This window comes from Gossypium raimondii, chromosome 10 (assembly GCF_025698545.1).
Source record: "Gossypium raimondii isolate GPD5lz chromosome 10, ASM2569854v1, whole genome shotgun sequence".
Taxonomy (NCBI): domain Eukaryota; kingdom Viridiplantae; phylum Streptophyta; class Magnoliopsida; order Malvales; family Malvaceae; genus Gossypium; species Gossypium raimondii.
This window is the reverse complement of record NC_068574.1, coordinates 6,603,485-6,675,573: the sequence shown is the minus strand read 5'-3', so window position 1 is coordinate 6,675,573 and position 72,089 is coordinate 6,603,485. Positions and strand designations below refer to the sequence as shown.

Genomic DNA, 72,089 nt, shown 5'->3' with positions numbered 1-72,089 from the left:
AACATATTTACTTGTTACTATTTGGAACAATACTAAATTTTCAAAATCTAAAAAGTATACGGATTAAAATTGATCAAATTAAAATATACAAACTAAAGTCACAACTTTCACAAAGTATAGGGACTAATAATAGAATTTAACTAATTTTTTTATAAAAAATGTACAAAATTTAAAATTTACATTTATCGAGCACTCCAAATTGTAACTTATTAGCTAGAAATTCACCTTCCTAAACTATAACAAACATATTTTAATTTAAATTCAAACATTAATTTTCCACAGTTAAATGAATAGAAATTACAAGCATCCTAAATGAATAGTAATTTGAATAATAAGTTACAAAACCTCGTGATGATGTTTTTGTTAATATGCATTTCAAATCTTCTATGCTTTATGATTCATATTTAGAATTTGTGGCTATTTCTCATAATAATATTAATTTTAAGAATTAAAACTACAGTGAGTATTTGCTACTTTTTTTTATTCTACAAGCAATCTAGAAAAATTAACATGTGTCTTTATTTCTAAGTACATACTTTTTAATATATCACTATATTTCTATAGAACATCTGTTAACCCCTAACTTTATTTGTTGAGTCTAAAAATTCTACCGACAATCTACCAAATAATTTTTCTTAAAATTATATATTGTTTTAGAATACAATATTCATTATCATTATACTCAACATTTATTGGTAATATTTATATGATCAGTTGTATAAAAAAATTAAGCCACTTACACAACTCGGTAAGCTCGGCCTTCGATAATATCATCCAATATTCAAGTAGCTGCAGTCTAAAATTAGTATTTTGATAATAAAGATAATTTTTTTTTGTTTGAAATTAATTATAAAATTATATGAATATTAAAATAAAAGTCTTTAAACAAAATGTCAAACCGTACAACCGCCTACCCTAAAGGGACATGTAAAACAATGTGATAATCGTGTAAAACAATGAGTTGCACGTTCTTAATTTTTTCTTCCTTTAACGTTTGAAAAAGGAAGTAAAGGAATTAGGGTGGGGGCTAACCAATGAATTATTCGGTTAATAGTTCAGAGTACTCAAAAGTCAAAGAATATTGAAGTTCATCAGACTAAGAACAGTTCCACTTTACGTGTATATATATTGGCACCTTGCTCCATTCTTAGCTACAAACATTACCTTCCATAATTACTTTTACAGAGCAAGTAAATATAAGCTTGATCATATACATCCAAATTATTGAAAATTTGATTCCCAATCCATTTATTTGATGTCTGATATCACACTGTTTGAATCTTTGTAACATGAACCTCAATATTCATTTCATTTGAAATTTTAATGCAGGAAAATATATATGCAATGGATGGTATAGAGAAAGCAAGAAGTTCAAGGAGTAGTTCAAGCCATAATAACCTGAGTAGCGGTATAAGGCTCAGCTTGAGCAAGAACCATTGGACAATGGATGATGTTTTTGCAGCGCGGAACAGTGGAGCTGAGGAAGACGATGAAGAAGCTCTGAAATGGGCTGCTATAGAGAAGTTGCCAACTTATGATCGGTTAAAAACAAGTATCATGAATTCTTTTGTGGAGAATGTTGATGGAAACACCAACAAGTCTGGTCCAAGAGAAGTTGACGTGAGAAAGCTGGACATGGATGACCGACAGAGATTCATTAACGCACTGCTTAAGGTTACTGACGAAGACAACGAGAAGTTCTTGAGGAGGTTTAGAAACAGACTTGATAAGTAAGTTTCTCTTATGCTAATATAATTTTGCTCAATTGCTAAATCTTTTCTTGCAATTTTTTTTCACCAACCCACTGTTCGATTCAATAAGCTGTGCAGATTTGTGATCTAACTCAACAACAAAATTATATAACAAATATATTTATAAAATATTGATATATATATATATATATATTAGTTGAATAGAAAAATACAAAAGTTGAAAATTATAGAAATTTGAGTTTAAATCTTATTATGTGTGTTCTTTTTTATTTTTTATATAAATATATAAAATTATAAAACATCATCAAAATAATACAACTTATGTTGTAAACTAGGAGTATTTTATCATTTTCTAATTGAATTGATGCTAAATAATACTAAATTGAATAAATTTTAATTTTTAATTTCTTTTTGATAGTGTTAAATAATACGGATTGTTTTTATATATTATATTGTTATTAAATCTAGGTTTAATATAATATTTTGTACTTGATCTTGACACTTTTCTTAATTTGGTATCTAAACATTTTTTAGTCCAATTTGGTACCCAAACTTGACATTAATTTTTTTGAATTTGATACCTAAACTTGACACTTTTCTTAAGTTAGTATTTAATCTTTTTTGGGTCCAATTTAGTACCTAAATTTGACTCTTTTCTTAATTTGGTACCTACTATCTTTTTTGTTCGATTTGTTACTTGAACTTGTCAAACGTTTTACAAGTTACTCCAATATACTAATAATGTTATTCTTTTATAAGATAGCAAAACTCATCAATGTATGACCGACATGTGAAAGATGATATGATATTTTTTGTATTTTATATGTTCAATTGCTTTTAGTTTTATTTATTTAATTATTTATTTTATTAATAAAATAATGAATTTTTTAATTTGGATTTCAAACTCTTTTTTCTTATTGAATATTAATTGTTAAGTAAAGCTCAATAACTATTTTAACATGAACTTCCTCTAATACTAACAATATTTTTTTGTAGCATAACAAAAGAAATTTAACGTCGTTAGTATTGAACATAAAAAAGGCTTAGATACTAAATTAAGAAAAAATCAAGTTCAAATATTAAATGGGACTCAAAAAAGTTTAAACAAAATTAAAAAAAGTGCCAAGTTAAATTTATTTATTTATTTGAGTTGTGATGAATGGTGTGATTGTATTATTAATTAAATTATATTTAATTATTTCTTAATTTTTTCATAAATTTTGCAACTTTTGCTAGTCTTGTAATTATGTTGAAATTTTCTCCTCTCTGAACACATTAAAACTTAAGAAAACTTATAAAACCAAAATTTAATTTAATCATTTAAAAAATATAAAAATATAAATTAATACACTGAAATTCCAGCTATTAAAAAAAAACACAACTTAATTCCACCTAAATAACTTTTTACTTCGCCCTGATGTTGGATACAAAGAAATTTAAAGTTTCCCAATAGATTCGGTAAGGCAAGGTCGTGAGTATTAATTCACTCCTATTTGCAGGGTGGGGATTCGACTTCCTAAAGTGGAAGTTAGGTATGAGCATTTGAACATTGAAGCAGAAACCTATCTGGGTAGCAGAGCTCTTCCAACTCTTGTAAATTCGGCTCAAAATATTGCTGAATTAGCTCTTGCCATGCTTGGTATTAGGTTGTCCAAGCCAACCAAACTTAATATCCTTAAGGATATCTCTGGTATTATCAAACCATCCAGGTAATTTTATTTACTAAAAATGCTCAACTAAAGCTTTTTAATTTTTATACCTAAACTAGGGTTCCAAATAGTTGACATACTCTCAAGTTCTCTTCCCACCAATAACTTGGTTGATATGATACACACATCACTAAGTTTTGGTTTAATTCATTTAGTAGGTCTGAAGTTGATATTAATATAACTTTTATCGTCATCGTCGTCGTCATCATCATCATCATTTACCTTTCCATTTACAGGATGACCCTTTTGCTAGGCCCACCATCCTCTGGAAAAACAACCCTTTTGCTTGCATTGGCTGGAAAATTGAATCCAAGCTTAAAGGTCAACAAGTACCAACTAAACTTGATTCGGTACCTTGCATGCAACGGAATAGCTTACGGTGATTCATTAAACTAACAAATATATTGAATTTTTTTGCATGAAACAGGTTAGTGGGGAAGTAAGCTACAATGGGTACAAACTCAATGAATTTGTTCCCCAAAAGACCTCTGCATATATCAGCCAACATGATGTTCATGTTCCAGAAATGACAGTTCAAGAAACCTTAGATTTCTCTGCAAGGTGCCAAGGGGTTGGAACTCGATATGGTATTCATAGATAATGAAGATAAATTACTTTATAATTACAAGGCATCTATATATGCTTACAGACACATGAATTTGAAGGTTTTAGTTGGGAGATTTTTAGATATTAACCTGTCTGTCTGTAACAGACCTTCTAAGTGAACTTGCGAGGAGGGAAAAGTACGCAGGCATTTACCCTGAACCAGAAGTTGACCTTTTCATGAAGGTAAATCTCATAAAGCAATAAAAACTAAGCACCTAATTTAGGTTTAATTTAACTTCATAATTTTATTTTATTTTTATTTACTTGCCACTTCAATTCCAGGCAACTGCAATTGAAGGAGCTGAAAGCAGTCTTGTCACTGACTACATTCTCAAAGTACGATCAGATACTACTTTACACCAAAATATGATTTGTGCATTTCATTAAAATTTCAAAAGAAAATTAATTTTAAAACTAAATCAAATGTTTAGATGTTGGGCCTCGATATATGCAAGGATACAATAGTTGGAGATGAGATGATTAGAGGCATATCTGGAGGACAGAAAAAACGAGTAACAACAGGTTTAATAGATTGACTATATTTACTTAACAAATTAACCGTAAATTATGTGATTTATGAGCTTCCATTTCCATTAATGTAGAAGATTTAAATCCCATATTTGGTTAAAATTAATGCAGGAGAGATGATCGTTGGGCCAACCAAAACATTGTTCATGGATGAGATATCAACCGGCCTTGATAGTTCCACGACATATCAAGTTGTCAAGTGTTTGCAACAGATTGCTCATCTAACAGATGCCACTATCTTTATGTCCTTACTACAGCCAGCTCCTGAGACGTTTGATCTCTTTGATGATATAGTGCTCATCTCTGAAGGTCGGATTGTTTATCAAGGTCCACGGGAGCATGTTGTTGAATTCTTCGAGAGCTGTGGGTTCAAATGTCCTGAGAGGAAGGGGGTAGCAGATTTCTTGCAAGAGGTAAAACATCATGGTTGTAATGTAAGAAGCATCATTTAAAACTCAATAAAAACTGAGGAGCAAATGCCACTATTGCAGGTTACTTCAAAAAAGGATCAAGCACAGTATTGGGCAGATGGAAGTAAACCATACAGTTATTTTCCAGTTACTGAGTTTGCAAATAGGTTTAAGAAGTTCCATGTTGGAGTGCAGCTAGCAAACGAGCTCTCGATGCCTTTTGATAAGTCCAGAGGCCACAAAGCAGCCTTAGTCTTCTCAAGATATTCAGTAACAAAACTTGAAATTCTTAAGGCCTGCTGGGATAAAGAAGTGTTACTGATGAAGAGAAACTCATTCTTTTATATCTTCAAGACAACTCAGATTATTATTATAGCAGTCTTCGCATCGACAGTGTTTCTCAGGACTAGATTGCATCATAGGGATGAAGCAGATGCATTGCTATACAACGGTGCTCTTCTATATTCACTTATCACCAACATGTTCAATGGTTATCCTGAGATTTCACTTATGATCACTAGGCTTCCAGTTTTTTTCAAGCAAAGAGACCACTTACTCTATCCGGCATGGGCATTTGCCATCCCATTACTCGTGACAAAGATACCTATAGCCATTTTTGAGACAATTGCTTGGATGACACTGACATACTACCCCATAGGATTTGCACCAGGGGCTGACAGGTCTAAAAACCATATCTCTAATTCCATTAATCAGTTTTGGCGAACTATTAGCCCTTAAAACAAGTTCTGAATCATCTGCCAGTTTTTCTTGTAGTACTAAGGTAGAGAGTTTTCCATGTTCATATGCAGGTTTTTCAAGAAAATGCTTGTGGTATTTATGATCCAACAAATGTCTGCTTCATTATTTAGGCTCATCTCAGGGATCTGCAGGACCATAGTTGTTTCAAACACTGGCGGAATGTTTGCTCTGATGTTTGTGGCATTTCTGGGAGGTTTCAGCCTTCCTAGAAGTAAGCACCAAAAACAACCTTAATTTCTCTCTTAAGAAATTAATTAATTCAAAGAGTTTTCAGTATGCTTGAACTTTGCACCTTGACCTTAGAATTGACTAAGGCTTACATTTATGAAACAGCTCAAATACCTAAATGGTGGAAATGGGGTTACTGGCTTTCACCTTTGTCATATGGTTACACTTCTCTTTCTGTTAATGAAATGTATGCTCCAAGGTGGATTAACAGACGGGTATACTATTCTCTGCCATATTTCTTATATTCAAAAAATACATGTTTTACTTTAATACCAACCATACATTGGATCAAGTTGAAATTTTATGAATATTCCAATTGCAATCCAGGCTTCTGACAACGTAACCAAATTGGGGGAGGCAGTGCTTGAAGAATTAGAAATATATCGTAATAAAAATTGGTATTGGATTGGTGTAGGAGCTCTTCTGGGGTTCTGTATCCTTTTCAATGTCCTATTTACCCTGGCACTCACTTATCTGAACCGTAAGTATTAGCATTGCTATCCTGCTTCTCATTTTGCCTTGTAGGATAACTGACCTGTGATATTCTTTGTATGGATTATAACAGCTCCGGCAGGCCCACAAGCAGTACTTCCACAAGATACAGGCGATGAGACAGACAGTCAATCAAATCCAACACGAGCAACAACCAAGAAAGGAATGGTTCTTCCATTCACTCCTCTAGCAATGTCATTTGACAAAGTGAACTACTATGTTGACATGCCTGCAGTAAGACATCATTTTTCACGTTCTCTTTTATTTATTTGAGTGCCATCCTTCACCTTACCTGCTTTTTAAATAGGAAATGAAGGCACAAGGCGTAGCAGAGAACAGGTTACAATTACTTCGAGAAGCAACAGGTGCATTTAGGCCTGGAATTTTGACTGCTCTAATGGGAGTTAGTGGAGCTGGGAAGACGACGTTGATGGATGTTTTGGCTGGAAGAAAAACTGGTGGATACATTGAAGGTGATGTTAGAATATCAGGGTTCCCCAAAAGGCAAGAAACTTTCGCCAGAGTCTCTGGATATTGTGAACAAACTGATATACACTCACCCCAAATCACGGTCAGGGAATCCCTGATATTTTCGGCTTTCCTTAGACTTCCTAAAGAGATTAACAATAAAGAAAAAATGGTAAGAGTATTAATTGTACAATTACAACTTAATTACTGATATTAAATTAAGTAGAAAACCAATATTTTTCTTGGGTTTTATGGTTTAGACTTTTGTGGATCAAGTGATGAAACTGGTAGAGTTAGACAATCTGAAAGATGGTCTAGTAGGGCTGCCTGGAGTTACAGGGCTGTCAACAGAGCAGAGAAAAAGATTGACAATTGCGGTAGAGCTCGTTGCTAATCCTTCAATTATTTTCATGGACGAACCTACATCTGGGCTTGATGCAAGGGCGGCTGCTATCGTCATGAGAACTGTGAGAAACACTGTGGATACTGGTAGAACTGTCGTCTGCACAATTCATCAACCAAGCATCGATATATTTGAAGCCTTTGATGAATTGTTATTGATGAAACGTGGGGGACGAGTTATCTACTTTGGACGATTGGGTCAAAATTCTCAAAAGATTATTCAATATTTTGAGGTGACTTATCACCCTAAAAGTTGTTTATGAAATGATTTGGAGAAATCTGTAACTCATCCGAAACTTACTGCAGGCAGTTCCTGGTATTCCCAAAATTAAGGAGAAACAAAATCCAGCAACTTGGATGCTAGAAGTGAGCTCAACAGCAGTTGAAGCACAACTTGGAATTGACTTTGCGGAGCATTATAAGTCATCGTCTTTGTATCAGTAAGCTATTATTTAATGTTCAGAAGACAGTTTTTGACGCTCTTGTGTGATTCCAAGCTGACATATATGTGTTTGATTAGGCAAAACCAAGCTTTAGTAAAAGCGCTAAGCACACCACCTCCTGGAGCTAACGACCTACATTTCATCACTCAATATTCTCAGCCTATGTGGGGGCAGTTCAGATGTTGCCTCTGGAAGCAATTCAAAGCTTACTGGAGAACCCCTGAATATAACCTTGTCAGATTAGGTTTCACTTTGATTGCAGCTCTAATCATTGGATCAATTTTCTGGGGAGCTGGAACAAAACTGTCTGACTCAATCTTTCACTTCTCATTCACCATATGACTCAAAATTTTCAAAATGTCCCCTAAATGATGCATTCTGTTTTCCTTTTTATTGTTCTGTGGTTCAGGAAAAATGCAACTCAGCTTTCTGTGATAACGGGAGGCATGTATATAGCTGCCATGTTTCTCGGAGTTAATAACTGCCAAACAGCCCAACCAGTTGTAGCCATTGAAAGAAGCATATTTTATCGAGAAAGAGCAGCCGGAATGTACTCTGCATTACCTTATGCACTTGCACAGGTGAGAGGTAGTGAAGGCTTAATACTTTTTGGCACTTTGTTTCAAGAATCAATCACTTCAACGGGATGGAAACTCGTGTCAAACTATCAATGGCAGTGTGTTTTTGTCATTTGACTAATCTACTCTCATCTTATAAATTAATTTTGACGTGGCATCCAGGTAATAGTAGAAATACCATTTGTGGTAACCCAATCTTCATATTTTACACTTATTGTGTATGCTATGATGAAGTTCAACTGGACGGCGAAAAAGTTCTTCTGGTTCCTTTTTGTTAACTTCTGCACCTTCCTTTACTTCACATACTACGGGATGATGGCTGTTGCCATCTCTCCAAACGTTCAAGTAGCTGCCATCTTAGCTGCCGCTTTCTATTCACTCTTTAATCTTTTCTCCGGCTTCTACATTCCAAAACCAGTATGTTAACTTCTTTTGCAAGCAAATTATGTGTATTAATAATCCCAACAATGTGTGATGATAGAAATTAATTCATTTTCTTTGAAATTTCAGAGAATCCCTCCATGGTGGATATGGTATTATTGGATCTGCCCAATGGCATGGACAGTATATGGATTGATCACGTCGCAGTATGGAGATGACGAGCGCACCATAAAAGTACCAGGGATGAAGCTTGACCCTACTATTAAATGGTACTTAGAACACCATTTCGGGTTTCACCATGATTTCCTGAGAACAGTTGCTGTGGTTTTGGTTGTTTTCCCATTGTTCTTTGCATTCATGTTTGGGTTATGCATCAAGTTGCTGAACTTCCAAGTTAGATAGAGGAACATTTCTATGCAATCACTTCTTCACCTTTTAACATGTTATGACTATTTAGCTCAAGAATGATCTTTGTAAATTGATGCCAAATGTATGAGATTGTTGATTATGTTTTCCAATACTACATGCTGTTTCTAAATAAAGGAGTTTGATTTCTGTTTCCGGGTTATAGGGTGGACATATTTATTGGATAGGGTCCTAGTTCCTTTCAATAGGAATAGGAATAGGAACTAGACATAAGAATAAGTTAAAATATGTTGTTAGTCCATCCACTTGTATAGAATTTGAGATTTAATCCATTTACTTTAAAAGTTAAAATTCCAATTTCCTATTTTTCAATTTAAAATTCTAATCCAATCATTATTATCATTGGTAGTTTTATAAAAAATGTCAACTTAACATGTTTATTTTCTATCAATCATATCTCATATTATATGAGGACGGCTTAATTAAAAATACAATTTGACAAATTTTGATGGAAAATACTTATGATTTTAAGGATTTGATTGATATTTTAAACCAATAAAATAGGAGGAATTTTTAACTTTAAAAGTACAATGATTAAATCTCAAATTTTATACAAATACAAGGGTTAACAAAATATTTTAACCTAAAAAATCTCATCCATATTCCCTGCTCATGCATGACTAAGACTATGATGATGCCCTATTTTAGTATCTAGAACTAATTAGATATAGAAGTGATTGTTATAGGTGGACACCAAATTTTATCCAGAGGGTTCTAATAGTAATGTGATGAGAAATTTATTTCTCATTCAAGTTTGTGTAGGTCCTTTGTTTCGATAAAGTTCAATTGTTTTTCCTTTTTGTAGAAAAGAGACTGCATTAAGCGATTACAACAATAAAATCATAAGTTAAAATGATCTAGACCTATTGCCATCTTCAACCAACAAACTTCTAACCAAAACCGACGGAACTGCAAACAAACAGAGCAAAGAGTCTCTTGTGTCAGCACATTTAGCCATGTGATCTGCAACTCTATTCTAATCTCTCAGAATATGTCAAATGCGAAACTCCCATCTTCGACACAACAACTTATATAATAACCTTAATTCTATTAAAATACTATTAGTTCCTCCACCAGACAATAGAAGTTCAATCAACAAAGCATTATCACACTCAACTTCAACCTTTCTGAACCCCTTCTCCCAAGCTATAAAAAGGCCTTCCAACATCGCTCTTGTTTCAAATTTAAAAACAGATTCTTTGTCGGAACTCATCATATAACCCCACAACCAGTTTGCATTCGAATCCTTAACACTCCTCAAATGGAAGCATTTTTCCCACTAATCGGCACCTCTCCATCTGAGTTAAGCTTTATCCAAGCTGTTTCTGGAGGTAACCAACTCGAAAGGATCATCACGGTTCTTGGCAGTTTCATTTTCACATCTAAATCCCGATAACTCCTAGCCTACGTGTAACTTGTATCCACGATGACTTGGGTGCACCTGTGACTATTAAAAAAAACAGACCTATTCCTATTTTTCCAAAGTAGCCAACATAAAATGACAAAAAGAGTTTGCCACTCAATATCATTGTACAAGCCCAAATTTGCCTGGGCCCAAAACCACAAATTACCAGCCCAAATCAGAAACCCAAAGCCCAATAAAATAAGCCCAACTACCCAAACCCAATTCAGCCCAAAATTACCCTGGCCCAACAGAAGTCAAACTAGGGTTTCAGCTTTTCTGAAACCCTAGCGCCGCAGCTGTCTTCTGCCACCGCTATGCCGCACGTCCCATCGGCCACCCCCACCTGCATCTGACTAGCGCCGCACCTACCGTCTGCCGCCACCTGCTCTACCAAGACCTGTAAACACGCAACAAAGAGAAGCAGGAGCAAAGAGAAACAAGTCCAAAAATGGCAAAAAATTTTAGATTTTCTTTCGGCTATAAAGCCGATTTGCAAAAGTAGAAAATGGGGGCTTCATCACTGTAATCGGGTCTTTTCTTTTTCTTTTGTAACATTTTCACAAAAATACAACGAATTAATAACAAGAAGATCAAAAAGCAAAAAAAAAAAGGTTGATCTCAGTATATTTTCTTTTCTGTTCTTGCGTTTCTTTTTTGTTTATTTTCTTCCTTTTTTTGTTTATTTTCTATAAATTTTTAAACGAAACAAAAGAGAGAAAGGATCATTACCGGTCTCGAAAGCCTGTCCCCGGAGACCGTCTTCAGTGCTGGAATCGGACCGAGAAATGGATGAAAGGTCTCTCCTTTTTCGGCTCGTTGCGTCTGGAGGATCGGGCCTTAAGGTGGAGGTCGAGAACAGGGTTAAAAACCCCACTTTTCTTGCTCCGACAACCGTCCGTGACGGAGCCCCGGCCTCAGAACGGCCGCTCGCCAGCGTGGCCATGTTTGGCTGGTGGAAACTTTGAGGGAAGGAGAGAAAGGCTTGTTTTTTTAGTTGAAATTAAAAATGAAGCAAAAAAAAATTTTGGTTTTAATAAACATTTCAAAACGGCACCGTTTTACCCCCTCCTACCCGCGCGTTGACCCGACCCGCAACCCAGGGTCCGCGCGTTTTTGTGCGGGTGGGTTATTTGTAGTCCAGGTCCTTCCGCATTTTCTATTTATCTCGATTTCATCCTTTTGCTTATTTATTTGTTTTATAAATTCGGCTCGTGATTTTAGTTTCTGTTTCGATTTGGTCCTCAGACCATATGCTACCCTTCCGTTAAAACGGCGCGCTTGAAGGCTGGGAATATTTTCCCAATCAGTCCCTTCCTTTTGACGCGCGTTTTACTTCAGTCCTCTTCGTTTTTTTATTTTTGAATTTACCCGGTACTTTCGTTTTTATTTCAATTTAGTCCCTTTTTTGCAGTTTTATTGTTTAATTAATTATTTTTATATTATTGTTATTATTATTATTACTATTTATTATAATCAGTTTTATTTTCCTTTTATTTATTCATTACTATTGTTAATATATTAATTAGTTTTATTATTGTTTTAGCTTTATATATATATATATATATATAGATGTTTACATACTCATATATTTTTATATTTTATAATTTATGTATACATATATTTATATCTATATACATGTTTTTAATTCTTATAAGTGTATATATTTATATATTTACGTACTTATATTTTTTTGTACTTTCTAATTTGTATAGATATATACATACATATTTTTAATATATCTTTAAACATGTATATAAATTATCATATTTGCTTGTATATATACGTGTATATTTTATTATTTTTAAACTTTAATATGTACATACATATATATATAACATATATTTGTATTTGTATGTGTATGTGTATATATATAATTATATTTTTCTTATATATATTTAATTTACATACATATCTACATATTTCTACATACCTATTTTATAAACACATACAAATATATCTTTTTATAACTTTGTTCATTCTCTTTATTTGTTTATTTATTTACGTTTACGTCTTTATTTTAAAAGAATATTTTAATTTTATTTGCTTATACTTGTATTTTTGCATATTATCATTTGCCCTTTTCATTCATTCTTATTATCGTTGCTTGTATTATTTTTATGCTATCGCATTCAATATTGTTTTGTACGCATGTTAACCTCGTGTTTCATTTTTACCATTTCAAATTAGATTAATTCATCTCAACGCATAAGTTTCGACTTTCAAAAAAGCAAAATCTCGTATTTTAAATTCGAGAAGATCGAGCCTTAACATATTGGGTTTCGATTTTCTTCGTTGAATCTAAATAACCGAGATTACTCTTTTTATAAAAAAACGTAAATAAAAGCTCATAATCAAGAATTTAATGTATTGTGTCCTAATGCATTGGATATGACGTATTGTTCTCTTGAGACGAGGATTTTCAAAAATAATAAGAATAAAATAAAGGTAATGTTCAGTGTTTAGTATTATGAGAAGTTGTACCCTAACGCATTGGGTTGCAATTTTTTATGACTTAAACAATTGAACACCTTTTTAAACTAGATTATGCAAGTTTTTAGACTAACTCATTTTTGAAGAGATAAAATATCGTGCCCTAATGCATTAGGTGTGACATTTTCTTTTTCTGAAATAAGAAAGTCTTAACGAGTAACTTGATTTATAAGTTTTCTATAAAAATAAGAATCGTATTTTTAAAATTCTTCAAAGTCTTCAATTTTCGACATTAAGACATTAACTAATCAACTAGGTACCAATTTTGGGCGTTACGGGGGTGTTAATCCTTCTCCGTACGTAACTGACTCCCGAACTTATTTTTCTGAATTTCGTGGACCAAACTCGTTGTTTTAATAAAATCAAACCGTTTATAAAAAATAACCACTTTTCGAGGTGATCCAATCATACCTAATTAAAAAGGATTGGTGGCGATTCCTGTTTCATTTTTCAAAACCCAAGTCGACCCCGTTTTCATCCAAAAATGGTGTCAACAATCATTAAAACTTAGATTTCTTTTACCTTGCAAGTTCCATGATAGCCGCTCTTTAAACGTCAAAGAGAAAAAAATATTTTGAGCTTGCCTTGGAACTAGACCTGTCCATGGGCCGGGCCGGGTCGGGTTTGGGCCGGGCCCAGAAAAAATTTCAGCCCGCTTCCTAAGCCCGGGCCCGGCCCAGCCCGAAATATGGGCCCGAGATTTTGTCCAGGCCCGGCCCGAGAAAAGAATATGGGGCCCGAGCTCAGCCCGGCCCGGCCTATTTTAATTAAAATTAATTTTTTTGATAAAATTAAAACTAATTGTTATTAAAATTAATTGTTAGTAAAATTATCAAATTATTAATTGTTAATTGTATTAATTGTTGTAACAAAATCTAACCTTTGATTAGTTTACATTTTTGTATTATCAAATATTTTTGTAAACAAATAAGTTTACATTTTTTTATCTTAAAACCAACCAATATTAATACATGTGCAGGATATTTTGTTACATAAAAAATATATATATTTTAAAAACTTAAACATAAAATATATATATATATATATATATATATTTTAAACATAAAAAACTTAAAACATAAAAAACTTAAACTAGTATATTTTAAACATAAAAATATATATTTAATATATTTTCGGGCCGGGCCCGGGCCAAAAAATTTTGCCCGAGACCCGCCCCATTTTCTAAACGGGCCTTTTTTTTGCCCAAGCCCATATTTCGGGCCTATATTTTTACCCGAACCCTCCCATATTTCGGGCGGGCCGTCGGGCCAAGCCGGGCCGCCCGGCCCATGGACAGGTCTACTTGGAACCACTGCCAGCATGAACCCCCGTTTCCAAGCTACCATTACACAAAGGGCAACTACCATCCTCTGTCATGTGCCATTGCCTTCTTTCATAATTCGTCAACAGTCTATCCTGCCACAGTAGCCATAAGAAAACATGTACCCTTTGAGGCGCCCGAGCTTTCCAAATCATCTTCCAAATAGCAGAACCCCTATTATCCTCAAAAAAATTAATTCTTATAAGTTTCAGTTGAGGAAAAACCATCCTTTTTCATCCATGTCCAAGCCAAACAATCTAGTCCCGCCTCAACGCTTGGAGGCATTATCCCTGTAATTTGTCGAACAATATGCCTTGGGATAAGGTTATTTAGATTATCCCAATCCCAGAGTTCATTTTCAGTCACCAAATCATAAACGCGTAATGTGTTACTGGCTGGTCAAAGCCTCTAAAAACTTCCCATAGATGACCACACTCCTTAATCCACACATTATTCCAGAAATTCGTGGTGCAATTATCGCCCATAGACTAGTAAACATTACCAATAATTTATGGCCAAACCCTCATTAAAAGTTTCCATATGAAAGAACAATTACTGCGATAAATAGAGATTGGAAACACCCATTGTACATTATGTTTCTTCCTTAACACCCTAACCCATAATTAAAAGTTTTCCTTGTATCAGCAGTAGTTCTCCAAATGAAGTTACGGGCAATTCTTTCGATCTCATTGCACACAGAGATAGGAATCCGAACGGTATACATAAAGTAGTTTGGAATAGCTAGGAGAACTGATCATACCAAAGTTATTCGACCTACCATCAATAGTTTCCTCGCTTCCTAACCAAACAGTTTTTGTCGAACTTTATTCACAACAAAATCAAAAGTGTTTACTATAACTCTATTGTGCAACAATGATAACCCTAAGTAAATACCAAAATCGTCAACTCGATTAAAGCCTACACTGCCTCAGCAACAACTCTCGGTGTATTAAGAGAGAAAAACACCTGAGATTTATTCATGTTCACCTTCTGCCCAGAAAAATAACAAAAATTCTCCAGAATGCTATTCACCACCACTACTTGATCCCTACTAGCCTCACAGAAAAGCATAAGATCATCAGCAAAGAAAAGATGAAATAAAGGTGGACCTCTTCTTAAAAGGGACAAAGGCTTTCAACTACCCTTTTCAATTGCCTCTTCGATAAGGTGCCCAAGTCTCTCCATGTAAAGGACAAAAAGATAGGGAGAAAGTGGCCCTCCCTATCTTATGCCATATGAAGGCTGAAAGGAATCTGTAACAGTCTCATTCCATAGAACCTGAAAAGATGAAGAAGAAATACAATGTAATATCACATTAAACCAACGAATATACTATTTTTTGTTGGCAAGAAACAGGTTAATGGAGAAGTAACCTACAATGGGTACAAACTCAATGAATTTGTGCCACAAAAGACCTATGCATAAATTAGCCAAAATGATGTTCATGTTTCTGAAATGACAGTTAAAGAAACCTAAGATTTCTATGCAAGGTGCCAAGGGGTTGAGACTCGATATGGTATTCATGTATAATGAAGATAAATTACTTTATAATTTTCAAAGCATCTATACATGCTTATAGACACATGAATTTGATGGTTTTAGTTGGGAGATTCTTAGATATTGACCCGTATGTCCGTAACAGACCTTCTAAGTGAACTTGTGAGGGAAAAGTATACAAGCATTTACCTTGAACCAAAAGTTGACCTTTTCATAAAGGTAAATCCTATTCCTTAAATAAGGTATTAGTTATTGGTATGCATCATCTGTGAATAATAACATGACATACTATTATTAAATTAAATTAAATTAAATATATATATGGAAGAAAAATACATAAATACTAATAATTTTAAGATAAACTATACAAATGGTCGCCCAACTATGTTTGCATTTCTGTTTTGATCACCCAACTTTAAAATTTTTCACTTTAGGTACTTATGTTTGAATTCGTTCCTATTTTGGTAATCCACCATTAAATTGATAACGGAAAGCCTTTTTCTAACTGGTATAATAACACATTTAGTCCTCAATACTTACATATTCTATCAATTGATCTTAATTCTAAATAATTAAAGAAATTTAACCCTTCACATTTACAAATTCTATCAATTTAATCCAAATTCTATGTATCTTGAAAGAGATATCTTACTTATCAAGAAAACAACAAAAATAAGAAGGCCAATGGTAAACGAAGCTAAACAACACAAAATCAAGTAATTTTCACTAAACAAAAATGCAAATTTTGAACATTTTACTTCCTAATATATGGTAAAATATGCAGACCAAGATAGAGAATACAAAGCTAAAATGGTCCACTTTAAAGGTCATTTTACCATAAGCTTCATAACTTTAACTATGTTCACATTATAAACAATTAAACAAACAAATTAAACAAAAAAATTCAATATTATCAAGATTTTAAATTTTGTTTTCTGGGTTCAACAAACAAACACATGATTAAAGCATATTACCAACTATATTTATTAGTCATATGAAATAAAAATTACTTATTTACTGAAAATAATATACCAAAATTATATGCTTAAAAGTTCAAACTCAAGCATACAAAATAAATATCCTAAAATTTCCCCACACAAAATGATGAAAAATAAACTTGTAAATGATTATAGCCTGGTTTCCCAACAATTAGGTATTTATCCAAAATCCCCAAAAAGGGAATTTAAGGAAATGTAAATGAAAAAATCTAACATTTTTAGCAATGGGGAAAAAAGAATGCACCTTGACATAGAAAGTTTACTCATATAGATGACATTTAATTTCAAAAAAGACTATGCACCGAATTGAATAATTTGATCCATAAATAAAACAATTAATAGATGTGGAATGCCTCTATTTTAAAAAGCTGGAAGCTTTGGTTAGGGAATTTGATGACCAAATTGATAAAATTTGTAAATGTGAAGGGTTAAATTTATTGAATTATTTAGAATTGGGATCAAATTGATAGAGTATGTAAGTATTGAGGACTAAAAGTGTTATTATACTTGTTAGAAAAAGGCTTTCTGTTATCAATTTAACGACATGTAACCAAAATAGGAAGGAAATCAAACATGAGTGCCTAAATTAAAAAATTTTAAAGTTGAGTGGCAAAAACAGGAACACGAGCATAATTCGGTGATCATTGTATGATTTACCATAATTTTATTTAAACATGATTAAACATTAATCATAAATATTATAATTAAATATTAATAACTCTCCGACTTAGGATCTTGGGTTCAAGGGTTTTAAGATCTTGAGTCTAGGTTTCAAATTTTTAACATTTATTTATAATTAATTATTATTTAAATATATTTAAATAAAGTTATTAGTATTTATTTATAAACCCTTCACTATTTTTATTTTATTTAATGATGAAGTTCATGCTATTATTCACCAATAATGCATATAACTTTTACAAACAGTTATTATTTTATCTTTTCAAAATATCTATTTTTAAAATTCAAAACAAATATAATTGAGAATCATTTATTCAAATATCAATAAATAAATTGAGTTAATTCACAAAACTTCCTAATTAAGCAAAAAAATTACCTCAAGTCAATAATCTTATATTTCTAATAGTACCAAGTTTCTAAAATACATAGGAAAATCTCAATATAACCTCTTCTTTAGGTAATGTAAAATTCCGGAGGTAATCCTTCCTTTTTACACATGTTTATTTTCTTACTTTTCACTATCCAAATGTTCATTTTGCAAATAATATCAAATAAATAATTTTCTCTTTCTCTTTTATGAATAAATATAAAAATAAAAAATAATTTATATTATAATTAGTATTTTAACAAACAAATTATCTTTAAACTAGCAACAAAAAAATTTAACTGAGTATGTAAATTATTATTTTCTGTATTTCTTTATATAAAATAAAAACAGGATATTGAATATTTATTAAATTAATATAAATAAGGAATTTTCTAATTAATTATAAAATTAAAAAATACCTTAATTATAACATAAATTAGTACTTGTTTTCATTCATAATTTATTTTCATTTATGTTGTATTAGAAAAGAAATAAAACTGTGATGAAATAAGAGAAAAGTAAAACAAAACAGATTAACATGCACGTGTCATCAGTCGACAATTAAAGGAAAATTTATTGCAATGGTTCAAAGGACTTGATTGGAATAGTACTAATAGTTTTGTTTAAAATTTAAGATTCCACTTATGGTTGGGAGATACACAATAAAATTTATACCTTGTCAAGTCAAAATAAGACGAGTGTTGAAATAATTTTCTTTTCACAGCATCTATTTTTTGTGATTTCAATTTTCGATTTTTAAAAGATTTATACATATATATTATGGAGGATTATATGTTTACCCATTTCTAAACTCATGTCAAATACAAGAATAAAAGTTGAGAATTTCCAGGAGAAAACCCTAAACATTTGTTATTAATTTGATTGGCTTGCCAATTCCAGGCAACTGCAACCGAAGGAGTTGAAAGCAGTCTGGCTACCGACTACATTCTCAATTTACGATTAAATACCAATATTATGAAATCCATATTTATGCCAATGTGTTTTTCTTTCAAATCCCAAAACAAAATTAATGTTGATACTAGATGAAATGTTTAGATGTTGGGCATTGACATCTGCAAGGATACAATTGTTGGAAATGAGATGATTCGAGGAGTATTTGGTGGATAGAAAAAAATGATCAAATACATGTAACCTCACTAACCCGGCTCAGATGTTACGGTCGAATTCTAAAGGCTACTTTAACCACCGAAATGGCCTAATAGAACTATTAGATTTCCAAAACGGTCTTCTTAGATCATTTATTTATCCTTGAGGAAAAACTTAGCGTGTTTATCTTAGTTTCACAAAAACATCCAATTTTTAATATTGATTTGAGTTATGGTTTAATTTATAAAATATTTTATATTTTGAAAACTTAGTTGATTCTTTGATTGAGTTCACTTTTCAGAAAGATCCAATTTCGGTGTCGCACAGCAAAAAAAGTACATTGTTTACCGATTTTATAAACCAAATCCAAACCCATGCCACAGTCCATATAAAAATTATCCAAAACCCATAGAACTTATAAAAATCAAGTCTAAAATACTTTTATTGAAAATCCAAGATGAATCCTCTGAATGTCAAGTCTAAGTTCTAACCTCGCGGGTTATCAGTAAAATAGGTAAACTAAGGGGTGAACTAGAAAGCTCAGTGTGAGTCATAATTCAAGTAATCAGTGCAATACAGTAATCATAGCATACAAGCTAACACAAATATAGTTTATCACAACATTACAAGGTCATAAAGTTAACAGAATACATGTGCATGCTCTTGAATGATAGTGCAGTTTTTGAATTACAGAGAAAGTTCCTACCCAACATCCACTATACACCACAGTAAGAGTTCCCCAGAACTCATCCATCCCTACATACCGCATTGTAGATAAACCACCACTAAATTGTAGATAAACTGCTAGAATTTCCTCCTTACGGATCATCCCAGCTCCATGCAATACAATATGTGTAGTCACAAAACAAACTAAAAATACGACAAAGACAAGTGCACCTATCAATAAATAGTATAGCTACGGTGTGTAAAGATATCGTATCCACGAGGACTAGAAGTACTAATAATTATTGTTTTACTATTACTTAACCGACAAATTGGAGTGATTGGTTTAAGGTAAAATCTACTACATTACTTAACTGAAGAACTCATCAGAGAAAAAATTAAGAAGATAATTGAATAATAACCAAGAAGCTAAACAATACCCAGGAAAGAATCCTCCTAGACTTCATCTATCATTATGAATCTGAATTAAACAATTTGTTCACTTGATATCTTGATCCGTGGAAATCCCTAAATTATGTTAATATCCCTTTCAAGACTAAAAGCGACTGACTCTAAGTTGATTAATTGAAATTTCTTTCTAATTAAAACCCCTATTATCGCATTAACTCAATTTATAGATTCCCCTATTAGATTTGACTCTAATCTAGTAGATTTATGTCGTCCTAGTTCTAGGATTGTATGAAACTCCACTCAATTATGCTAGATCTACTCTTAAACAGGGACTTTTCCTCTTCTGATTTAAGCACATTAAACATGAATTAATATCCCGAAATTATTAAAACAAGAGATAAGCACACATAACTGATAATAAGATTCAAGTATTTATCGCGTAAAACATAAATCAAATAATAGAATTCATTATAGGGTTCATTTCCCCTAGGTATTTAGAGATTTAGTTCATAATTGTAAATAAAAACATCTTTAAGACAAATAACCACAAGAAATAAAGAAACTCATAAAAACTTCAAAGAAATTAAAATGAGGTTTTCAATCTTGATGGAAGTCAGCTTTAGAATTTACTTCAATGGTGTTCTTCGAGTTATTTTCTTCAATACTATTTGATGACCCCTTATTCTCTTCTTCTATTTTGTATTTGTAGGTCTTGGAATGCCCAAAAAGCCTAAAAATTGCGTTTTTCTGTGTGTTTGGAATGCGACTCTCGAAATCGACACGGTCTGGCACATGGCCATGTGTTCAGCCTGTGTGGCTCACACGGTCGTCTATCCAGCCCGTGTGGCTCCTGAAATATGTTCCAATTGTCTGATTTTTGCTCATTTTACTCCCAAATGCTCTCCTAGGTATAGAAAAATGAATTTAAAAGATTAGGAGCATAGAATTCACTCATTTGCATAAATAATCATCCAAAAACGCATTAAGAACGAGATTAAAACATTTTACTTTTATCACTTATCATTATGACAAGTCAAATGTATCAATAACAGTACAGTGGTAGTATTAGCATATTTTTAATCATGCGATGAGTTTTAAACAGTAATTTTAGCATGCATTAATCATGAGATCAGTTCAAATCGGTGTTTAAGCAGAAATAGTAGCATGCATTAGCAACACAGAACTTGCAATAGCAATACAAGACCAATTAATAACTAGAACACATTTACCAGTCAGTAAGGCTGACTTTTCAGCAACCAACACACTTGTTTTGGCACCCATACATTTGGCCAAACATCAAAATAGCATACGCACCCTTTCAACTATCTCTAAATCACTTACCACACAATCGACCAGAGCAATATAGGTTCTCACAAACAATTGGTCAAAATAGAAAAACACATACATACATTCGGCCAACACTATTAGGTACACTTACACATTCGGCTGGTGCACAAAAGAGCACACACACATTCGGTCATCACCCCAAAAGGGCATAGATACATTTGACTATCACCAAAAACACACAGATCGGTCATAGTTAGGACGCACGCCTTAAATCGGCACTAACAGTCCTCCGAAGCACTTTTACGATTCAGATCTGATTCGTTTCCTTCTAGATCTGTACCTTGAATGTTAAACACACACCAAAACACACAATTATTGTAATAGCCCGATTTTGATCCTAATCGAAACGGTGGTTTCGGGACCACGAATCCGAGTCAAAAAATAAAAATAATATTTTAAAATTATTTTTGGTGTTTATAATGTGTGAATTAGTATGTGCTAAAATTTCGTTTAAAAATTTTAACGTTTAGATGTCCGATTTAATAAAAGGGCTTAATCGCGTAAAACGAAAATTTGGTGGTTTAATGTGCAAGGGCCAAATTGCATTTGTCTTTTTAACATGGAGTGTTTAAGTTGAAAATTGGCCATAATTTAAGTTAGTGGACGGTTTTGACTTATTTATATAAAGGTTTTATATTTATTATTAAAGGTTAATTAAGTAAATGATTTAATATATTATATGTTATAATATAATAAAATGAAAGTGGTCATTCATTTTGTCCATTAACTAGCCGAAAATACTAAGAAAAAAATAAGAAGAAGAGGTTCATACATTCGGCCATTGTTGGAGCTAATTCAAGGTTAGTTTTGTTTCTGTTTTTGATAATTTTTATGTTTTTGAGATCGTTGCTTCGAATACTACCCGACCCATGCTTCAATTTCTGATTTTGATGAATATTTTGAGTTATGTCATTGATGAATAATAGTGTTTTGTGATGTTTGATGATGAATATTTTGAAGATAAGTTTTGGGTTAGTATGTTTTGTATTGGAAATTTTGATGAATTTGAGTAATTAGGGCTAAATTAAAAAAATAATATATTGAGGGACTAAAATGTGAAATAAATGAATTTTGTGGGCTTGTATGGGCATAATGAATATTCGGCCAAAGCTTGGTATGTGTAAATTTTGTATGTTTTGTGTTTTATGCAAATTGGACTAAATTGTAAAAAGTATAAAATGTCAGGGGTAAAATAGTAATTTGATCATTTATGTGTTTTTGGATTAAATTGAATGAAATTATGTTTAAATGAGCTTAATTTGAAATTTTATAGATCAAGAACAAAAGAAATCAGACTTGGATCGGGGAAAAAAAATAGTAGTTGAATAGTCGTTCTATATACCCGTCGATATCCGTGGTAAGTCTATAAGCAAATATATATTATTTATTTTAATTAAATATGAATTTTATATGCTGAAAGGAAATATGTGAAATTATACATGTGTTAACCAAATGAAAATAAGCTTGGAAGCTATGTTTATGAATTCGTTTCGACTGAGTTACGACATCTGAAAGCCCCGTACGAACCTTAGGAATAGCTAGGATACATATGTCATGACATAGGATTTTCGATATGTGTTCTCGTGTAAGACTACGTCTGGGACGATGGAATCAATATATGTGATTACGTGTAAGACCATGTCTAGGACATTGGCATCGTATTTGATTCGTGTAAGACCCTGTCCGGGACAGTGGAATCGATATGAGATAGCATGTAAGACCCGTCTGGGACGTTGGCATTGTTCGATATATGTGATTATCTGAGTATCTTATTAAATTCTGAATGGTTCAATGGGCAATGATAAGTTGTAATCGAAAGTGTAAAACGAGCTAAAACGATCAGGTATGAGTTACTTGACTACCTATTTAAAAATAAGGTAAGTTGGCCAGTTGGTTTGTGATACAAATTATATAAGTTACTAATGTGAACATATGTACATTGGTTAAGCATATTCGGCCATGTGTTATGTATATGCATATGATGTTATATTTTGATTCAAAATTATATGTATATGTGTGTAAATATATATTCGGATATATAATGATATTATGTCTTTGAATTGAATGACACTTTGAATATATATATATATATATATATATATACATTCGGTTAAGATAAGATTTACTTAAGAAAAACATGTTTTATATGAAACGTTAAGCTTGAGGTTAAATGTGATTATGCTAGTATAATTTAATTTGGTTAAAATGAGTTGATAATGTAGTTTATATTCGGTCAAAATTGATATGTAATAATGAGGTTAAAATGAGAAGCGCACATGTGAATGACATTATATATATTTACCAAATGTTAAACTTATGTGTATTCGGTTAAATATGGATTTGATGTATAGTATGTGTTTGATAAATGTATTTTTCGATTATGGAAATGGATATGAATATTGAAAACATTATTTGATTTTGTTGTAACTAATTAAATATTGTTAAGTTATTTAATTGCTCGTGACTTACTAAGCTGTAATAGCTTACTCTGTGTGTTTTTCCTATATTTTTAGAGCTCCAAATACTTGTTCGGGTTGGAAGTCGTTGGAGTCGTCATCACACTATCCGGTTATCGCTTCGGTAAATTATAACTTTGAGTTTTGGTTATGTGGTATGTATAGGCTAGTTTTAATTTAGTTGTTGTATATATATTCAGCCATGCGAAAATGGCTTTATCTAATGCTAATGATTCAAGGTTTAAGTAATTTTGGTTATAGTAAAGGCGTGGGGTATGCTTGGTATATGAATTTGGTAAGACGTAATGATATATATATATGGTTTATAATTATTTTATTTTGGTAAGCTTGATATGGATGAGGGATGTGTTATGGTTGTGGTTTGTTAATGATGCTAATGATAGTGATTTTCATCATGTATTAGCTTAATTTGTAAGTATGAATTATGGTCTAATTTGTGTGATGGAATGGTATTGAGATTTGACTTGATTAAATAGGTAAAATACGATATATATTGAAGATGAAATAATGATTATTTATATTTATGTGATGTAGATATAGGTGATGGTCATAATCTAGTTTGTGATTCGGCATTGGTGATCAAATCATGTAGTTAAGTACTTAGTTATATGTTAACACTACACCAAAACAGGGTTCTAGCGGCGCTTTTTTAGGTCTATAGTGGCATTTTTTAGCGCCGCAAATACTTTTAGCGGCACTTCGCAAAGCGCCGCAAAGATCGCCGCTAATGACAACGTCAGTAACTTTCGCGGCGCTTTATATAATAAACGCCGCTAAAGATCAGGAACTTTAGCGGCTTTTTTTTTACAACGCCACTATAGACCATGGTCTGTAGTGGCGCTTAAATAAAAACGCCACTATAGACCATGGTCTTTAGCGGCGCTTAAAACAAAACGCCACTATAGACCATGGTCTTTAGCGGCGCTTAAAACAAAACGCCACTACAGACCGTGTCTTTAGCAGTGCTTACCAAAAAACGCCACTATAGACGATGGTATTTAGCGGCGCTTAACCAAAAAACGCCACTATAGACCATGGTCTTTAGCGGCGCTTAGGCGAAAAACGCCACTATAGACCATGGTCTTTAGTGGCGCTTATGCAAAAAACGCCGCTAATTTTGGCAGATTTGGAAAGTTTTTTTTTTATTTTCAGCCCTCTTGTAAAAACAAATCAGAAGAAACCAAATCTAAACCAACCAAAAGTAATAAATCTATATAATATTTAAAACAAATGTCAATAAATAAAATAAAATTCGTATTATTCTTACAAAAATTGTAAAAGTTTAAATGATAATACCAAAGTCAAAATTGAAGTATATTTACACGATAGTCTGAGACGACGGCGGTTGCGAATGCTGAAACATCTTCATCATATTCTGAAGCTGCTGCTGGAGTTCATTGAACTTTTTAAGCTGTTCTGCTTCCCTCACTGTAGCCTCTACTTCCCTCGTTTTAGCCTCTGCTTCTCTCGCTGTCACATCTACTTTAAGCTGCTGCTGGAGTTCTTCATACTTTCGTTGAACCTCAGCTTCTCTCGCTGCTGCCTCTGCTTCTCTCGCTGCCGCATCTGCTTTAAGTTGTATCTGGAGTTCTTCATATCTTTTTTGAACCTCAGCTTCTCTCGATGTTGCCTCCGCTTTAAGTTGTGTAATTTGCTCAGTTGTTGTCGCTTGCATCTGAGATATCTGGTCTCTTAACCTCTGAACTTCAGCTTGGGCCTGACTCCTCGAACGCATGTATTGTTGCGAGCTGGATCCAAAATATTGGGATGGGCTAACAAAAGATCCTTGAAATCGAACCCGACCATACCTTTCAGGACCCAAAACTTCAGTGATAATCCAGTTATCAATGTCGTCAATATGAACAGAACTATCACTGGAAGCAATCGCTTCGTACTCTGCCTTTTTATCCTTCAATTTTTCCTAAAAAATAAATCACATAGTTAAGAACGCAATATATATTAAAAAAACAAATATTTGCATTACAAGAAATGAAACAAACCATTAGAAAATAAACAGTATAAATAATTAAAACAAGTCAAATTGTATTAAGCAAACGTACCATAATTTCTGCAGCTTCAGGAGTCATAGGGTTTCCATCTTTCTTCCTATGTGTAATGTCAAAAAGTTGAAGGCGTCTAACTTTTTGACCCGACAACACTTCTTACAATACAATAGTAAAAATATTATTTGATAGAAAGTAATAAATATCTGCCAGTATTAAAAAATTCAAAATATCTCGGCCTGAGCTACACACGCAAAACTTCTCGACCCAGCTGTGTGCGTGAATTTTTGTTTCTGCCTACTACTTGTTCCAACTCGTTCACGATCCTACATTATGAAATTATTAGTACGTTAATTATTAAATACTATAAACCAAAATAATTACAAGATTTTTGTAGTAACACATACCTCTCCTTTCTTCAAAGTCCAAAATCTAACGACCTCTTCCCACTGGTACCTTAGCATTCCCGGCGGGACATTTTGTAATTTCTCGTCGAGTGTTGTTTTTGTCTTAAAATAGTCTTTCTTTAAAGTGCTTTTATGGTCTCTTCATCTTTTTCCCAATGCCTTCTTTACATAAGCATCGGAGACCTCTAGAGCAAATCTCGCCTAAAAAAAACACAACTTAAGAAAGTAAATGTAAATGAAACTTAAACCCAAGTATTATAAATGACATACACGTTTTGTTACCTTAATGTTATCGAGAGCTTGGTTCTTGTTACTCTTGGGCACTTTATGCCATGACTCGAAGTTAATTGGCAACATATTTGCATTCCGTGCTAGAATGCCCATGTATCCTGTTAAAAGGCGAGCTTCTGATCCAACAGGCTGACCAAAGCTATTACTGGATACTTGGACACGCTCGACTAGATCTAGATCGTATAAATCCTCGAGAGCGTCGTCCGCAAACTCTTGGCGTCCCAATGATTTCACTAGAAAATAAAAGTATTGTAATATAAGAAATTTAAAAAATAAAATAAATAATAAGTCAACACACATGTAAGTTAAATGTTAAATTACTTTGAGCTTCTATAGGTTCAAGTGTAACCGGAACGTTCGAAGATCCAATAGCAGTTTGTTGTTCAGTGCTGTTTGTTTCGGTTGAGTTTGGAGTACCTTGAACAATACGGTGCGCTCGCACGGGTCTTCTAGGCATTTTATCTGCAATACAAATAAATTAGTGGAAAGCTTAATATACAATTACAACAATAATAATATGTTTAAAATAGTTGAAATATATAATAAGACCAATATTATGATATGATATTACATATAATTAAATAATCGTAAAAGCTTACTATATTATAATCCATAAATATCTTCATCCGTATCCTAGCAGACCCATTGACTGTGTGTACTAGTACTAGGGATGTTTTCGTTTAAGTTTTATTCTGGAAATGGCAAAGTTTGTGTTCTGTCGTCAATGCCATCTCTGCTTCCACTGCCCATGTCAAACAAGTCCCGAGGGATGTTACGGAGCACAACGTACCAACCCTCATCAATTGGATCTTTTGAGTAAAAAACTTGTTTGACTTGAGAAGGAAATACGTACGGCTCATCAATCAATTGTTGTCCAGTATGAATCAATCGAGTGAAGTTCACCATTGTGAAACCAAATTGATCTTTCTTAATTCCACGACCAATATTAACATCGGCCCAATCACCTCGAAATAAGACAACTTTCCATTTTCCGTAGTAATCCAACTCAATATATCAGTAAGAAATCCGAAATATTCTACATTTCCCTCGACAGGATTGTTGTCCCTAGCACTAGCATAACTAGTAACTGAGGAATTAACAACTATTCCACATTTTTGCGTTCTCCTCAATCTCTCTCGATATTTTGTATGAAATCTAAATCCGTTTATGAGGAACGCACTATATCTTTTAACCACCCGATTTGGACCTTGAGAAAGCCATTTGACTTCGTCGGTCACGTTCTTCCCACTCCAAACCTATTGTATGATAAGTCAACTGAGTAATTTCAAATGTTATGAGACAAGATTATAATTATATGTCAATGAAAGCTACAATTGCATATCGTTTCAGTTAACCATTCATGGAAAGATTCTGTGAACAACTTATTGATGTCTCGAAGTTGTGTTATTCGGGAGCGCGAACGAGATCTCAGTATTTGTTTGTACTCACTATGTAAAAAATATGTTCAGCTTGTTAGAAGATAAACAACTGAGGACTAATTGATGAATATCTATCAAATTGTTAAAAGATAAATAATCTTACTTGCGTAAAGGTTCCATTGATTCGTGGTGAAACAGAACATACCAATGTGCTTGCACCCACGAAAAACCATCTAATTCTGTAATTTCCACTTTGTCGATTGGTTCTCCAAAACTTTGGAACAAATAAGTATCGGCCAAGTTATGATCCGTGAGTCCAGCATTTCTATTTGGTCTGCTCAACCTTGTTTCGACATCATCCAAATATTGCGAACAGAAGGTCATACATTCCTCTGCTAAGTAGGCTTCAGTAATCGATCCTTCTGGATAACGCTTGTTGCGGTAGTAAGACATTAATTTGGATAGGAACTTAAACACAATAAATAATGTTATGAAAAGTTGTACTTAAAGGCATATAGGGTTTACGGAAGGAGAGTTTTTAAAATAAATTAACACCTTTCTATGGGATACATCCATCGGTACAAAACGGGTCCGCCAAGAATTGCTTCTCCCGGGAGGTGGATTATCAAGTGAACCATAATAGTGAAGAAGGATGGTGGAAAGATTTTCTCTATGTTGCATAAAGTTAATGCGGCTCTATCCTGTACCTTCTGAAGTTCTTGAACATCCAAAACTTTGCCACAAATGGCTTTCATTATATTGGATAGTTCAATTATACAAGACGTCACCTTCTTCGACATACAACATCGTAGAGCAACTGGCAGTAAATCTTGCATCAAGATGTGATAGTCATGTGATTTTAGCGAATACAGTCTTCAATCTTTAACACTAACACATCGAGATATATTTGATGCATAAGCATCTGGAACCTTTATATCCTTCAACACCGTACAGAACACTTCTTTCTCTGTCCTCGACATCGAAAAAATTGAAGGTGGCAACTGATATTTCCCATTAGGAAGTGGATTCAGATAAAGATCAGGTCGAATTCCCATTTGGACTAAATCAAGTCGACTCTGAAGATTGTCTTTTGATTTTCTATTTACATTCAAAATTGTACCCACAATGTTCTCGCAGACATTTTTCTCAATGTGCATAACATCAAGATTGTGTCGTAAAAGCTGATGCTCCCAATAAGGCAACTCAAAAAAATACTTCTTTTTTTCCACAAGTCCGCCTCATTGGGATCATCCTCTTCATCGGAGTCATCATCAGCTTCATCATTTGATCTTCTATTTATTTGCGTGTTTGCCGGGTGGTTCATCTTTCCATAACCGAAATTTATATCTTTCAACATGAACAAGATATCAGATCCACTTGTCTGCGAAGGAGCTTCTCTGAACTCTTCGGTACCGTCAAATACTGAACTCTGAAATCTAAATTTATGATTTTCTGATAACCATCGACGATGCCCCATGTAAGAGAAAATTTTCCCATTGTATAACCATTGCGAACATGTTTGTGCAGCATAACAAGGACACGCATAACGACCCTTTGTACTCCAACCGGATAAATTGACATAAGCGGGGAAGTCATTAATGGTCCACATCAAAGCTGCACGTAAATTAAAGTTCTCCTTTCTCAACACATCGTATGTCTCGACACCAGCCTATAATTGTTTTAACTCTTCAATAAGTGGCTGTAAATAAACGTCAATATCATTCCCGGGCCCTTTCTCTCCAGGGATAATCATAGATAAGATAAGGGAAGATTGCTTCATGCAAATCCACGGAGGCAGGTTGTAAGGAACAAGCACTACTGGCCAAGTACTGTACGCAGTGCTCATGATCTTGAAAGGATTAAATCCATCAGATGCTAGGCCAAGCCTCACACTCCTAGGATCGCTTGCAAAGGTTGGAAATTTATTGTCGAATGATTTCCAAGCTAAAGAATCTGCCGGATGCCTTAATAATCCATCATCGGTTCGTCTATCATGGTGTCACGTCATTGACTCCGCTGTCTCCGACGACATAAAAAGCCTTTAAAGCCTTGGTATCAGCGAAAAATACCGCAAAATCTTGACCGGCTTCTTTCTTGGTTGTGCATCAATTTCATCGTCGTTCCTGTCTTCTGTGTTTCTATTTATCCAATGGGATTCGCCGCATACATGACAGCACTGTTGGTTTCTCCGATCGCCCCAATACAACATGCAGTCGTTCGGGCAACTATGGATTTTGTTGTACCCAAGACCTAAGTCTTTTATCATTTTCTTCATATATTTGCATGACTAAGAGATTTTTGCATATGGAAACATTTCTCTCAAAAACTCTAGCAGCATTGTCAAAGAGTTCCCGGTCCACCCTCCCAAACATTTTAACTGGAAAAGACGAACGCAGAAAGCCATTTTGGAGAATTTTGATCCCTCATATAGTTCTTCGTTCATCTCATTAAGAAGCACATAGAACTTCGCCGCTTCTCCATTCGGCTCTTCATGAGGTACACTTGTTCCCCGTTCGGTAAAAGCATTTGCACCAGCATTACAATCATCAGATGCCACAAAGTCGGCCTGGAACGACTGAAAACCATGACTATGCATATTAAATGCATCCCGCAACATACCTTCCATGTCATCCCCTCTATCAGACTGATGGTAAGTAGTACCAGGATAAGATACATCTATCCTTGAAGAGGAAGTACTAGGCGGGCATTCTCCATGGAAAAACCATTTTTTATAACCCGAACAAACCCATCAACAACTAGATGCTCGTATACAACTTCACGATAATGCCAGTTTATGTTGACACACTTGTTACAGGGGCAAAGAATCATGTTCTCTTGGCTTGCATATTGAAATGCAAAATTCAGAAAAGTTTGTACTCCATTTCTATATTCGTTGCTTACCCTTGACAAATTCATCCAAGACCGGTCCATTGCTTAATTCTTGCAAGTCTGATTTTCAGCAGAAATTACAAGGGTAAGTTGTTAACTTCATTGGTATTGTTTCACTATCTAAGTTATCATATGATATATATTAATAAGTTATATCGTATTATATAAGTTATGTATTAAAAATGTAAAAGTATTAATAAGTTATGTAAGTTATGTATCATTTATCCATAAATATATTAATAAGTTATGTCGTATTAATGTAAGTTATGTAATTTATGTATAATATTAATGTAAGTTATGTAAGTTGTAAGTTATGTAATTTATGTATAATATTAATGTAAGTTATGTAATTTATGTATAATATTAATGTAAGTTATGTAAGTTGTAAGTTATGTATAATATTAATTAATTAAGTTATGTAATTTAAGTTATGTATTAATGTAAGTTATGTAATTTATGTGTAATATTAATGTAAGTTATGTAAGTTGTAAGTTATGTATAATATTAATTAATTAAGTTAGGTAAGTTAGGTATAATATTAATTAATTAAGTTATGTAATTTATGTATAATATTAATGTAAGTTATGTAATTTATATATAATATTAATGTAAGTTATGTAAGTTGTAAGTTATATAAGTTATGTATAATATTAATTAATTAAGTTATGTAATTTATGTATAATATTAATGTGGCTTCTACGTCTCTCAAGTCTTGATTGAAAACGTGGCTTCTACGTCTCTCAAGTCAAATTTAACAACATCATAAATGATAGGCAGTAACATCAATTTTAGTTAATTTCAATTAGGTCATTTGGCATGAAAATTTTAAATCTAAAGTTTGATATATGTAATTCAATTGGTGCTCTAAGAATTTAAAAACTGTAATTTCAAACATTATCTACTATTTCAATTTTGTGTCCATTTTATTAGTACCATATGATGGTTTCATATTAAATTTTTATTTCATGGTATAAGCTACAGAAAAGATTATATTAAGCATAAATTGAAGGTGTATATAATGCTCAAATTCTTCACTAATAGTGCCATCAAAGGATAATGACAAGACATTTTTCTCAATTTCCATAATTTAGTCAAATGATCCTCTTTCGATTCCAATTCCAACCATTGTTGCTTATAAGCATTGAGATTGTAAACTTACCAACGCTAGACCACCTCCACATGCATTAATCAAATCCTAAATTATATTTTAGAAGGGGCACCTCCATATGCATTAATCAAGCCCTAAATTATCTTTTGGAAGGGGAATCGAAGCAATCTACAAAAGGATCGACTATTCTAAAAGATAAGCAAAGGAATCCCATTTCCAATTGTCATGATTATCTACCATATCCGAGACCCGAACATTCTCCAAACCGCTAGCTTCCATAGTGCTTTTGCTAATCAAAGGTCTTACATTAAGCAGCTACCTTTCTATTAACATCGTCACACTTCTTCCATTGTCTAGTGACCAACTTATATTACTTCGAAGCATCTCTTGTACTTTCATGAATGAACCTCAAACTTATATTACATTTTACCATGTACTAAAATGAGAATGAGATATTAAACCATAATATGTTGATCGGAAAGGCAAATGGGAGCACATGGGATAAGAATTAGAGGACCCACATGCAAATATGTCCTTAAATTTGAAAGCTTTTTCATGGGAACTTGAAGAATATGCAAATTATTAACAAATTTTCACTACAAGCCTGCAAATCCTGTATAAATACAAACAGTTTCAAACTTATGAACAAAATTATTACCAAATTTATGAACAAACAGTATTAGAAGCCTGCAGTTTCATTTTCTTATTTACAACAGGCCGATAGTCAAAATTATGAACAATATTATGAACAAAATTATTAACTTCTTTTTAAAATACAAACAGGAAATAAACAAATAATGAACTAAATCATGCAATGGGTATAGTTAAAATTCTAAGAACAAATTCCCAATTTTTTTCTGTCCAAAACACGAAACTGGAAAATTGTCTAAAACCCATCAACAACATATTTGCATTCAGTTATCAATGAAGGTGTAAAAAAATGTATGTGAGGTTGTAAAACAGACGAAACCAGGTGCAAATATATTTCAGTGAAGGAGAGAAGGAGGAAAACCTGTCGACTATTGTACCCTAGCGACGGCAGAGGACTGCGGTGGTATAGCACTGTGACGGTCGACGGTTGACGAGCGAGAACAGAAGGGTCGACGAGCAATGTAGCAGAGATGGTTGGGGCGCAGCAACCTAGGGTTCTAGAATTGGGGGATTTTGGGGGGAATTTCGGCTAAGTATTGGGAGTAATTGGGATGTAAGAGACGATCTTTTGCGGCATTTTTAACCTATCGCCACTAATGCTGTTAATGTGGCAGACAAAACGACACCGTTTATTTAAAATCGGAAAGAAATTTTGCGGCGTTTTCCACATAACGCCGCTAAATCCAACCTTTAGTGGCGTTTCTACACTTGCGCCGCAAAAGCCATTCAATTCTCAAACAAAACTACACCGTTTTCACCAAATATTTAATAACTTGTTGCGGTGGTTTTGCTGAGAACGCCGCAAAAACTCACATCTTTTATTTATTTATTTATTTCTTAACTGTATCTTTTATTAACTGTATCTTTTAATTACTAAGTATAATTAAAGTTTAGCAATCCTTTTGACAATAATAATACAATAATAAAAATTTATTAATTATTAAAACAATTTTACACTACTAAAAGTTTAGTTTTATATTCGTAATTAACTTTTAATATTTTAGACTAAATTGTTATAATTTTTCTTTTGCTTTCTAGTTCTTATTTATTATTATACAAATACATAACTAATTAATCAAGTATTATATTTCATTACCAAGGAATATATCAATGAATTCAAAATTCCTACATTTTTCCTAGATAATACATTTTAATAATATAAAAGTATTAATGAATTAATTGTATCATTTAACAAGTCTCAATTAAACCTTAAACCCTAATTTAACCATTCAATATACATGCATATATAAAGTTATCTATACAGTATTACGACGCCGTTTTTTTCCTATCTAACCCAGTTGCGGCGTTTATACATAAGCGCCACAAAATATACAGTCAAACGCGGTCGTTTCGACATCAGTTAAATCAAACTCCTGGCGTTTTCAACCCTCAACGCCACAACTAAAATACGTAAAACGGCACCGTTTATATATAAAACTTAAACTATTTGCGGCATTTTAGGGAAAGCGCCACTAAAGACAATGCCAAACGACGCAGTTTCTTAACTCATAATACACTATTGCAGCGTTTACAAAAAGCACCACTAAATGCAAAGAACAAAACGGCAATGTTTTGCTAACATTTCAATAAAATTAACCGATATTTCAATAATTTCGTTTAAATTAGAGAGAAAATTTTAACTAATAATTACACATTTTAAAAAGAAAATACATCAGTATATTTTTATATTAAATAAATATAACTATTTATGTATGCAATATGAATAAAATTTTATTTTAATTATATCAATAATTATGTTACTATTTTACAAGATTATCTGGATCACACAAAAAAAGTTAATGTATAAAATAGTTGAACAATAAAACATTGTTCGTATTCGCTTTTGGGATTTAACCCATTTTGATATATTTTTAAAATATTAATTTATATTTACATTATTTTCATTTATATTAATCTAGAATATCCAAGATTAAACACAAAAGCCCCAATCTGAAACCCTAAAATCATCAACCATGTTATTTATCTGTAACCATCAAACCCCAAACTATAAACCACTATACTGTAAGCCTTAATTAATTAATCATAAACCCTAAACCCCAAACTATATAAACCCTTACCCTAAACCCTAAACCCCAAATTGTAAAACTTAAACCCTAAACTCGTCAATTAACCATAAACCACCAAACCACAAAATCCAATCCACAATATATTGTACACATTAACCGTAAATCTTAAACCCTAAATTAACCATAAAAATTAAACTCGTAAACCACAAACAACAACCACCAAATTATAAACTCTAAACCCTAAACTTTGCCACCCCTAAAGTCTAAACCGTAAGTCATAAACCATAATCCTAAACCATATCTTTGAAAATTCGGGTGCCCAATGTGTTAGTTTAGTACAGAACATATATTTTATATTATTTAATTATTTAATATAGGTGTGCTACAACGTGGCATGGATCCCAGTAAAATTAAAATGTTATTCTTTAATTAGTTTTCAAATAGTAGTATATATATCTTTAAACCTTAAACATCAAACCTTCAATCCCTAGCCCAAAATAGAAAATAGTATATATACCAAAAACCCTAAAACTCTGTAGCAAAAATAATGGAAAAATAAATCCTAAAATAATGGAAAAATAAATTAAGTTTCTTGCGGCGTTTTTAATCTAAAGCGCCACTAAAAATTACTCTATCGCGGCGTTTCCAAATAAGTGCCACTAATTAATCTATACGTGAAGCCGTAACGATGCATTTTGGTCAATTTTTTTGCGGCGCTTAAGCAAAAGCGCCACTAAAAGCTGATATCTAGCGGCGTTTATGAGTAAGCGCCACTAAAGGCGCTATAGCTCAAGACGAAACGTTGTGTTTCGCTTTCAAACTTTCCGGCGTTTTTCAGCTACACGCCGCTAATATCAGGCTATAGTGGCGTTTATCGCAAGCGCTACAATTGGCTCTATGCCTCATTGCCAGACGCTGCGTTTTGGTTCAAATATTTTATGGCGCTTGTTCTATAGTGCCGCTAATGATGTGCTTCAGCGGAGTTTATACAGAAGCGCCACTAATTTTACCATACCTCAATATTGTACGCTGCGTTTTGTTTAACATTTTTTGCGGCGCATACAAAAAAACGCTGCTAATTGTACTCTATAATGGCGTTTTCATAATGCGCCGCTACTGCCACTATTCCTGAATATTGAACGATGCGTTTTGTCAGCTTTCTTACGGCGTTTTTGTTTAAAAATGCCACTAATGGTGCTCTTTTTGCGGCGATTTGATAGAATCGCCGCTATTGCTGGATCTTTACCGACGTTTTATGATTAACGCCGTGAATGCCTGATTTTTAGTGGCGTTTAATTTACAAGCGCCACAAAAAATGCCGCTAAATCCCGCTTTTGGTGTAGTGTAATTTTGAATTTGGTTGTCTTCATTATGTGTGGACTATGTTATGCTATGAATATTTGGTAAATTGAAATGGTTAATTTGAGTAAATTTGTAATGGCATGAGTACACTGGTGAAATGGATTGAAAATGGAAATTGATATATTATTATATATATTTGGTTGATGAAATGTAAACAAATGTATATATGTCTTTGATAAGTTATTTGATAATTCGGTATGTAAAGGACTAATGGTTTTAATGTTTGAATTAAAAAAAAAGTGCTATATATATACATAGTGGTATGATCAATTATGGTAATTGACTTATTATTGTAAGTATAAAATATTTGCATTGTATGTGTTCTTTTAAGTTTATGAAATGTTTATGTCATTATTATGATTTGACTATTTAGGCTTAATATAGGATGGCAAAGGTTGTATGTGATTTAAATGTTATATAGAAGTTATTTTGCATGACCAGATATATATATAATAAATTGATTTGGGTGTATATATGAAATTTTGACATGATTTATATTGTATGGAATTGGCACGTTTTGAATCGGCTAAAGCACTTGGAAAATGGCTAATGTTAGTCAAGTGAGTAAAGTATGAATTGGTTTTATATGTATTTTAGGCTTAATAATTAACATGTGAATTGGGTGTAAATTGTATGGTTTGTTTGCTAGCCGAATAGAAGATAAGATGAATGGCAAAGCATACACATGTTTTGTACTAAGATGAATGGCAAAGCATACACATGTTTTGTACTTAGATGGGAAGTTAGGCATGTATGTCTTATTAGTTGAGTTTAAAAAAAAAAAGTGCTTATTTGATAAGGTTAAATGCATTTGTAGCTAAGATGTTTATATGCTAAACTTGACTATTTGGTGAAATTGATTATGCTGCATTTTCTAATGTACAATAAGCCGAGCGATATAGATTGTTTGGTTTTATGCACATGAATAGAAGTATGAATTAATATGTTTGATATTTAGCTTAAGAAGTAAAAAAAAATGCTTGGATGTCTTAATGTATGCGCATGGAATTTGTAATGTGATGAGTCATCTTATAATTTGATTTTTGAATTATAGGAGTAAGAAGTATATATGTTTCGAATGGTGGAATTTTAAAGCATGTGTAATATGACTATTTTGAGCCGTGTTTTATATGGTAATGCCTTGTAACCCTATTTCGGCAACAGATACGGATTATGGGTGTTACAATTATATTTGTCGATTGACAGATCCAAGAAGGGACTTATATAACTGATTAATAGATCTAAAAAAAGAAGAAAAAAGAGATGATCACACATCCAAAAACGAGATCTGCTCATGAAAAACACATACACTTCTTACTTATAGATCGAAAACGGAAAAGTCGGTAGAGATTTGAGCAACAGAAATGATTAGGCAATAAGCAAGTAGAGAATATGATGATAGAATAGAAGAAAATAAAAGGATGAGGGAGTAGAAAGCAAAGAAAATGCGGTAAATAGAGAAGATGGGAACACAGAGGGGCGGCAACAATGGAGAAGCAATAGAAAAAGAAAGAAAATGAGAATGAGAGGAGAAAGGAGAAAGGAGAAGTGAGGGACAGCACAACAGAAAAGAAAATGAGAGAAAGTTGGGGTTTAAGGGCAAGGGGCGGCAACTATGGATATTGGTAGAACTGTCGTCTGCACAATTCATCAACCTAGCATCAATATATTTGAAGCTTTTGATGAATTGTTATTGATGAAATGTAGGGGACAAGTAATCTACTTTGGACCATTGGGTCGAAATTCTCAAAATATTATTAAATAATATAAGGTAATTTATCATCCTAATATTTTTCTATGAAAAGGCACAACTAACATATAGTTGGAGAATCTTAATTCACCCAAAACTATTGCAGGCAATTCTTGGAATTCCCAAAATTTTGGAGAAACAAAATCCAATTGCCTGGATGCTAAAAGTAAGCTCAATAGTTGTTGAAGCATAGCTTGGAATTGACTTTGCCGAGCATTATAACTCATCATCTTGTTAGTACAAAACTCCGGTAAGGAAAAATCTCGAACACACGATCAGAACTCGAAAAGAAAAGAAGAAATAGGACAAGGCTCCAAGGCGTGTATCAAGGCACTATCTTTAAGGTTATATTCGCCCCAACTTATCTTCAGTGTGCAAATGAGTTCCAAGCAAATTAACCTCAAGGATACAATGAAGCCAATGTTAAATGAATAATTATTATTATCTATTTATTCATAAAGACACCTATTGAAAGATGTCTCTATGAAGAGACAAGAAAATTCCTATAAATAGGAATGGGTTTTCATTTGGAAATATATCAACAAATTCTAATATTATTTCTTCTCTTCCTTCATTTTCTAATATTATTAGATTATTTTATAAAGTATTACTGCAGAAATCCTTTGTAGAAATTGAGTTTTTGTTATACATTACTCGGTGCATCTTTTAAAAAATCAAATGATATAACTTTTGACCAATGACCAAAAGATTTATCTTTTGATTAATTACACCCATTCATTTATAGTTATTGGGATACTATAAATATTTGAAAATGTTCAACAATCTCCCCATTTTCAAAATATTTAGATTTTGATATTCTTGGAAATCAATTTGCATAAATAAAGGTGTCTTACGATTGAACCTTCACTTAGTGAAAAACATGTTAAATTTAATCGAAATTGCATGGTAGACTAAGCTTTGAACCAACTATTCCATTTGATTAACTGAACACATCTCACACAATGATTTCAACATCAGTCAATGCATAGTATCTAGGGACACTATTATGGCCATGTGTCTATGTCCTCTTTTCATGAGTGTTGTCAGAGCCAAGCCCTTAAGCTCCTAGAAGCGGCCACACTTTCACTCACATAGGTAGATCCCATCAAAAGTGTTCCCGTAATTATAACACTCTAACATATTTATGTTATGGGTCCATTAAGAATATATTACTCATCCTTCCCTTATCATTACGGGTACCTAGCACTTTAATCTTAGGATGAATTTATTTATAGTGCTAACAGTCACATACTAATGATGTACTTTATCTCATTGAACTCAAGACTTGACGTTATACCAAGCGTTGAGTCGAGTTTCCATCATGGGTGACTCTAATTAATAGGCTTGAGTCACATCCCTTTTGAGGTCCTTTTTACTGCATCTCTAACAAGACTTTTTGTCAAAGGATCTGCCAAATTTTCACTTGACCTCACATAATTAATAGTGATCACTCCATCAGAGATTAATTGTCAGACATAACTATGTCTTAATCCAATGTGTTTAGACTTTCCATTATATACTTGGCTATATGCCTTTGCTAGAGTAGTCTCACTATCACAACGAATAGAAATAGGTGAAATTGGCTTAGGCCATAAAGGTACATCATAAAGCAAATTTCTTAACCATTCTGCTTCTTTAGATGCAACGGCTAATGCAATAAATTCTGCTGCCATGGTGGAATCAGTAATACATGTTTGTTTCTTGGAACCCCAAGAAATGACTCCTCCACAAAGAATAAAGATCCATCCACTAGTAGATGCATGATCTTCCAAACTTGCAATCCAACTAGCATCCGAATACCCTTATAAAACTGGAGGATATCCATTATAACACAATCCATAGTTAATAGTTTTCTTTAAGTACCTAAGTACTCTATTCAAAGCTTGCCAATGCAAACTACTTGGATTACTTGTGTACCTACTCAATTTTCCAACAGCATATGCAATATCTGGTCTTGTACAAGTCATTATATACATAAGACAACCAATTAGACTTGCATATTTCAATTGATCAATTTTCCTACCAGCATTAGATACTAATTTTAATTGAGGATCCATGGGTGTAGATGCTGGTATATAGTTGAAAAGATCAAACTTTTTAAGCACATTTTCAATGTAATATGATTGTGATAAAGCTATAGTGCTTTCATCTCGGGCTATTTTAATCCCAAGAATAACATCTGCTACACCCATATCCTTCATAGCAAAGTTGTTTGACAATAATTTCTTTGTGTTTTCCATTTGTTCCAAATCCGTGCCAAAAATGAGCATGTCATATACATATAAACAAATTATGACACCCTTTCCATTATCAAATTTGCTATATATGCACTTATCAGATTCATTTATTTTATAGCCATTAGCTAAAACAACCTTTTCAAACTTTTGGTGCCATTGTTTTGGTGCTTGTTTAAGCCCATATAAAGATTTAATAAGCTTACATACCTTATGCTGTTGTCCTGGAACAACAAATCCTTCCGGTTGCTCCATGTACACTTCCTCTTCCAATTCACCATTTAAAAATGCAGTTTTAACATCCATTTGGTGAACAACTAAATTATATATAGAGGTAAGTGATATTAATAATCTAATTGGAGCAATTCTTGCTACTGGAGCATAACTATCAAAGTAATCAATACCTTGTCTTTGTGTAAAACCTTTTGCTACCAACCTTGCTTTAAATTTATCAATGGTTCCATCGACCTTCATTTTCTTTTTGAAGATCCATTTACAACCTATTGGTTTGGAACCTGGTGGAAGATCAACTAAGATCCAAGTTTGATTTCCCATTATTGAATCCATCTCATCATTTATTGCTTCTTTCCAAAAAGCAGAGTCTTAAGATTTCACTGCCTCTTCAAATGTAATAGTATCAGATTCGGTATTATAACAATAAGGTATCTTATTGCATATACTTTCACCTTTTCCTTCTACAAGAAACATGATGAAATCTGGTCCAAAATCTTTGACCTTTTTAATCCTCTTACTTCTTCTTAATTCTTGACAAGATTCATCATTATTATCAATTTGTTTCAATGGAATCTCATTCTCATTTGAAGAATGAATCAATTGTTGTGGTTGTAATTGCCTTGATATAGAATTAAATCTATTTTCATCAAAAATAGCATCTCTTGATTCAATAACAGTATTAATTGAAATTGAATCATTTGGTTCAATTACCATGAACCTATATGCCTTGCTATTATGTGCATAACCTATAAATATGCATTCAATTCCTCTTTCACCTAACTTTTTACGTTTAGGTGTTGGAACTTTTACAATAGCTCTACAACCCCAAACCTTCAAATAATTAAGGTTTGGTTTCCTTGTCTTCCATTGTTCATAGGGGGTTATTTTAGTTTCCTTATTAAGAACTCTATTTAATATATGACAAGTTGTTAGAACAACTTCTCCCCAAAAACCTTGTCCAAGACCTGAATATGATAACATTGAATTTACCATTTCATCAAGACTCTATTTTTCTTTCACTACACCATTTTGTTGTGGTGTGTAAATTTGAAACTTGATGGACAATTCCAGTGAGTTCAAAATAACTTGGATTATAGTATTCTCCACCTCTATCCGATCTTAAGCACTTGATAAATGATTCACCTGAAGTTCAACTTGATTTATAAACTTTAAATTTATCAAGCGCTTCATCTTTTGAATGCAATAAATATACATAACAATATCTAGAACAATCATTAATTAAAGTAACAAAATATTTCTTTCCACCTAATGTAGGAGTATTATGCTAGTCACATAAATCACTATGTATCAAATCAAGCAATTTTGTTTTCCTTTTAACCTTAGGGAAAGGATTTCTTGTAATTTTAGTCAACATACAGGTATTGCATTTTCAATATTATTATTAAAAGCAGAATTAAATCTAATTTATACATGTCATTCAATTTTCTATAATTCAAATAACCTAATCTATAATGCCACAAACAAAAGATTCAACCATATAAGCGAAATAGTATTTTTATTCTTATTAATAATATTGAGTTTAAACATGCTCTCATACATATACCCTTTCCCACAAAAATTCCTCCATTAGACAAAATAAACTTATCGCCTCAAAAACAAGTTTGAAACCAAACTTATTCAATGACTTCAGGACACTAAATTCTTCCTAACTTCTGGTACATAATATACATCATTTAAGGTTAAAACCTTTCCAAAAGTGAATTGTATTTCAACAGACCCTTTGCCTTTAATTGCTGCTGTGGAAGAATTTCCCATGTACAAGACATTGTCATTTTCACATTGTGTAAACTTTGTGAACATGATTTTGTCTTTGCACACATGTTTGGTTGCTCCTGTATCAATCCACCATGTATTATCATCTTGTGCCATATTAATTTCAGATATCATTGCAACGAACTTTTCGTTATTATCAGCCTTAGAAGATGATTTCTTCTTTAAAAATCGACATTCATTCTTGAAATGTCCCGGCTTTCCACAATGATAGCATGAGCTCTTTTGTTTCTTTTTGAACTTAGGTGCTCTATCAGTCTGTTTGAACTTTCTCTTGAATGGTTTAGTAGTTTGTACTTCCTCCGAAACATGTACTTTGGCATTTTCAGAATTTAGGTTCTGATCTTGTTTTCTATACTCTTCTTCAATACGAAGATGATTTGCCAAAGCCTCAAGAGATATTTCTTCTTTCTTATGTTTTAGACTTCTTTTAAAGTCTTTCCAAGATGGAGGAAGTTTGTCTATTATGGAGGATACCACAATCATTTCATCCATTTTCATATCATATTGCTTAAATTGATTCAGCATCTTTTCAATATCACGAAATTGTTCCATAACAGAATGACCATCAACCATTTGATAATTATTAAAATGACTGACAAGAAATTTCTTACTTGTAACATCTTCGGTCATGTATCTTGCCTCTAATTTGTCCCATAATTCTTTAGCAGTGACCTCGTTTTGGTAGGTGTCGAACAAACCATCAGATAAACCATTCAATATATGGCTCATGCACATGTAGTCAGCATTGTCCCATTTTTGTCTTTCTCGGGTTGCAGCAACAGATTCGTTTTCATTCTCTTCAGGTCTTGGAGTATCCAAAACATAAGCAATCTTCAAAGTTGATAATAAGAAGTGCATCTTTTTCTGCCATCGTCGAAAATTGCCACCTTCAAACCGATCAAGTTTAACAAAGTTGGAAGCCAACTCCCTTAGAGTTCCACTTTCATGTGTTGTGGTAGTCATCATGTAATATAACCTTAAAATTGTTAGTACAAAACTTCGGTACGGAAAAATCTCGAACACATGATCAGAACTCGAAAAGAAAAGAAGAAATAGGACAAGGCTCCAAGGCGTGTATCAAGGCACTATCTTTAAAGTTATATTCGCCCCCACTTATCTTCAGTGTGCAAATGAGTTCCTAGCAAATTAACCTCGAGGATACAATGAAGCCAATGACTATTTGCGTTTTGCACTGACGAGAATAGTCCACTATGCACTGAGTAATGTATAACAAAAACTCAATTTCTACAAAGGATTTCTGCAGTAATACTTTATGGAATAATCTAATAATATTAGAAAATGAAGGAAGAGAAGAAATAATATTAGAATTTGTTGATATATTTCCAAATGAAAACTCATTCCTATTTATAGGAATTTTCTTGTCTCTTCATAGAGACATATTTCAATAGGTGTCTTTATGAATAAATAAATAATAATAATTATTCATTTAATTTTGTAACTACTCAAATAATATTTTTGAATAATTATAATTCTTTTTAAAAATCAAATGATATAACTTTTGACCAATGACCAAAAGATTTATCTTTTGATTAATTACACCATTCATTTATAGTTATTGGGATACTATAAATATTTGAAAATGTTCACAAGATATTTTTGTATGCTTTTGTTTATTCAAGCTAACATATATGAACTTCGAGCAGGCAAAACCAAACTTTAGTTAATGGGCTAAGCACACCACCACCTAGAACCAAGGGCATGTGTTTCATCATTCAATATTCTCAATCTACATGGAGGCAATTTAAATGTTGCCTTTGGGAGGAATTCAAAACTTACTGGAGAACTCTTGATTATAATATTGTCAAATTAGGTTTCACTTTGGTCGCATCTCTAATCATTGGATCCTTTTTTTGGGGAGTCAACACTAAAATGTTTGATCCAAAATTTTGAACTCTAATTGACTTACTTTGGTAAGAACAATCAGAAAAGAAATTATTAAAAATAATAATAAGAGAGAAAAGAACAAAACCCCAATGTTTATTAAACTTCAAACCAAAACAATTTCAAAAGTTCAGAATCGAAGTCTAAAGAGAATATTTTGAAGATTAGGAACTCTTTCCAAAATCTCAAAAAAATCTTCGAAAAAATTGAAAATCTTGAGGAAATTTTGATGAACATCAAATTCACTAAACTCTTAAAGTAGAATCATTTATCGAAAATCAACTATCAAAGATCCTTGGATCCAAACTCATTTTATTTCTAAATTGTTTTCAATTTTATTTTAAGATTAAGTCTTGATGACTCTTGAAGCAAACTTCATTGATTCAAGATTAAGTTGTAACGACCTTTAAATTCAAATCAAATCAATTTTTCATGCAAACATCCCTTCAAACTCATTTTCAAGTTTATCAAGATCAAGGCTTAATGACTCTTAAAGTGGATTGCATTCTTCCAAGATCAAATGTTCAACAAATCTTGGATCGAAGTTCAATCGAAAAGAAGAATCAAACTATTTCTTTGTATTTGAGAAACTTTTAGAGATTATAACCCATAATTTCATAAATAAATTTCTTTAATTTATTTCAACTTTTCAAATCTTATTTTAACTCGAAATTTGTGTGTACAATATTTTAAAATTTGTTAGTAAACATAATTTCAATGTATATAATTCTTGTAAATCTATATTCATATTTATATAAATTTTGATATATATAAATATATCCACATACGAAAAGATCAAATTTTGTTATAACTTCTCAAATTTTGTTATAACTTCTTATAGTATGTAAAAGTTCTGATTTAATCCATATACTTTAATTTGTTAATTTTAATCCCTTTATTTTTATTTTCTAAAATTTCGGTTTGACAAAAGCGAAACTATTAAATTCATTAAGTTCTATTTTTTTCAAAATCTTATGCGACAAACATATTATTACATGCGTCATGTTATGCCAGCTTGTTGTTTTCACAAAATAATTATAAAAAAGCTTACATTATTTTTGTTAATGAATTTAATTGTTATTATTTGAGTCAGGGTTTGAAATTTAAAAATTCAAAAAGCATAAAACTAAAAATGATCGAATTAGAGAACATTGACTATGTCCACTATTTACTAGACCAATAGCAGAATTTGACCAAACAACTTTAACAACTACCATTGGGGTCATGACTGGAATGTTAAATTCTAAAAGTATATGAACTAAAATTGATCAAATCGTAGTACCTAAACTAAATTCAAAACTTAAACACAATATAGGTACTAATAGCATAGTTTGACATATACCAGAATGAAGCAAACATAAATGAGAATCGTCAAACTCCAACACCAACGTCCACCTTCAACTTCATTCTTCTAGGAACTATCGAAATGAATCAAGACAAAATTCATCATGAAATGAAAGGAATGATGCTGAAAACGATTCTTAACCTAATACTACAGTCCTTTGGGATTGAGAGGACGACGCTAGCTCTGGGCCTGCCGCATTGAAAATATGGTTAGAAATCTAAATAACACCACACTCCACATCAGCCACCAGTCATTAGCCCTAAAAAGGCAAAAAGGTTTGGCCACTAGCCGCTGTCTCAAGGCTGCATGGTCCACCACCCTTTCCCCTGCAATTGCCTACGCGTTTCATCTTGCACCGCTTTCTACCCATCACCCTATTTTGCTTGCTTTTATTGTTGTCAACGCCACAAACATTAAAAATAACAAAATCAGTGTTATATTACATCAATATATATTTTTAATTTATGAATATTTAAAGCGTGATATCAATAAAACTATAATTTTCAATTATATATTATAAACATTATGATATTTATTTTTATCTAATTTATAAGTTATATAAAATTATAAAATTTTTAATTATCACTTTTTATGTTATATATCATTTATTATTTTATGCATTATATTTTTCACTTGTATTATACATTATTTATTACTACTTTTATTTTTATTAATTGATTATAAAATGTTATTATGTAGTACTATGTTACATATAAGTTGGAAATTATGGTTTAATATATATTTTTTAATATAGAACATTCAGTTTAATGAATTACCCTACTAAATATTATCTTACAAAACTTAAAGAGTATAATTCCACTTTGATATCATAAAATTTATGCTTCATAATTAATAATTTATTCCTATACTATCAATCATATAGTATTTTAACATTCTTTTTATAATTTTGTTAGGGGTTTTTTAATTACGAAAATGACCTGATTTAAAATCATGTACATAAATGATTCGATTTTTACAGTATTTGTTGGGACCACCTGACACATCAGCGGCACCGACCTCTCAACATTGGCCAATAATTGCATTTAAAAGAAACAATTTTTAGTGGTGCCGCTTGATAAATTGACGGTACTAGACTAAAGTGTGATTATATAAAACATTTAGGGACTTTATGAAGTAATTACCCTTTTTAGATTTATTGAAAAAGGGGCACCAAATTAAATTCTTTTCAACTTTTGATCTATTTACATGTTAGATTTGTCCCCTTTTAAAATTAAATTTAAGTAGCCCTTAAAAAATATAAGAATAACAAAAATAAACACTTCTCATTTTTTTTAAATAATAAGTTTAAATATATATATAATTATTATTTAAATTACCCAAATATATTCAAAAGAATTCCCTTGAGTTTATTTAAATTTAAACATTTTCAATTCATTCCTAGCATATTTGAATTTAGATAAACTTGAAAAAAATTGAGAGATATATTTGGGTAATTTAAATAATAATTTTATATAATTTTTTAAATAAAAAAATGAGAAGGGTTCATTGTTGTTATTCTTATACTTTTTAAGGACTGTTTAAATTTAATTTCAAATGGGAACAGAGTTAACATGCGAATAGACTAAAAGTTGAAAAGTATTTAATTTGGTGCAGCCATACAGTTAGACTGCAAATCTTTTTTCAGTCAATCTAAAAAGCATAATTGCTTCACCAGGTCCCTGAATGTTTTTTATAATCATACTTCAATCTAATGTCGTCAATTTGTCATGCGGCACCACTAAAAGACTGTTTTTCTTTTAAATGCAATCATTGGCTGATGATGAGAGGCCGTCGACAAACACTATAGAAATAGGGTCATTTATGTATATGGTTTTTAAATTGGATCATTTTCGTAATTGTTAAAAGTTATTTGACCCAAATTCTTATTAAAATGAAATACAAGTGGCAAGATAGGGAAATTTACGATGGTGAAGGATGAGGGTCGAATAAGGTGTTGATTAGAATAAGATATTTTAATCTTAATGCATTACTTCTATTTGACTTTGATTAGAATATGGTTTTACAAACCTATAAATTGACGTAGTCTACACTCCTCTTATATCATTCAAATTTCGACATAGTGAATTTTCTTCTCTGCCTGTAATTTTTTCTCGAAAGGGTTTCCACATAAAATTATGTGATTTTTCCTCTCTTTATTCGTGATTCATTGTCATTATTTTAAAAGTAATTAATCAAAAAATTTGGATTACTTAAAAAAAAAACCTCCTATTAACATTACTTCTATTTATAAATCACTAGAGTGAAAACCCAGCTTACGCTTGGCGATTTAATTAGTAAAAAAGTTTTACTAAATTAATGTATAAAATATAATAATGTTATTAATATATTATTAATTATATTTTATTGATTATAAAAATTAAACTTAAGATAAATTTTAAGAACGATACTAATATTGAGAATAACAATTACAATCTCTAAATATGAACCGTTAAACAAATATAAAAAAATCAATCACAAATATTGTATCACTCACCGCATTTACTTTTACAAAAAAAAAATCACCTCATTTCAAATGAAATGATATTGCAACAAAAACAAAATGTCAAAACTATGAAAAATAAACCCTTATCTAATTTAATTTTAACCACAAAACCGTGAATGGTATTGCAAATGCAATACGAAAAATAACATAAAGAAATAAAATGTCAAAATATATACATTAAAATTTTATATAAATTTACGATACTTTAAACACAATATATTAAATCTTAACGATTTGATATACATTTACTTTAACAACAAAATTATCTAATTTAATTTTAAGGACCAAAACTAACATAAACATGTTAAAATATACATAAAATGCACAATAAACACCTTTCTTTTTCTCCTTCTTCACTTATCCATCCCTCCCCATTAAAATTAAAGCCCACGTGTCACCTTTAAAGCAAGGTATTCTGTTTTTGTATATATGAGTATCCATTGGATTAATTATTAATTTTTAATCATTTTATAGAGTCAATGTTTAAATATTAAAATATACTTCAAATTTTCTACTTGAAATTTAACTTTTTTATTTTTATTTTATAAAAGAAGGTCCAGCCTTCCTTGGTTGAAATGTGTATTAATCTTTTTTTTTTTGCATTATATAGAAAAATGGTCCATTTTCATTTTAGTAACTCTATTACAATCAAATTTAAGATGATATAGTAATAGCCAAATTTCAATATTGATTTTTATGTACTTGAATTTAAGATTCAATTTTAATACTTTAACTTTTTAATATAATTTGGTATATTTTATAAAGATTCAATTTCTTAATATAAAGATTAATACAAAGATTTTGCGTTCTCAAACAAAACATTAATCATTTTAAAACGTGAATGATTAAATTATAAAATTTTCAAAATTAAAAAATTAAGTAACTAAACGTATAATTTGTTTATTAGAAAACTCTTTTTTTAAAAAAAATCATTATACTATCGCTATAACAAATTTGATTATTTGTGGGGTCAATTCAAATGTCACAAAAATATATTTGCGTCACTTAATGGTATAAATGACGAAAATTAATATATTATACCATACATTATCTTATTTGCGTCACTGAATGTCAAATGTGATAGATAGTTTAAATGCGTTATTGATATGTTGGTATTCAAATCAATCAACTTAAATAATCGAGTGATCATATTTGCAATTTTTCCATATATTATAAACAATATAATATTACTATTATTGTTTAGAATGCATTATTGTTTTACAATTATTAATCTTTATATTAAGAAATTTAGTATGAATAATCCATTTTTTCTATTAATTGCTATTCATCACAAAATTGAATTAATATATTTATTTTCAAAAAGTTTTTAATTTTAGAAACATGCAATTTAATGATCTATACTTGTGAGACAATTCCAAAAAAAAGGGGTTACGCTAAAAAGTTTTAAAAGCAACTGAATTTTTTCAAAAAAATAAAAAATAAAAACTACACTTAATTGAGCCCTAACATTGCAATCAATTAAGCTATTTGATCATTGAATTTAAAATAAGGGTAAACTGTAAAAATAGTCACTTTTGTTTACCTCAAATTACATTTTAGTCACTTATGTTTGAAATGTTACATTTTAGTCACTTGCATTATCGTTTTGTTACGAAGTGGTCCCTCTGTCGTTAAGCTCTGTTACTTCCTTAACGACAATCCTACATGACAATCCAAATGGGTTTTAAATGCCAACTTAGATATCCAATTGGGAAAAGAATATGTTTTTAATTAAATAAATGTAATTCATTGAAAATTTTAAATTAATTACACCTTGAACTGGAAAAGAAAAAACGTTCGTCTCCTTTTTCTTTTCTATTTTGACTGAAAAAACTATTTTCATCTCAGTTGGACATCCAAGTTGGCATTTAAAACCCATTTGGATTGCCACGTAGGATTGTTGTTAGGGAGATAATGAAGCTTAACGGCAGAGTGACTATTTCGTAACAAAACGATAACGTAAGTGACTAAAACATAACATTTCAAACATAAGTAACTAAAATGTAATATGAGGCAAACAAAAGTAGCTATTTTTATAATTTACCCTTAAAATAATTTAAAAATAATAAAAATTATAGAAATAATACTTTATATAAATTAACTACTAACAAAATGCAAATTAGGAAGCTAAAATATACATTGCCCCTTGTATATAATATACATGCTAACATCTTCCGTCTAATATTCCACTGTAACTCCACTGGGTCAAAAAAATAGTGTGTTAAAAGGTAGGACAACCAAATTTCACCTTTCCGTGGACTATTATCAAGGATTGGATAGCCTGCCTAGTCTTAACTGGATTCAAAGAAAACAGACGTGTTCCTATGAGTAACCAAAATTTATAATCGATACCTTACTTAAAAGGATACTAAAATCTTTACCCATTAGATTTTCATTTAGGGCAAAACCTGTAGGTCGAAAAGCTATGGAATGTCCTTTGTTTTTGTTTTGTTTTTTGGTGTGTTTGTGTGTTACCTTGGAGAATATCAATTAATTAGAAAAAGCAGTTCCTACGGCCTACTGTTTTTTGTGTTACATCTTTTCAATGGATTTCATTCCTTTGACAGCAGGGTTTGCTTAAAACAATACAAATGGTTACAGGTATCGAGATTGATTTTCTGCGTAATCTGTTTCTATAGTAGATAATCACAGTTTGGTTGTAGCGTAAGTGCTTCTATATTCAAACCCTCTTGTGTTTTGATGGAAAATATCTACTTATACCAAATCTTTTGAAAAATATTCACTTTTTTCTGGGTTTTCTTTTAATCTTTAGCAGAGTTGAGGAAGGTTTCTTCAGACACGGTGTAACATAGTTAAGGAGCCCATTGCTCTAAGATAGAGTGTTGTATTCTAAAGAACCAAAGCCGAGAGGGAGGGGGGAGGGGGGAGAGGGGATTTTTATTTTATTTAGTATTAATATTGTTATTAACATTAATATAAAATTTAAATCTATCATCATATATTCCAAAAAAATATTGATGCTTTTTTTATATATATATTTTGAAATTTTTAGAATTAAGATCAAATTGAGACCATTTGTAAATTTTGAAGGTTAAATTTTTAAAAATCATGATTAAATTAATATAATATGGAAATGATTATTGGGTTGAATATGGCTATGCAGGCGAATGTCATCTAACACCAAAACCTCAACTACCATTAAATGCAATTACCACATGGTAATGCTATGCCACCTACCCTACACACTTGTCTGTTAGTTTTTTCCCATCTTTTTATATATAACTGGTTATGATCAAATTCACCGCTTTATTACGTGTAATATAAATGGCCTTAGGAGTTGGGACTAATACAATTTCTGGTTTGATTTCATTCTCAACTGCCCATGCTTCATTGGAATTTCAGATTGAATCTAAGAGATGATTGGTACGATAAAAAGAACGCGAGAAAAGCGATTAGGAAGCCAATCCAGCTTTATATTATATTACAGCGATAAAAAGAAAACTAAAATGTAATAAAATTTAAATTTTATAAACTATTTAGCTTTTTTTTACAAAATACTTAATTAAGTTCTAATTAGGGGTGTTCAAACGGTCGGCTCGGTTTTTAACCTAACCTATTACTTGAAATGTAAAAATCTTTAACCGTTGACCGAATCAAAAATTTTTTCAAATGAATTAACCAAATTGAAATATTTCGATTAATTCGATCGTTTAACCCTATAAACTAAAATTTATATGTTTTTATCTTTTGATTAAAATAAGTATAAACATATAAAAAATACATTGCTAATGTTCATTTTCTTTTTTTTAATAGTTCAAAAAATATATTATATATAATATATTATTTATTTTGATTAATATAAAAATAATAGTTAAAAATACATTACTAATATAAAAATATATTATATATTATTTCATTTGGTTAATTACTCGATTTTAAATTAAATTAACCGATAATTGAAATTTTAAAAATCATTAACCAACCTTTAACTGAATTAAATTCAGTCATCAACCGATTAAATTAATTTAATTTTAACCGCTCATAATTTTAATGCCTAAATTATCTTTATTGATTTTGTATACAACCTAAAATATATTTAAAATCTCCTTTTTTATATATAATATATAGAATATTGTAAAGGTAAAATGCAGAGCACGTGGGATGATATTAAGAAATTCCCGAGTCATATAATTAATAAAACAGCAAAGCACTTGGTTTTATTATGTGGGATCTACTTTACATATCTCTCAATTACTTGGTTCTCATAACACCAAACTACTTGGTTTTATTGATTAAATAATTCACCATTTCGCAAAATTAGTAAATTACCAATTTATTATTATATTTAAGTTTTAAAAATATTTTATTGTTAATTTTATGAATAATTTATATTAGTTACGTAAAAACATTTAAAATTTATACTTTATCTACCTTAAAAATATATTGTATAAATTACAAAATGAGCATGAAAACTACAAAAACAACAATATTTGATAATAACATAAATTACTAAAATTAACGAATCACTTTTTTCATATTTTCTTTATCACACTTTTTAAAAATAATTTTCCTTAAAAAGCAAAATTGGAAAACACATTTCAAAATAATAATTAACTAGCTCTAGAAAAGCCACGTCAGACAAAAGTTATCAGCCACATGAAATAAAGAAACCGACAGACAAAAAGGCCCAGAACCAGAAACTAAAACTCAAATGGCTGTCATGTTACAGTGGTTCAGAAAGTTGGCTTCTTCTTCCTCCCAATGTCTTTATTTTTGTTTTACCAAAGGGAATGAAGGAGGAGGAGGAGCTCACTATGTCTGCTTTCCTAAATCTCCCCTACAATTTACTTTGTCCTCATGCCTGCTGCTGCTTTCCTAAATTTATATTTTATAAAATTAATATAACATTTTAAAAACATTAATGTAACAAAATATACATAATCTAGATATGTATGTTTAATCTGTTTCCTTTCAATAACATTGAAATACTGGTAAGAAAAAGGAAAAGAAATACGTATATAAACAGACGACAAGATTTCATGAAGACGACATTCCCGAAAATCTTGGAATTGACATGAAAAATTGCCGCACACAACTGCATGAAGAAGACATTCTCAGACTCTTTCTTGGCCATAAAATTTGATGAAACGAATCCTGCGCTTTTTAAATATGTTTCAACCATCATAACATGACAAATCTCACTATAAATCTCGAAGAATCCTTAATCCAACGGCTGCAAAACTAGATTAAAAATTGTTTTCAATGTACTAATGCAGAATATTTCGAAGCAGATCCTCATTAATTTTATCTCAAAATTTCTCCTCATAATTATATAGTTCTTTTTTTTTAGAAAAAATTCCGACTCCCGAAACAAAAGAATACTTAAAAAAAAAGAATTATTTTGTTATTATTATGATTTTGATTTTGTTACGACAAGTTGACGACCAATCAAGCAACCAGTGTCTGGTTGTTCAGAAAACCAAACCCGAACTCATCAGCTCAACACACCTAAAACATACAGCAATTAAACAAGGTTCGCAGGAAGTTGGCTTGGGTTGGGACCCACTCTTTTTGGACGTCCTACTTGAGGGGACGGTGGTGGTGCTTTCGTAATAAAGGGACAAACTCAGCTACCCACTTGTCATTTGCAGTCACCAAAAGTCTGCTGAGGGTAGCAGAGAGGGATAAAAACCGGACACGTTTTTTAGGATTCCTCCTTCTCTCCCTCATAGATACAAAATCAGCGGGTAGAGAGAGAAAGCAGTGTAAGGGAAGGGAAAGGGAAGGGAAAGGGAAGCTTTATATAACCCATCTCCTGTCTCTCTAGACTCTCTTCCTTTCCATCTTTCCTTTCTTTGCTTTGCTTGTTTCTATTGAGAGATTTCCACTAACAAAAGCTCTAGACTCTTGTCTTCCCACATTTTCTCTCACCATGATTTCCTTGCACAGAAGCTGTTTTCTGGTAATTTCTTAATCAACCCATTCTTCATTTTCACTACCCATTTCCTATAATTTATTTCTAAACCTTAATCATTGTTATATCTCTTCCTCATGTTTCTTTTTTTTTTCTCTGGTATTTTTCTAGTTTGAAAATCACATGAGTTTACCTTTTTCAGGGTCTTTCCTTTGTAGCTCTTTTACAATAATAAAAATTTCCTTCTTTTTTTTCCTCCTATCTGGTTTTGCACATCTTTGAAAGATATTCAACATCTAAGGCTTTCTTTTATGACATTAAAGATCTCAGATTTGCCTCCTATCTGCTTTTTATTTGATTTCGTTACTGACCTTTTCTTTTCTTTTTTTTTTTGGGCGTTGGGGGGGGGGGACAGAACAACACTGGCATTTCTGGGTCATCAAGCCCTTTCTCATACAAGCTGAAGAAGCTGCCACCAGCTTCTGTCAAAGTCACAGCTTTAGGCCCCAACAGGGATCGAAACAGCAGCGTTTTGATTGAAAACAACAACAACCCATTGAAAGAAATAAAAGAAGATGGCACTTCTTCTGTTGCTGATGTGGACCCCAATCCTACTGTTACCGGCGAAGACCGCGACCTCTACTATGACGCCGCCGCCACCGACGATCAACTTGTCACCCCTTGGTCTCTCTCTGTTGCCAGGTAACATTCGATTACTTTCCTTTGCACTAATATCTTTCTCGTGTAATTTTTATTTATTTATTTGGCTTTTCCCACCTCTATTATGAGCTTTCTTTTTTCTGGCTATGACATGATGGTTTTTAAGATTTTTCATATATGTTTGACAGATCTCTTTTTTGTCTAACATTTAAATAAGAAGGTGATCTTCTAAGTGTTGGGTCTTATTTTATTTTCTGGTCTTCTTCTTTGTGTTTAAGTTCATGGTTTTCCTTTTGATGTACTTGTTGTGAACTCTTTGTTTTGTATTGAATGTTAGATCATGATGTTGTGGCCAACAATAATTTTACCAATTCAGATCTTTGATTTGTTGTTTTGTCTTTGTGTTGGTTGTTAGATATGATTGAAATTCCTAGGAAATAAATGTTACGTTTATTGAACTTCTCTAATTTCAAAAATCCAATTAATTATACTTTCAAAGACTAAGCTCTTCTTCATGCACTGCAGTGGGTATTCGTTGTTGCGAGATCCTCACCACAACAAAGGACTCGCCTTTAATGAGAAAGAAAGAGATTCTTATTACTTGCGTGGTCTTCTTCCCCCCACAGTTATTTCCCAAGAACTACAGGTTATCTACCCTGCTTGTACATCTTTTTTGACTTCACTTGAATCATTCTGTTGAATTCTGTTCATTTTCCTTAACCCTTGCTATGTTTAATGAACTATTTTACCACTACTCACCAGGTGAAGAAAATGATGTATAGTATCCGCCAGTATCAAGTTCCTCTGCAGAAGTACATGGCCATGATGGATTTGCAGGTAACCGTTTGCTCTAAAGTCGTAGGTTTCTGGCTGGAATTATTGCAGCATGTTTCTTGAATGTCAAATATGTAGCTGCACCCGATGGCATGATTTTATTTCTCTTTAGTTCATCATATTATATGAAAAATATGTTTGAATTTGTGTAGCTTTGTGCTATTATGTTTCCTCCTATTATTGTGAGATTATGTAAATTTGAAATTATGATTTTTATTTTCTCTATTTAATTTCACAATCTTTCCTCCTTGCCGTTAGTTCCGATTCTTATTCTGTTTTAAGTGTTTCTAAAAATTTTTATTCGGACTATCGTACTCAGAAAGAAATAATACTTTATGCTTTTATCAATTGCTGTTAATGACTTTAACACTTCTGAATTGATTTCGGTTTCACTTTCATTTTCAGGAGTTAAATGAAAGGCTGTTCTACAAACTTCTGATCGACAATGTTGAGGAGTTACTGCCTGTTGTCTATACCCCAACTGTTGGTGAGGCTTGTCAGAAATATGGGAGCATCTTCAGGCGCCCTCAGGGTCTTTTTATCAGTTTGAAAGAAAAGTACGTTTCACATAGAGAACTGGTTCCTCGGATTATAGCTGGCATCGGATTCTTGAATTTGAGCTTCTTTCCCGTTGTATTTCACTGACTTGTGTCCTTTGCAGGGGGAAGATTCATGAAGTTCTGAGAAATTGGCCTCAGAGGGATATTCAAGTCATCGTCGTCACTGATGGGGAAAGGATTTTGGGTCTAGGGGACCTTGGCTGTCAGGTATAAATACTCAGAGACATCTAATGATAACTGCCTCCGTCTCTCACATGTGTTATTGACTTGTTAATGGTAATTTATATTCTCAGGGAATGGGAATTCCTATAGGGAAGCTCTCTTTATATACTGCACTTGGAGGAGTTCGTCCTTCTGCTGTAAGTATATGTAATGATGAGTATTTACTACCCTTTGCTTATTACTAAAGGACTGATGGAAGGCTTCTTTGCATATTGCTTTTATTAAGAGGTTATGAATCCAGACAAGCCTCATAATGATCTGTATCTTACTGTTAACCATGTTTGGCAATATTTTCCCTTATGCTATGGCTGATACATTAGCTGCTGTTTGCAGTGCTTGCCTGTAACCATTGATGTGGGTACAAACAATGAGCAATTGTTGAATGATGAATTTTATATAGGACTTAGGCGAAGGAGAGCTACTGGGCAGGCACGTAATCTTATTGTACACTTGTTTTGCTTTAGTTATGAAGGCAATCAGATTTTGTTTTTAATACTAAAGAGGTTCTGTTCTTCTTGACTCTAGGAATATGCCGAACTTATGCACGAATTCATGAGTGCAGTCAAGCAGAACTATGGGGAAAAAGTTCTCATTCAGGTAAGTTAACTCGAGCGAGATATGAATGGAATATTGGCTGGAATATATGATGTGTTTGTTTATATGTTAAGTTCAATGTTTTCTGAATCTTTAACGATTTTTGCAGTTTGAAGATTTTGCAAACCACAATGCCTTCGATTTGCTTGCTAAATATGGCACAACTCATCTGGTTTTCAATGATGATATTCAGGTTACCATTTAATCTTAATTTTCTTAAATCAATTAGGATTAAACATCTCATTTATGATATGCGAAAATTATCCCTTTTGCAGGGAACAGCATCTGTGGTCCTTGCAGGGCTTGTTGCTGCACTAAAAGTAGTCGGTGGAACCTTGGCTGATCATAGATTTTTATTCCTTGGTGCTGGAGAGGTGAGCTGTTATTATAACTTGTCGAAAGTCTTGGTTCATTCTAATGACAGGAGCAATCATGGTAATTTTCAATTAGTTAATAGGGAAAAAAGGAAAAGATGGACAAGTTTTCGTCCTGCAAGACATGCCCATCTGGTGACAATTAGCATAGCTAAGACAAGTGTGAACAACAGAAGTGAAATGGATAAACATTATCCTGCTCGGAGTTGGATAATAAAGAGAAAAACATTGAGTTAAAGACATTGAGTCTTCTCTCCTATAATTTGACGTCGAAATTCTTACGTACTTAATATTAAGTTCCTTCAGTTTTGCTGTAATAGTTCGATTATATTCCCTTCCTCTTCTTTTATATTCAAAAAGTTGAAGGACAGGGACATCTCTCAAACCCTTTCTGTTTAATACCATTACAACCTTAATTGTTGAAGGTGAAAATATTTCTGTCTCTATTTAAAGAGTATATTGCATCTAGTGGAATTGTAGTTTCCATTTAAGATTCTCTTATTGGCCTCTCTCTTTTTTTATACTATTTTCATTGCCATTTTATTGCCGTATCTGACTTTGTATTTGGTGATCTACAGGCTGGCACTGGCATAGCAGAACTTATAGCTCTTGAAATTTCAAAACAGGTTTTACTTTTAGAATCAATCATCATAGTTTTTATGCTATGGTTTATAGTAGATGTACATCATGTCATGAAGCCATTGGAAATAATACTTGATTGTACATGCAGACAAACATGCCACTTGAAGAAGCTCGCAAGAAGATTTCACTTGTGGACTCCAAGGTAGGAAAAATCTAATCTAGCTATTTCATACAAAGCAGATAGTTCTTTCTAGTGACTGAATGTTGTATACATTTTGTTCTTTTTCCAGGGATTGATTGTTAAATCTCGTATTGACTCACTTCAGCATTTCAAAAAGCCCTGGGCTCACGATCATGAACCAATCAAGAAACTTGTCGATGCTGTTAATGTGTGAAATCTCTCTTTTGTATTCCTTTGCTCACTCAACTCTCACCAAAAGAAAAAAAACAAGTGTTTCTTAGACTCTTTGTTCTTTTGTCTTATTTTAACAGGGAATCAAACCAACAGTGTTGATTGGAACATCAGGAGTAGGAAGGACATTTACTAAAGAAGTGGTTGAGGCTATGGCTGCTTTGAATGAAGTACTGTATCTCTATAAATTTTCTTTATAAATAAGTGAAACAATGAAACCAAACTCATCCCTTATATATTTGACTGCTTGCAGAAACCTATTATATTCTCCCTTTCTAATCCAACTTCACAATCTGAATGTACTGCTGAAGAAGCATATACATGGAGTGAGGTAATTGAGTCATGCAGCTTTTATATCTCATTTCTCAACAGTTAACCTATTTAGTTATTTCAGCGTTTCTGAAATATATTATTCAAAGCTTTGTATGACTATTAACAATGTAACACACAATGGTTCTTCCCTTTTCTGTTCACTCACAGGGCCGAGCCATTTTTGCCAGTGGAAGCCCATTTGATCCTGTAGAATACAAGGGAAGAGTTTTCGTACCTGGGCAGGTTGTACATAAAGTAGTTTGACCTCCATATTTGGTAATATCTTGCATTTGAGGGCTAACTTAAGTTGTTATACTTCTCTCCTACAGGCAAATAATGCATACATCTTCCCTGGCCTCGGTCTGGGTTTAATTATGTCTGGTGCAATCCGTGTTCATGATGATATGCTTCTGGCAGCCTGTAAGTTCACATTTAACTTATGCTTTGGATAACCGAGCTATAACCGTTAAAGGCATGCAGATTTTGTTTTGTATCTGGTGGTTTAAAGTAGTGCCGACTAGGTTCTTTTGCAAGTTGTTAAACCTTTTCTTCATTTGTGAGCGCAGCGGAGGCTTTGGCTGCACAGGTGACACAGGAGAACTTTGACAAGGGACTTATTTACCCACCATTTAGAAATATCAGAAAGATTTCAGCCCATATTGCAGCCAGTGTTGCAGCTAAAGCATATGAACTGGGTAAAATTCTATAGTATATCGTATCAATAACATGATACAACATGCAACTCCATCTTATCTAATCTTTGATATAATTATCCCATGGTACCCTAGGTTTGGCTACTCGGCAGCCTCAGCCCAAGGATCTTGTGAAGTATGCTGAGCACTGCATGTACAATCCTGCCTACCAAAGCTACCGGTGAAGGTAGTTAGAACACCTCTGCTTTTACCATATTATTTATTAAAAAAAAAGGAAGCCCACTTTAACCATTCCTTGAAGTCTTGTATTTGGTCTTTTTTGTTTGATATCTTTGTCATTCTTGAAGTTTTGTTCCTCCCTGTTCATCTTTGCTGTCTTGTAAGGTACTTGGTGGGAAAGAAGGTGAATGGTGGGTGGTGTAGTTAGATCAAATGAAGTCAAAAATAGCATTTTTTTTTTCTGAAAAAAAATGTGGTTATGGACTGGAAAATGTTTCACATTACATGAAATAGAAACTTGAAAGGTGTCAATGAGTGTGACTTTGCTTGCCCTTTATTTCTCACCTACTCAAATATTTTTCTTTAAGCTTTTAATGCAAAAACCAAGGGAAATATGCATATGTAAAATATTTGGCCTATTAAGTTGGTCATATTAGTTGAGCACCTTAAGAGGCCAAACATTTTTTTTATATATGAAAAAGGTGTCTATTCCCATTTAAAACCAATGCACAAAGCTCACATTCTATCTCAAATGTTGTCAAAATTGGTAAACACAAAATAGGTGCATTGCGAAGTGTTAAATGTTCCCATTTAAAACCAACTTCTTATTTTATAGTCTTCATTAAAGTCGCAATGGAAGAAAAATTCTGTACTAGTACGTGGAAGAAAAGTTAATCTCAAATGTTTCCTCAATATTACTTCGATAGGCACAGAGTCAATTTGGTGCTGTATGCCTCTCAAGTTATTTGGCTGACTATCACAATGATTCTCCTATTCTAAAGATTCTATCAAGTAGAAATGATTACAGATTGTCCAAGGTAAAACTAAATCCAAGACTCTCTCATGTAAACCAAGTTAGCCTCCATTATGATCTCGGTCATCTCCATTCATGGGGTTTGAAAGTTGCTAGTAGTGGATGGAAAAGAGGTGGTGTGGTGGCTTAAGGTGTTTGGTGAAAGATGGGCAGGATGTGTTGATTATGGTAGAAGATGAAGAGGGAAGGTTCAACGGAGATAACCCACGTGTGCAATAGGTGACACTTAATGTCCCACATAGTATTCACGTTACTTAAATGAAAACAGAAAAAAAAAAAAGGTGGAGTAACAACCTAAAAACGTTAGGGACGATATTGTAAGCTTTAAAAGGTTAATGACATAAATGAAATTTTAAATGAAGTTTAGGGATTTACCACTTGGCATTCCTTAGGTGGTCAAACAGTCTTCGGCTCCAATTATCCAAATACCAAATTGATATGTAATACCCAGTCGTCGAATTCATCATATCGTGGACTTTCGGTTCAAGTTATTTAATTCTCAACAAAAATTAAAAATTAATTTATTAATATAAACATATAACATCACATGTAAAATTAATATTAAAATTAAAACTAACATTTGCGTTTACCTATTAAGCGAAAGGGACAAAAACCCTTTTTTTTGCTAAGTACCAAACTGCCCATTTTATTTATTAGCTATGTGGTATTATGATTTTTAGTAAAATAATAATTTTTTCTTAGTGCCCATTTTATTTAGTAAAAATAATATTGTTTTACCTAATAAATTTATGTATTTAATTTAATCTAGAAAAAACTTTAGGTATCAAATTAGAAAAAAATGTTAAGTTCAAGTATCAAATATTATATTAAACCTATTTTTTAACTTCACGAGCACATTAATAAATTAACAAGTGTCTTTAATTAATATTTTAAAAATAAAAATATATAAATGAAACACATTGGCTACTTTTAAACCAGTTTTTAGAGTTAGAAAATTTTTCAAACTAAAACTCTTCTCTCAGTATACCAAATAATAAGTAAAATTAAGATGATTAAGTCCATTTAATATAAAAATAAATCACATTATTTAATTAAATGTCACACCTTTGACTTTTTAATTTTCTAGAATATCATACTATTACTTATTAAAATGATCTTTGCCTCTCTCCACGATGCCTTTTTTTTTCATTTCAATATTACTTCATATTTCATCTTTAATCAACCGTAATTTTAATGATTTTAATTTTAAAAATAATTATTTTAAATTTTAAAATTTTAAAATGTAATATAATGCTTTCGTTTCATCTACGTGGCAACTTATGTGTATGTTAATTTTTTTACTTATTTTGGAGTGATTTGACAAAACACAAGTTTAAAGGATAAAAAAGTAGAAAATTAAATGGAGAGTTAATTTTTTTTTTGTAAAATTGAAGTCATTATGCTTTATTAAAAAATAAAACACAAAAGCATCATCATAATAATATAATTTGTTTTAATATGAAATAGCATTTTATAAATTTTGAATTGATTTAGTATCGATTGTTTTGTGATATCAACTCAATCGAGTTTTAAATAATAATATAGATATACAAACAATCCAAGTGAAACAAATTACGTAATAAAATTGAAATGTATAAAAATATTAAAATGAAACTTTAGTTGAAGTGGTAATAAAATTCATAGATCTTGATGGCATGGGTAGTTCAAGTATCGATATTTGCAACCTTTATGGGTTTTTCAAATAAAAAAAAGAGATAAAAGTATCATAATAATAATAAAATTTATTTTAAATATAAAAAAAGATATTTTGATAATTTTTTGAATTGAATTGAATTAATTTTTTTCATGTGGTTAAAAATCTTCACCCTAATCAAAGATACACTTTTGAAAACTTCTTGACACAATATGCCTAGAATTAGGCATACCTCCTCTCCAACCTTTAAATAGGAAGATAATGCACTTCAACGCATTCGAACGCACATGACAACAATACCAATTCCAATTGAGTTAATACTCAATTGACGACCTTTAAAAACTTATCCACTTGTTTTCCTTATCAAAACTCACCTATTTTTACTAAACAACTATTCCATTCATTTATTCCAAAATACATTCTTTTATTTATATTTTCTTATATTCTCGACGTGTCAGTTTGGTGATGAATGGACCGTCACTCTTTATACCGACTTGTTAAATTAAATTTTCTGTTATTGGACTAATTAATTTAATTCCTATATTATTAAAAAGAATCAAATAATATCATATTAGAATAAAGTTAATATTTATTGTTTAAAAGTATCATTTATTGTTTATTAGACTTAATATCTTTAAAGTTTTTATGGATATAAAATCTTTTATTTGGAATTAAACAACAATTGATAAAATAATTTTCAAGACATTTTTATATAGTAAATGTTAACTCTGTTATAATTTATATTTATGTGATTCTTTTAAATAATATAAAGACTAAATTAATCCATTTAATAGTATAAAAACTAATTTAATCTAATCCCTTAACCATAAGATTAATTCAAAAATATATCGATTTGTTTAAAAAACTTACTTTATCAAAGCTTAAAGCATATGCCATTTATATTATTTAACTCTTTTTCAAATTAATTTTGCATTTGCCATCATAATATTGTTTTTTTAATTTTTATTATTATAGATATAATATACTCACTGATATAAGTACAATGATATATTTGAAAAACTACAACATATAATCAAAATAATATAAAGCATTATAAATAAAAAATAAAATGAAAATAATGAAGAATCACACAAAATTCATACATATTGAAACTGAAAATCCACGCTTCATAACTATTATTGTTGGACTTGAACTTAAATACTTAAAGATGCAAGAGTTTAGCTTTAACTAATAATACTAAGGCTATATTGACTACCATCATTATATTTTTATTTTATGTATATGTATTTTAACTAAAAATTTATCTCTATTATTTTTTTGGTGAAAAGAGACTACTATCTTTTTTTATCTCAAGTTTGATTCAAATCTTGTATAAATGCATGAATAATTAATTAAAATTGAGTGATTGATTTGATGGTTAAAGATTGTTCATTTTAGAAGCAATAGGAAAGTAGTGATAGACCTTTATTTGGATAGTTGTTTTGTAACTTAGTGTATGTGCCAAATATATATACATAATCTCTTAGTTATTATTTTGATCAAATTCTATCATTGACTCTATTGTAAAAAACATACAAGTAACATTGCAAAAATCTAGATTTTAAATCTTCATAGTTAACTTTCTAAACAAATTTAAGTCATGGATATCTAAATTTTGGGATCTATTTGTAATTTTGAACCTATAAATACAATCTTTATATGTCTCTCACATGTTTAGACATATATATCTACTAAAAAAGAGAGTATATTATGGTTTTTTACCCTAATAATACAAAAAATACTTAAATACTAAAATGGTATCCCCATAGCATTATTTACTAAAATGGTATGAAATGAACAGTGTCGAGGGGTGATGCCTGAAGGAGTGGCAGCACCACCCAATTTTTTGCCCAATCATTTTGCCATCATTAGCCCATAATTCGTTTTAAAAATAATAATATTTAAATAGTGGATGGGCCATATACGACAGCACCGATATCAAGCACCTATACCAGGCAAATAAAGGTTTCTACGGGTAAAAAGGGGTGGAGGGGCAGTTACTAGCGGCACCAAGCTTAGAGGGCACGTGTCAGGCAGCACCAGTAGGAGGGATGCTGTTAGGCGGCACCAGACTTTTATATATTTGAGTTGAATAGTTGTAGCAATTTGTGTGTTTTATTGAAGTGTTGTTGTAAATTTTTGTGTTTTGTTGAAGGCTTGTAGTAGTTTTGTTGAATGGTTGTAGCAACTAATGGATAAGAAGAAAGGAAAGGAAAATTTTTTGTAAAAGAGAAGACAAAGAAGAAAAGTTAGAAAGATTTGTAAGGTTTGTACAATGATTATTATATTTTTTTATAGTAGAATTTTGTTTTGTTTTTCCAATAATTATTGAGAAATTTAATTATTTTTACAGATTTAGTATTAAAGATGGATAATCAGTTTTTCGTATGCGTTTATTTCAATAGAGTAATTTTAACAACAACAGTTAGTTGTATATTTGAATGTCGTTAACAAATAGCAATAAGATTTAATAGAAATGTGTCGGTTGATGATATGAAAGAAAAGATCAGTGCAAAAATTATTAGACGTTGTGGGAGAAGAATCTCGAAACTATTCTACAAATTCCCAGTTTCGACAAATCCCATCAAATTCATCGAGATGAAACTTGCAAACAATGAAAACATTGAGACAATGGTCACACTTTATTGTCGAAATCAAAATGGCCACACTGAACTAATTCAGTTGTTTGATGAGTTAGCTGATGTGGAGTCAACTGAAGATTTCACTCCATTAAGTAAAGAACATGAAGTTCAAGATCCATGTACGGAGGTTTCAAGAGTGTCTATTGATAGGTGGTCATCTATACACGAGTTTGACATCAATCTTAATGTTCCACCTGTGTTTGAGAACCTTCATCTGGGCCCCCGTTTACAAATACATCCGGTGGTGATTGAGACTGATGCGGATGGTGAAGATAGATATGATAATAATGGTCCTTCTGATCACGAGGTTTAAGATTATAGTGATCCCGATCTAGACAAAGTCCCAGATGATATCGATGATGAAGATGTGAATAACGACGGAAATATTTACGTATCTTTAGTCGAAAACCCGAGTCAAGGTATTGGCATACACAATAATCTTGGGGCCCACATGTCAGTCATAGATCCTGATACGACGCATGCATTTGAGTTTCCAGAGTACCTCGATATACTACCTGCTCACTAATTAGCCGTAGATCCCAAACATGAGGAGTTGTTCGAGGGTAAAAAATTCGCGACCAAGGAAGATTACGTATTTGTCATCAAGCGGTATAGCATGAATGTGTCGATTGACTAAAAAGTCTTCGTGTCTAAATCGACATTGTATATTAGGGAGTGTGGGAAGTCGGTAGAAAGGGTACAATTGGAGGGTACGAGCTGCATTTATCTAGAGATTGCAAATATGGAAGATCCAGAAATTTGTTGGGCCTCACACATGCACTTCTGCACATATAACGTAAGATTACTGCAAACTTGATGCGAAAACTATCTACAACTGTATCATGCTAATGGTGAATGACACACCAACCATTCCTGTATCGATACTGATTGTCAAAATGCAAGAACAATTTGGTTAGATAGACATGACTCCTTCCTCAAGTTACGAAGATGGAAAAGGGCATTCAACCACGGGCTAAGATGCTGATGCAATTTGTTCTCTAAGTTACAAATTCAAAGTGGAGCGGCTGCCTGATTCACAAGTTTTTCCTTCATTCTAGTCTTGGACAAACTCCTATGATTCCTTTCCCAATGTCTAAATTCTCCTAATAGAATCAATTGGTTTATCTTTATATTAATAAATGGTTAGAAATTACAGCTTATGTTTTTTTATCACTTTATCTTTAGCTCCAAGCTCAACTCTTAACTCATTGTTCTAAGATAATAGTGATTGGTATGGTCAATCTACTGCCTTTGAAGATGAAAGATCTCGGGATACAATTCATGATTGGACTAAAAGTATGAAGAAGTAATGTCGATGGAAGTGGAAAGATTTGATGACGACTTCCTTTTTAGCGTGTTTGATTATCTTGTGGGTCGTGAATCCGAAGCCAAAGCTTTCTTAGCTAAAAGTATGAAGCATATGAAATTTTGACTTCAAAAATTTTCTCAAGGTTTAAGATCTTGATGCTTTAATGTGGTGTAGTACTAATTATGTAGTGTAATACTAGTTATACACTTGGACTTTATTGTAGTTATTATGTGGTGTACTACTAATTATACACTTGGATAATATTATTAATTTGTAGTATTAATTGTGGTTTGGAAGCTAATTTATTATTATTCAATTTTGTTTTTTTTAATTTTTCATAACACAATTAGGAATCATCTATTCGCTTTGGTTGTTTTCAATTTATGTCATTAATATTCTACCTTAATAATCGATGTATTTATTTATAAATAAATCATTGCAATATATGTAAAAGACAATGTAAAATATAAACTTAATAGATATAAAATAAACTCAATTAAACAATGAAAAACAATAAATTCACAAATGTATGTTTGTTTCATTTAAAACAATTTTATGAAATATCTGAGGAAATCGCCAAATAACGAGAAAATATTTTACAGATTCATCCAAACACAAAAAATATTAACTTTTCCGAAAAGAAAGTTATTATTTTCCGAAACCATTTTCAATCAAACAAACGAATACCTTTGTCGGCCTAATTTTTGACTACTTAAAAGCAATAATTTATTATTCTATAATTAATTTTAATTAAGTGATCAGCCCATTTATATATATTTTTGCGGGTAAACTCTTTAGTCTTTGTAGTATGTATGAGACCTAATATATCAACAAATACTACAGATTCAATGTTTCCATCATTTAAAGGGTGCTATAGCATCCTATTAATTTCTACCCAAAACCTTAGCTTAAAACTTATCTTTTAATTTAATTCGGTTTTCCGTAGATAAATCATAAAGTTAATTTAATATATTAAATTTCTTTAAATTAATCCTCAAATATTGTAATAAAAGTGTCGAAATATGATGATCACATATAACTTTTTAATTGTGTTAACAAAGAAAACAATAGTAACATTAATTAATTAGTATTAGTCGAAGAGAAACAAATCTCTAATAACATGATTAAAAAAGATGTCAACATCTATCGTATCAACGTATTTGCAGCTTAGCTTTACCTTCTTAAACTCATTCAGAAATTGAGGCAGTCAAGCCTTGAAGGAAGGCATAGCTGACTTGTAAGTAGTGCTGTTTAAATTGTTTCCATCAAGAGCTTAATTCAACTTTTAATCAGAACTCGATAAAACAATATAACCATTGGCTCTTAAAACAAACAAATAAACTGTAAAAAATAGAATGTCGATAATGACAATATATAGCAAAGAAAAGAGAAATAAAAATAAAGAACACATAGATTTTACGTAAAAACCCTTTTAGGAAAAAAACCACTGGCAGAGGAGAAGAAAATTCACTATGTCGAATTCAAATAATTACAAGAGGAGTAGATTATGTCCATCTATAGGCTTGTAAAACCATATTCTAATAGGAGTGTAGTAAGATTGAAACACCTTATTCTAATCAATATCAAATAGATGGAGTTTAATAAGGTTTAAAAAACCTTATTCTAAAATAAAATAAAAGAAGTGTAGTTCTATATGAATTTTACTTTTATTTTATTTTATTTTACCACTGTATTTTATTTAAATAAGGATTCGGATCGCTTAATTCTAACAATCTCCACCTTTACACGAATTCTCAATGAACAAGTTCTTCATTGCGAACTCTCAACGAACAAGTTCTCCACCTTTTCCATAAAACCACTTAAGGGTTTAACTTCAACAATGAACACTAACCAAGTCTACGCAATGCTCAAACTTGGTTATAGGAAGTGACTTAGTAATCATATCTGCAGGATTTTCATGAGTACTAATTTTGCTCACAACAATATCACCACGAGCAATAATATCACGAACAAAATGATACTGAACATCAATGTGTTTTGTTCTCTCAGGAAACATTTGATCTTTTGTAAGGAAGATGGCAATCTGACTGTCACAAAATACTATATTGATTTGAAGGTCTTCATTGAGTTCATTGAAGAGTCCCTTCAACCAAATAGCTTCTTTACAAGCCTCAGTAATCGCCACGTACTCAGCTTCAGTGGTAGACTAATCAACTGTAGTTTGCAAAATGACTTTCTAACTGATTTCACAACCTCCGATTGTAAATGCATAACTTGTGAGAGATCTTCTTCTATCAAGGTCTCCAGCAAAATCAACACCAACATACTTAATGACTCTATCTCTAGTTCTTCCAAACTGTAAGCAAACATCAGTAGTACCTCGTAAGTATCTTAAAATCTACTGAACTGCTTTCCAATGTTCTTTACCAGGATTCACCATGTATCTGCTAACTGCACTAACTACATATGATAAATCTGGACGTGAACAAACCATAGCAGTATACATGAGAGATCCCACAGCACTAGAGTATGGAACATATGACATGTACTCAATCTCATTATCTGATTGTGGAGACAAAGCCGATGAAAGTCTGAAATGGGCTGCTAAAGGAGTACTAACAAGCTTAGCACTCTACGTATTGAACCTGCAAAGAACTTTCTCAATGTACCCCTTCTAACTTAGGTACAATTTACTTGCTTTTCTATTTTTGAGAATCTCCATACCAAGTATCTTTTTTGTTAGTCCTAAATATTTCATCTCAAATCTTTAATCTCAAATTCTTCACTTAGTTGGCCTTTGACCTTTCTTATCTCTCCTTTATCTTTTACTGCTATCAACATGTCATCAACATAAAGGAGTAGATACACAAAATAACCATCACTATTTTTCTTAAAGTAAACACAACTATCAAAGCTACTTCTTTTGAAATCATGAGAAGTCATAGAGGAATCAAATCTCTTATACCACTGTCTTGGTAACTGTTCCAAACCGTAAATAGACTTTTTCAACAAGCAAGCATAGTCCTATTTTTCTGAGACTATAAAACCCTTTGGTTGTTGCATGTAAATGCTCCTCAAGTTCTCAATGCAAAAATGCAGTTTTTACATCTAACTACTCAAGCTCCAAATCATGCATGGCCACAATACCAAGCAAAGTTTAAATCGAACTATGCTTTACAATTGGGGAGAATACATCTGTGAAGTCCACTCTTGGAATTTGATTGTAACCCTTTACGACAAGCCTTGCTTTATATCTGAGTTCCTCAACTCTTGGAGTCCCCTCTTTCTTTTTAAACACCTATTTACAATGAACAACTTTTTTACCCTTAGAAGTTTCACAATATCTTATGTTTTGTTTTTGTGGAGTGATTCCATCTCCTATTGCGTAGCAAACATCCACTTTTCTGAGTTTTCACAGCTAGCCGCCTCAGAATAATTAGATGGCTTTTTGTTTGCATCTATATCTTCAGCCACATTTAAAGCATAAGCAACTAGATCAGCCTTGACATACTTATTTGGAGGTTTAATTTCTCTTCTAGTTCTATTTTTGGTAATAGAGTATTGTGGTGTAGAAGCAACTCTATTCTGAATTTTTGTATTGGCTTGAGGAGTCGACTCTTTTATAGATTTTGGATTAATCAGATATTCCACTTGCTTTTGATTTTCTTTATTGGAAGAGCCTTTAAGAGATAAGTTAGGTAGCATAGCAGTTTCATCAAAAACAACATCTCTACTAATCACAACTTTTTTATTTTTAGGACACCATAACTTATACTTTTTTACACCAGCTTTATAACCAAGAAAAACACATTTAATGGATCTCTGTTCTAATTTTCCATTATCAACATGAGCATACACATGACACCCAAAGATCTTTAAATTAGAATAGTCAGCAGGATTACCAGACCATACCTCTTGTGGAGTCTTTTTCTCAATGGCAACGAATGAAGATCGATTGATAAAAAAACATGCAGTAGAGGCTGCTTTAACCCAAAATGACTTTGGTAAGTTGGAATTTGACAACATACATCGAACCTTCTCTATGATCATTCTGTACATTCGTATTGCAACGCCGTTTTGTTGTAGAGTTTGACGAACTGTCAAGTGTCTCATGATCCCTTCTGACTTGCACAGTTTATTAAACTCATCAGAATAGAACTCTAAGTCATTGTCTGTGCGGAGGTACTTTATTTTTTTTCCCGTCTATTTTTCAATCATAGTTTTCCAAGACTTAAATGAAGAAAACACATCACTTTTCTGCTTCAGGAAAAACTCCCAAACTTTTCTGGAAAAATCATCAATAAAAGTTAACATGTAATTAGCTCCACATCTCGAAGGCACTCTGAATAACCCTCATAGATCAGAATGAATATACTCCAACGTTCCCTTCGTGTTATGGATTCCTCTAGTGAATCGAACTCTCTTTTGCTTTCCAAAAATGCAGTGCTCACACAACTTCAGTTTGTAAATTCTTTGCCCATCAAGAAGTCCTCTTTTGCTCAATTCTGTCATGCTATTCTCGCTCATATGCCCTAGGTGCATATGCCAAAGTTTAGTAATATCATCATCTAACAAGGAAAAGGAAACAACAGCTGCAGTACCACTAATAGTAGAACCCTGCAGAACATATGACTTGGCAGTCTTTCTCTGCCCTTTTATCACAACGAGGGAACCTTTGAAAATATTCAAAACCCCACTTTCAGTTGTGTATTTGTACCCTTTTAAATCAAGAGTACTCAACGAAATTAAATTTCTCTTCAATTCTGGAACATGTCGCACGTCACTAAGTGTTCTGATAACTCCATCAAACATCTTAACCTTAATTGTTCCAACACCTGTGATTTTACAAGAAGCATTATTTCCCATCAAAACAACCCCTTCAAACACTATTTCGTAAGTTGTAAACCAATCCCGATTAGGACTCATGTGGAAGGTGCAACCCGAATCAAGGATCCACTCCTCGCTCACTTTAGAATTGTTTACAGAAGCGACTAGAAGTTCACCATCGCTGTAGTCTTTTACAACATCAGCTTCACCGAAATTTTCTAGTTGTTTTCCTTTTTGATTCACAGCTTCCCTTTTGATCTTATTCTGTAGCTTATAACATTCAGATTTAATATGCCCTTTCTTTTTGCAGAAGTTACAAGTTTTACCTCTGTTTGAAGACTTCGATCTACCCTTAGATTTACCGCGAGGATTTCATTCCTATGTCCTTCCACGATCATCATCAGTATTCTGATCTTGTCTCCTACGAATAATGAGACCCTCTCCTTGAGAGTCGATTTTAACCACAAGATGCTTCATCTTATCATACGTGGTTAAAGAATTATAAACCTCATCAACTGTGAGAGACTCACAACCATATAAAATCGTGTCTCTAAAGGTTGAATAAGACGAGGGCAACGAACAAAGAAGAATCAACCCTAGATCTTCCTTATCATATTGAACCACCATGGCCTCCAAGTTTTAGAGAATTTCTTTAAACACTATTAAGTGTTTGTGCAGAGACGCACCTTCTTCTAAACGATGAGCATAAAGACGCTACTTCATATGCAACTTACTGGTTAGAGTTTTCGACATACATATTTGTTCCAACCTCTTCCATAATACAGCGGTGGTCTTTTCCTTCATAACATCCTGTAAAATTTTGTTAGACAAATGCAGATGTAACTGTGTTAACGCCTTTCGATCCTTGCACTTCTTCTCTTCCTCCGTCAATGTCGAAGGCATCTTATCTACCCCTAGTAGGGCTTTCTCTAAGTCCATCTGTGCAAGAACTGCCTGCATCTTTATCTGCCACAACGCGAATCTGGTGTTGCGATCCAATAGCGGAATTTCATACTTCAAAAACGTAATTACCGTGATTAAGATGTGATTAAATGCTAAAGTTACATATTTTATGTAATTAAATTGGTTAATTTATGAGAATGCACCACTAATTTTTCCATGTTTTCGTTGAATTTTGTGCAGGGGTGCAATTTGGACTAAATAGAAGAAAAATGAGACAATTGGGCTAGATTGAAGAAAGAAGAAAATAATGAGGGCCAAAGCAGAATTTTTCCAAGATTAATTAGCTGAAGTTTTTGTTGACTTAGTGGGAGATTATTTTGGGATTTATTTTTTTTTATCATGGGATATTTTTTCTTGATTTTCTATACTAGCTGGCTCTTAATTTAGCAAAGCCACTAGTATAAATAGTGGCTTATTTTGTTCATTTTAATCAATCAATTCATGAATCAAAATATTAAGCTTTCATCTTTCAATACATTTTCTCTCTTCTTGTCACGAATTCATTTGCTGCCTTTGGTTTCTTTTCCTTCAACTTATTAATTCCTAGTAGCCACCAAATTCAGCCATTTGCAATTCCTTTTTTTATTTCCAGTAGCTAACATTCACTTTAATTCATTACCAAATTTCCAACCCCATACTCAATCACGCCATCCATATTTTTCACCCTATTTTTTTATCCAATTATGCCCAATATCATCATGTCCCAAACCTTAGCCAACTAAATCCATTTTCAGCTTTAGGCCGAAATTAGCCTCGTCAAAACCCGTGAGTTACGAACCCGAGCCATTTAACTCCCAAAATTCCAGTACTTGGTACTTCTCCGGATTAAGAGTATGA

General features: G+C 32.1%; 2 protein-coding genes and 1 pseudogene across 2 annotated transcripts; all 3 read left to right on the top strand.

Annotated features, from left to right (window-relative positions):
- The first annotated feature begins 1,162 nt into the window (after positions 1-1,162).
- Positions 1,163-9,439, top strand: LOC105777235 (ABC transporter G family member 29). Its single transcript, XM_012600376.2, has 20 exons — positions 1,163-1,730; positions 3,212-3,421; positions 3,658-3,742; positions 3,849-4,008; positions 4,134-4,210; positions 4,310-4,363; positions 4,459-4,549; positions 4,667-4,968; positions 5,047-5,645; positions 5,775-5,935; positions 6,058-6,167; positions 6,280-6,433; positions 6,518-6,678; positions 6,752-7,084; positions 7,173-7,547; positions 7,621-7,754; positions 7,835-8,062; positions 8,167-8,338; positions 8,498-8,752; positions 8,846-9,439. The coding sequence occupies exons 1-20, from the start codon at positions 1,324-1,326 to the stop codon at positions 9,116-9,118; spliced, it is 4,341 nt and encodes a 1,446-aa protein (XP_012455830.1). The 5' UTR covers positions 1,163-1,323; the 3' UTR covers positions 9,119-9,439.
- Positions 9,440-37,638: 28,199 nt separating this feature from the next.
- On the top strand, positions 37,639-43,946 carry LOC128033867 (ABC transporter G family member 29-like; annotated as a pseudogene).
- Positions 43,947-53,451: 9,505 nt separating this feature from the next.
- LOC105776862 (NADP-dependent malic enzyme) lies at positions 53,452-59,394 on the top strand. The gene is made up of 20 exons (XM_012599802.2): positions 53,452-53,708; positions 54,076-54,362; positions 54,846-54,966; positions 55,083-55,157; positions 55,560-55,711; positions 55,816-55,921; positions 56,008-56,073; positions 56,270-56,365; positions 56,462-56,533; positions 56,640-56,723; positions 56,806-56,904; positions 57,483-57,530; positions 57,635-57,688; positions 57,777-57,875; positions 57,979-58,068; positions 58,152-58,229; positions 58,379-58,453; positions 58,540-58,630; positions 58,777-58,905; positions 58,999-59,394. The coding sequence occupies exons 1-20, from the start codon at positions 53,679-53,681 to the stop codon at positions 59,085-59,087; spliced, it is 1,941 nt and encodes a 646-aa protein (XP_012455256.1). The 5' UTR covers positions 53,452-53,678; the 3' UTR covers positions 59,088-59,394.
- The last annotated feature ends 12,695 nt before the right edge of the window (positions 59,395-72,089 follow it).

What these genes read in the sequence shown, in the direction of transcription:
- LOC105777235 (XM_012600376.2), top strand. Translation starts at nt 1,324, where the DNA reads ATGCAGGAAAATATATATGCAATGGATGGTATAGAGAAAGCAAGAAGT. An exon ending in TAGCAGATTTCTTGCAAGAG is followed by an intron (nt 4,969 to 5,046) that starts GTAAAACATCAT and finishes CCACTATTGCAG; the next exon opens with GTTACTTCAAAAAAGGATCA. An exon ending in AGGTTTCAGCCTTCCTAGAA is followed by an intron (nt 5,936 to 6,057) that starts GTAAGCACCAAA and finishes TTTATGAAACAG; the next exon opens with CTCAAATACCTAAATGGTGG.
- LOC105776862 (XM_012599802.2), top strand. Translation starts at nt 53,679, where the DNA reads ATGATTTCCTTGCACAGAAGCTGTTTTCTG. An exon ending in TTTTCAATGATGATATTCAG is followed by an intron (nt 56,724 to 56,805) that starts GTTACCATTTAA and finishes TCCCTTTTGCAG; the next exon opens with GGAACAGCATCTGTGGTCCT. An exon ending in TATTCCTTGGTGCTGGAGAG is followed by an intron (nt 56,905 to 57,482) that starts GTGAGCTGTTAT and finishes GGTGATCTACAG; the next exon opens with GCTGGCACTGGCATAGCAGA.